This window comes from Plectropomus leopardus, chromosome 16 (genome assembly GCF_008729295.1).
Source record: "Plectropomus leopardus isolate mb chromosome 16, YSFRI_Pleo_2.0, whole genome shotgun sequence".
NCBI classification, from domain to species: domain Eukaryota; kingdom Metazoa; phylum Chordata; class Actinopteri; order Perciformes; family Serranidae; genus Plectropomus; species Plectropomus leopardus.
In genome coordinates this window covers 11,806,698-11,878,786 of record NC_056478.1, presented here as the reverse complement: position 1 = coordinate 11,878,786, position 72,089 = coordinate 11,806,698, and the positions used below count along the sequence as shown (strand labels likewise).

The window sequence follows — 72,089 nt, the reverse complement described above, 5'->3', positions numbered from 1 at the left end:
AACTCAAAGACTGGAGTCATGATTTTGTGGACATTTCGGAGTTACAGAGACTGACATCACTTCACTCTGCATTCTTTCCATCTTTCATTTGCATCCATTTTATCCTCCACCCTTCATCCTCCCCTCTTCCTCACACCATCTCTCCCTGTCCCTCTTTCCTCTGTTCACCATCTTTCTTTTCTCCTCCTCCTGCCTTCCCTCCCCCTTCTTCTCTTCCCTGTCCTCTTCAGCCATCCGGCTAAACTTAGAAGTGACAACAGTTGCAGGGTGACACCAAGGGCTAAATAAGACCAGAACAATAGCTTCCCCCCTCGTCTCCTCTTCTCACCCCTCATCTCCCCCTTTAATAGACTGCCATTGTTCTCTCTCCTCACTGTTGCTCTTTCAGGGAGTTTGTTAGCTATGCTAATGAAGGTTGGGCTTGTGTGGGTTTAGCGAGTGGGGATTTGATGCTCTTTAACTGGGCACTTTTAGAAAGGAGAGGCGATCATAAGTGTGGCCGGGCGGCTATTTACCAACAGTCAAATGTCACAGGCGTGTGGATGGGTACAGCAGTGGAAGGGATCTGTTACATTTCTCATGCACTTGCTTCAATTTCGATATTTGAAACTGTCACAACCAGAATAGTCAGCAAAAGAAGGTATTATGCAAGAATATGTACCACTGTCCCTCTAATGCACAGCGTACTGTACGTGTCAGCATGTCGGAGTCCTTGCAGAAAAAAAGGAGCCGAGTAAGACAAGATGCAGAGACTACAGTAAGTATAGTGCAGTCAGTCATCCAATCAGTCAGTAAGTCTGTAAATAGCCTGGCTCCTTTGAGCTTTCCTCTAAGAGGAATTCTTTTTCTCCTTGGTGTATTAATAGTGCCTGTGCATTGTTTCCTACAGCAGCACTGCTGCAATCAAAGGAAGTTGGCCTGCTAAGTGTACAAATATTTTCCTTTGTCCCTATGTTTGGCAGGCATCTCAGAGTCAGATATGTGTGTGTGTGACTGTGCAAGTCCTCGTGGCTCTATGAGCAAGTGTGTGCATGCTCATGGTATTATGTCAGGTTGTATGTTTATTTATGTGTGAAATCGTATATGTACAACGATACGTCTCTTAATTGTTTGTGTGTGTCTGTGGGAGCGTATCGGTAAGCCGCTCATTGACAGCGTGACCTTTTATACGAGAGGTCAGCTGCCCTCACAGTTTGTTGTAGCATTGGTATGTTTTTGATGGAACACATGTTAATCTATTGGACAACCTGCTACTGTTGCAGGACAATTAGGATTGGTCTTTTTTCATCTCCAGGTAAATGATTTAAAGGTCCAGTGTTTAGGATTTAGGGGGATATATTGGCAGAAAAAGAATAAGCATGTTATAGTGTAATCACTCAAAAATAAGCAGTGTTGTGTTTCCGTTATAAGCCGTTATATCTACATAGGGAGCAGGTCCTTGTGTACGCCATGTTTCACCATCATGTTTCTACAATAGTCCAAAACGGACATAGGGTCATACATGTTTCTGAGTTTTTAAATCAGCTGCTGTACTTTGCAGCCCCTCCACAACTAGCCAAACAACACAGGAAAATTATGTTTATGTTTATGTTTATGTTTTTTAAGGTGAAACTGCTTTAGTAACCAGTTTAACTGGATCTGTTTGTTAGAGAGACCTCTACGTATAATTCTGCCCCCGGTAAAAACCTCTCAAATGTCCAGATCGGAAGTTGTCAGAGAAAAAAGGTGAGCACACATTAGCAGGTGCTGGGCGAGCGGCCCATCTGCGACATGCCAAACAGCATCTGAGAAACAAACGTGAAACTACTTTATTCAGTGTTTTCACTGGTTAAAATTACCAGGTCCATATAATGGGAGGCGATCTCTGTGGATAATTTGGCTGCTGGTAAAAAGCTCCTGAAAGTCTGGATCAGAAATACGGTGAGTTTACATTAGCAGGCAATTAACCTGCCCGTTTAAGCTGAACAGCATTGGAGAAACAGATTTTTTTCGGTAAAACTGCTTTATTCAGTATTTTTACCTGTTTTAATCACGTGGTCTATTTGTTTTGGAGAGGTGGAGACCTCTGCAGATAATTCTGCTCCTACTAAAAACCTCCTAAATAATTAACACTGAAGGAATTCTAACTGGGAGAAGTTTCAGCTGGTTGCAATCTGCGATCCTCCCCATTAGATGCCACTAAATCCCAATAAATCATACACACTGTTCATATCAATAAAAAACTTCTGGTTATGCAGCAATGAGTTTCTTCAACATGTAAAAAGTAACCTCTTAATATAATTACAATATTTTTTCACATTACTCTTCCATTCATTGAACAAGGACATTATAATCAGATTTGTCTGATTGCTTTATAAATGCTTTTGATGAAAATGAGATATCGGAGCCCACCTCTCAATAAAGTAATTAGCTCTCTTTGAATGGAAGCCATTACATGTTAATGCTCTCCTTGGCCCAATATTTTCATAGTAATTGATGGTGCCAGCCAAAATATGATTGCCTGACATTTTAAATGTCACAAGGACTGATTCAGCGGTATGTCAAAGCCTTGACCCATCATTCTCTGGTGCTGCCTCAAATTCCCTTTAATTGGGGATTCAGAGACCTCAGCCAGTGGGCTGCATGATGCAGTAATCTCGAACACACTCAACCACATGCATGCACACACACCCACACACACTCATATATATACCTGAACACACACACACAAACTCTAGGGAGAAGCAGGCTGTCAATTGCATCCACACACGCGAGTACACACTTATGCACACACTCACATACTGACATTAAAATACACAGGTTAGTCATTTGACACGCACACATACAATATAAGACACACACCGTTACACTCTGAGTGAGACAGGTCCGTCATCCAGTGACCAAGTGGTGGCGTTGAGGCATCATCGGTCACTTGGAGTCTGCCAGTGACTCACCAAGGGCACAATGGAATTAGTGAGATTCTCCGCAATGTGACAGCTTGCTCTGGCTAAATGGTGTAATAATCTACCCCTCCTCTCACAAACCTCCAGCAGCACATGCACACATACCCACACACACACACACACACACACACACAAGCTCATTCACCCCTCCCTCCCTTTCGCCCTCCCCATACCAACTGGCACAGATAACATTGTCTTAAGCTATAAAAAAAGATTTTTTCCCCTCCCTCCATTGCGGTAATTATTGAATTAATGCAGATGGAGAGAGACATCTGCATGTTAAAGTGTTGGCCTCTCTCTTATGCACAGCAGATGTTCCCCTGTCATTTACTCAAATTACGCTGCTTAGATACACGGAGGGAGAGAGAGAGAGAGTGAGAGAGAGAGAAAGTTACTTGCCAAGGCGACATTGTCTTACAGCCCTCAGAGTGTCAGCTACCAAATTTTGGATCTGTCCTTCAAGTAAACTCTTACTTTCTCCTGTCGAGATGTTCCTTACTCACAGTTATACTGCTTTAATTGTTTTATCACTATAATTGTTTTATTATAAAGACAAGGCAAGCAAAATTGCGCCTTTCAAATACAGAAGCAATGGCTAAACATGAGGCAAAGGTCTCCATAAGTATAACAATTTAAAGCACAGTAAAGAGAAAACTAAAAGCAATTATAGCTAGATTAATCTATCTATCTATCTATCTATCTATCTATCTATCTATCTATCTATCTGTCAGTTTGTCTGTCTGACTCTCTGTCTATCTAACAAAAGCAAATAAATGCAGTTTTGGTGCATTAATAAGTGTATAAAGAAAATAATAGATAAGAAAAAAAGGCAAAGTTTTTATTTAAATTTCAAAGTGGCTAAAAATTGCAGCCCAGTGGCCAGAAGAAAATGTTATCATATTAACATTTCTAAAGTGATGTAGTATATGAGCTGATTTTGTCATCGGGAGGTGGAGGGGATTGTGGATGGCATGTCAACTAGGCGAGACAGATACCAAGGTGGCTTTTTAGCCACCAAATGTGATTTTTTTAAAGAGCATTCACTTTGTTTCCAATTGGGATGGTGCTACCAAAAAGCATTTTGTCTTTACTTTGTTTCTTGTTGACAGACAAGTATTAAAGAGTGGTAAATTTTACCTTAAAAAGTATTTTACTGAGAAATCGCTTTGTATTATTCCGGGAAGTGCAACGAAAAGGGTTTTCAGCCAGGGATTTGCCCTAAACAGTGTTTGTTTTTACCGGGACATGGCTATGTTTCCTGATGGAATAATACTACACAAAATGTTTGTTTTTTACTGAGACGTTGCTGTGTTTCCAGCTGGGAAAGTGCTACAAAAAGCATCTCTTTTTATGGGGATATCACTGCATTTCCTGCAGGGATAGTGCCATGAAATTTATTTGGTTTTTACCTAAGTACCACCATATTTCAAGCTGGAGTATCACCATAAAATGTGTTGTAGGAAGTCAGCTAAACAGTACATCTACGTGACTTACTGTTTGACTTATTTCATGCTTTGGTTTTATTTTTATTTGCAAAGAAAGGTGCTGGTTGAGTTAAATCATATACAGGATCTTAGCCAACAAATGATCTTTCCAGTGTCCAAACATTAATGGAGTACAGGTCAAACATGTCATATAACTAGAAATATTATAACAAGCTGACCTCTCAATGATAGCTTAACTCAGCAGTTGACCCCTCATCCCTTCCTGCTGTTTGGGACATCACAATAAAGATGAGACTGAAGGGACAACATCCCCTTGAAGATTATCTGTCGATTATTTGAAGCTAGAACGAGACATGGAGAGACACTATGTGTGTGTGACTGTGTGTGCCCCAGCTGACAGATAACCAGGAGACCTTCTCCTTGGGATTACAGTCCAGGTTGGTTTGGCCTCATCTCTCCGGATTATGTTGATAAAAACATTCTTGTATTATATTTTCTGTGCTTATTGTATTAATACTCTCAGGCAGTTCCCAGAAAAAGCTCCGTCCCAGGCCTGCTTTAAGGTAATCTTCTTCCACTTGAGCTTTTAAAATGTTTTTGGGGGGTTGGCTGTCTTTGTAATACCTATTCTCTTCCACTCTTGAGGTTATATTTAACCTCTTGTCTTTGACTCAGCTGCTTTATCATATCATTCCACATTGTAAATTATACATCTTTAAATAAATATGTGCATCTGGGTAGTACAGGACTGGACTTGTTCAGTTGGTACACACAGAAAAGGTTTAAAAAGTTTTGCTGCTAGAGGCATGATTTACTTCACTGTGTGGAAAAAATGCTTTAGATCCAAACATTTCCCCAGGATGTCTCATTTTTGTGTTCGTATAATAGGATTTAATTCTACATATTCTCACGTGTGTAAAAGTCTGTTCTTCCTTTCACCAAAATAGCACGCAGGTAAAAGGTGAAAAAAAATTCAATACCGGCCAATCTGCTGATTATTTTATCAGGAATGTCAGGAAATAGTTAAAAATAATGAGCATCACAAGGTGACATCTTTTTATTCCTTGTTGTATCCAATTGACAGTCCAAACCCCAGAACATTTCAGGTAACTATCATGTATGTCAACAATAAAATCAACAATCCTAATTTTTTAGGATGTTTTTAAGAAGTTTTTGCCAGTTATGCCCATAAGACATCACATCCTCACTCCCAGCTTGTCAAATACCAAGGCTTGGTCAGAAGCCCTTGGCATCAAACTATAATGCTCTAGGTACCCCTCTAGCGTCAGTTTCATGGATGGCTTGTCAGTTTTTGCTTGTTACATGCACACTGTCTCTTTTCAAAATAAACTTCTAATTTTATCTTTTAATTTATCTAATTTTTATCTAATTTTTCTAATTTTTAAAAAATTTTTTATCTAATTTTTCTTATTTATCTGGTTTACTTTTACTACAGAAACACGGTATGGTAAGGTGAAGGAAAAGATCATGGTTTGTTGAATTTAGTTTCACATGGGAGACAAACAGCGGTCTACTGGGTGAAAGTCCTGTGTCTGAGTCATCTGTGCATCCAAACTTCACCACTACATGGACTTTCTCTCTCTTTATTCTAAGCCAGTTGCTCTGCATGGCTGTTAATGACTTGAACCTGTGCATCTCATACAGCTGCTAAAGGCTTTCTTGGTGCGTCACATTCAGCACACATTAGCAGGTGTTGGGCAAGTGGGCCATCTGCGACCTGCCAAACAGCATAGAAGAAACATTAATTTGTGATGTCAAACTTCTTTATTCAGTTTTAAATGGCTTAAATCACCTGGTCTGGACCTCAAACACACACACGCGAGCTTCCCCTACCTCGCCACAAAACCCACCAATCCAGCGAAATCCCTGCAACTTCCTTCTGTTCTTGAACCAAAAGCCTTAAAGCCAACAGATGCTTTCTTGTATCATTGCCAGTTATCACTCTTACCTGGACCTCTGTGGATAATCCAGCTACCAGTAAAACCTCCATTATAATGAATACTGAAGGAATTCTAACCGGGAGAAGTTTCAGCCGGTTGCTTTGTTCAATCCTCACCACTAGATGTCACTAGATCCCCCATAAATCTACACACTGTTCCTTTAACAAACCTGAAGAACAGTCATAAGAAATTATATCCACAATGGCTTAAAAAGAGCAACAGACATAAAATCAAACCTCATCACCTAAAACCAGAAAAAGAATTTCTTTAAATAAATCTGTTTTTGCAGGTGACTGAAGCTTGCTTGGAAATACCTGCTATTCATTAAATTACATATCCTCATGTACAATATACTGAAATTATGGTGTAAAAGCTGAAACGATTAGTAAATTAATTGATTAGTCAGTTGACAGAAAATAATCACCAACTATTTTGATAACGGATTAATTGTTTAAGCTACTTATCAAGCACACATGTCAAATGTTTGCTGGTTGCAGCTTGTCAAATGTGAGGATTTTCTAATTTTCTGGTTTATATTGTTGTAAGTTGATTATCTTATGGAATTTAGACTGTTGATGCAACAGAAAACTGCCATTTAAAGATGCCATTTTGGGTTCTGCAAAATTGCAATGGGCAAGAAAAAAATATTTATCAATAGTAAAAATAATAAATAGGGGGCATGGTTCGCAAGGTCTGCCAGTCTTGGTCATACCACTTTGTTTTGACCTGATTTAGCAAACCAGCAGACTGTGCTTGCCCTCACGTCCTGATACAACTTGTGCCTCATTTTCCAAAGAAGCATTCTATGAATCAGCCCATCCACACACATTTACCCACACACAAACACACACACGCGAGCTTCCCCTACCTCGCCACAAAACCCAACAATCCAGCGAAATCCCTGCAACTTCCTTCTGTTCTCGAACCAAAAGCCTTAAAGCCAACAGATGCTTTCTCGTTATCATTGCCAGTTATCACTCTTAGCTCCCTCTGATAAGACTTTACTTTCTGACCCAGATGTTAAGGAGTTCAATTTACCAGATGCACCAGAAGAGCGGACAGGGGAGGCAGAGGGATGAGTGAGCATCAAAAATACCCGCAGGCTTGAGAGATGAGACGTAATATGCCTTTTTTTTTGGCCTGGTGTTGTTTCTGAAGCGGCGTTAGTGCAGTAAGGAGCTCAGCGTCTAAAGAGGCTTTGGTTATAGGGGGAAAGATGGGCCATATTACAGCGAGGCCAGAAGCCTGCTTGATTAATGGGCCAGGATAATCACCTCATCAAATCACTCTCACTTATTAAATCTTGTTTAATATCGTAATGAGGGCCCTCCTGAGCTGCTTTGGTAAATTCCCCCTCTCTCCCTGGCTCTCCATCGCTCTCGCTTTCCCTCTTCTGCCTTTCCGCTTAAACAGTAAGACTGATGATGCCAAGTTCCTCTCTGTCCTCATCTGTCTGTCTTTTCCATTTCTCCTTAACTTTAAGGAACACTCTTTCCTAAACCACCCTGGAGTAAGTTTTTCGAGCACCACAGTAGATCAACAGTATAATTTCTAAAGGTGGAAACACTAGACACAGAGCCTCAGTCTATTCATTTCATCTCCCTTATTTATGATGGATGATGTGCTGGATTGTATCATCATAAATCACCGTGTGTGTGGGTCAGGACCTGCTTGAAGAGTGATACCACTTCCCAAGGCTTTGGTACACTGGAGTTTATGGAAACACTTCAGGTGAGGTAATATCTCTCCTGTCTCCTTACGTGTGATTTGTGATCTCTTTCACGACATATCCAGCGCTACTTCCCCCGTGTGCATGTGTGCGTGAGGTTTCTGGGATGCATCTCCTTCACTTGACCTCCAGGCTACGACACAATGAGCCTCAGAAGAAAACAACATGCCATTGTCTTATTTATGGTCTCACATGTGTCACTCTGTGCCATCTTGGTTGCACAGGTTCTTCCAAGGAAGGGGGAATTATTTCTCTTTTGTTCTCCCTCATCCCAAAGTTGGACCTGATCCTTTGTCGTCTCTGAAGGCAGGCGGGCGGGCAGGCAACAACTGGCTCAAGGTGACCAGTTCAGGCTTGAGAGGGAGGTTAGGGCTGCATCTTCCCCCTGAGTGCCTCCCATTTTTTGCCTTTATTGTTGGGGAGCAGCTGTCGTGTACCTGGACCCCATGAGTGGCGCCTATGCTGGGTATCTTGGCAGCTCGGCTCCATAGGCTTTGGATACCAGAGTGAATCAATTCTTAAAGATGACTGTCTGCGTGTCACATGGACAGGCCCAGAGTGAAGGGGCTTAGGGGGCTCTGGAGCTGGAATGCTCTTTGATGGAGGGGCTGGAGAATGAGGAGGGAGGGGAGGAAAGGAAAATACAGCGGGGGAGGAGGAGATGGTCCTATTGTTGTGCCAAGGAATGCCCTTGACAGAGATAGAGGGGTATTGTTTTTATGCCCGTGAACTCTTTTAGACTTGAAGGATGATGGAGCTGCAAGGGTGATGAACATCTCCGCATCTTACTGTGCGCAGCTGTATGTTGTCAGTTCCTCCTTATTGCTGTTAACTACGTGTTGAAAATTGTCCTAAGACACGGTATGCGTGAGCAGCTTAGTGTCGACCAGCCTTGTGAACGTGTAAAGGTTGGCCAATTATTGGGCGGCTGATATAGCCCCCCAGCGGAGATTGACAACAGCTGAGTAGGACTTCGATGACCTACCTTGCTCACAGGCCTGACCTGCCTAATGTCCACTGACAAACCCGAGAAAATTAAGATCACAAAGGATGACATAAACGCACTGGCATGTAAGCTTCTTTCTCCTTTTCTTTCTTCTTACACCCCTTCGGAAAACATTTCCCTTCGGACCACCCCCTCCCTACCTCTCTACCTTGAAAAAAGCAGGTTTATTAATAGTTCAGAGCCGGGTGCTTGGGGCAAGCTGCATGAGAAGGTTAAGGATGAAGGGAGTTAGCAATCTGGGCTCAGCAACCAGCAGCCCAACAGCAGCAGTTGCAGTAGCAGCTTCTTTTTTAGAGAAAGAGCCTCATGCTCGTCCCGTGTCCATATCCATTTCATGACAAATGAAATACCAAAGGCCCGGGCCAGAAACAATGGCTTGTTTGGCTGGCTGGAGGCGGTATGGGAGGTGGTGGTGGTGGTGATTGGAGGTGGGGGCTAAGACTGGCTTCCAGCCCCTGCAGCTGTCCCGGTTGTCACTCCTTGTCTTAAGGCTCACTCCTGGCTCAACGCTCCAGCCCATGGATCAAGGGGGATGTGTGCAGCGCATGTGTGTACGTGTGTGCACCCAGGGGCCTCGAGAGATACAGCGAGGCGATTCCGGGTACTCGGCAGCGTCTGAAAAACGGCACCCAGACACAAAAGACAAGTTGAACGGTGTTAAGACCCCTTCGGTATGGAGCAGACCCCAGGCATGAGGTCATCAGCCTTGGTTTAGCAGCCTTTGTCCTCCAGCCTGATTGACAGGAGGGGTGGTTATCAGAGACAATTGTGGCATCAGTTACAGCCATGGATGTCAATCAAGGTACAGCAGATCTTTATAAAACAATACATGTTATAATTTTACTATAAAATAAAAGGTTTTTGAAAAACAGAACATATGGGATAGAAACAAACAGCAGCGAGGGTGTAGGTTTTTGTATTACATTAAGGGGATAGGCATGACACGGGGGTTTGGAGGGATCCTCTGCAAGAAAATTTTGAGCATCAAACACATAATGTCCTACATTTGGTGAATTTTTATGATCAATTTGTGCCTTTTTTGCATTAATTTTAGTGTGAATGTCTTTATTGTTTTTCAAAATAAAAGTCCTTTGCTACTTTCTATGCACACGTTGTAAATATTGAGAGGCCCCCCTGTATCCCCCCCCGAAATCTACACCTATGAGTGGCGATGAATGTAGATTACACACCAATACACAATGACACCTAAGCTTGGTAATTGTTTCGCACCTCTACTATTTGGGCCTCACCTTAATATGAATAATAAAGTCTGTGAATCTTTTAATCTGTGATGATAACAGGTGATAAACTTTAATACACCGCTAATATTCCACGAGTACGCCTGTGTGTGTGTGTGTGTATGTGTGTGTGTGTGTGTGTGTGTGTGTGTGTGTGTGTGTTGCAAAGGAGAATGACAAATCTCTTCCTGCCTCTCTCACTCCCTCTCTCTCCCTCCCTTATGTCTCAGAGATTAGCCTTTGCTCAAACACCTCCTGTTCATCTAAGTAATTAAAACATTAGAATTACTGGATTATAAACTGCTTTCGATTTAATCCAGCACTCGATGCTCCCACCATCTTGCCAAATGGGTCAATAGGAAATATAATGGGCCTCTGTGATTTCTGATTCAGGGATCTGGAAGAGGCAAAGGATGCCAATAATGGCTATTAAAAGAGATGTGTGTGTGTGTGTGTGTGTGTGTGTGAGAGAGATAGAGAGAGAGATAGAGAGAGAGAGAAAGAGGGAGAGACCGAGAGAGCGCCCAGACCGGCTTTGCCCTGAGTGCCATCTGTCTTGGACCCACTAGACCCAGTTTAGACTGGAAGGAGCCAAACCAGTTCAGTCTCTATCTCTGCCCCCAATGCACCGTTATGCGAGCACACACACACACACACACACACACACACACACACACACACACACACACACTCCCTGTGACCACTTCCTCTCTTGAAGTGAATGCAAAGTGGGTTTTTGTGGGGTGGGGGAAAACATTAAGGCCCAATCACACCAAACTGACATCAAAGAACTAGCAGCAACGAAAGCCGACCATTGCCTCTTGTCAAATGTGTCTCAGAAAAAAAGTTGCACTTGAGTGCACCACAAAGGCTACAGCTGACGGCCATTCAGCATGTAAGTTATGCAAAAGGAAATAACTCCCTTTAACAGCAGGTGGCAGTACTCTGTATCAGGACCCCAGGAACAGTGCTGAGCTTTGAGCGTTAATTTTTGTATTGGCCAAACAGCAGAAATACACCACCATGTGATGCCACTGAGCCAAAAAAGACTTTTTCCCTATAGACTTACAATGGAAAAGAGACGTTTGTAAATCAGTGGATACATTTTTTTAGTGTTACAAACCCAAAAAAATTGCTCGGACAATTACTGCGGAAAAAGCTTTTTTAGCTTCATGCGCCACTGAACAACCTTAACAGGAATGAACCATGGATGTATTAAGAAAACCTGGATACAGCATGGAGGCAGGGCCCCGTTTATTCCTAAGAGAGCTGCTCAGTGGTGCATGACGCAAAAAAAACACCATTTCCACCATATGAAAGTATCCAGGTCTTTTCTGCATCATGGGGCCCAGAGAGTATACGTACTAGAGACTTGGGGCGGCTGAGTGTGTCCGAGCAGCTGACTTCCGGTTTAGTGCTTAACTAGCTTTAATGGAAAAAAAGTCTTTCTGGGTCCCATAGCATGGACGCTGTGATTCCGCTTTTGGCCACTATGTTAAATTTGCTTCAAAGCCTGGCGTCCTTCCTGGGGGCTTGGGATGAACGCCTGCCTCATGGATCACTATATCCACTTCTCTTTATACATCCATGGTCTGTGTGCCTCATTGAAAAAAGGAAACCAGAAGACAGACAACATGGATTTGAGATGCTAGTTAGCCTGTTAGCACATTAAAAACACAACCCACAAATCATTATGAACAGTAATGCAAAAGAGCTCAATGCCAAAAAATAATGACAAGCTGGTTTCAATCTTATTCTGTCTCGACTAGTCGTTTCTCTGCTTTCCTCACTTCTGTATCTCATCTTGTGCACTGAACTGAACTGCCAATCAGAGTGATTTCATTCACAAACATGCTGAATCAGCTGAATAAAAACCAAAACGGGCTGACAAGGGCCAGCAGGATGGCCCATATCGCAAAAACTAAGATAGACGCTCATCAGCAGCCCGACATTGACTAACGGCTGACCTTTGGCTTGGTGTGTCAGGACCCTTAAAGGCATCTGCAGTTCTTTGATGTTTCTTTGAGAAATTAACCAAAGACAGGCCTCGCTACTGTGTCTGTGCGCTTCATAAGACCCTAAAACAGGTGTTTGCCTTTGGGGCTCCCAGTGCACCTTAAAGGCCTTGCATCAATGGGTGTCGTGATATCATTTATATATCATTTATCCTTCCATTGTCTGCCTTCGACACATGTTCTCACGTGTTCACATTCACAAACCTTCATTCAGTTTTAAGGGAAGTTCCTCCCTCCTCCTCACTCAACTTTCTTGGCAGTGAAAATGAAGGTGTGCTGTGGGGATTCACCGCTGCTGTCTTCTCACCTATACTGTCTATACTCATTTTGGAGTATCAGTATGTGCTTGGCATGATTTAGATGTGAGTTTACACAGAGTTTTTTTTGTTTTGTGTTTTTTTAGTGGATATGAGTGTGCAAGCAGCATGTTCCTGCCTGTGCGTGTTATGTTTTGTGTTTGTGTTCATTATGGTTTGTGTTTGTGTGACTCACAACAAGGGGTCCAAGTTGACACAGTGACAGTTCCTCGCAGAGCGACAGAGGGGCCCTGCCATCCAACAACAGAGGCTTTGTCGCTCGGCTCCTCTTGGCTTGTTACGGACTTCCTTCTCTCTCGCTTTCTCTCCCCTTTTTTAGTGAGCCCATTTTCTTGTCTGAAGTCTTAATTTGGGGCGCTGGCCAGTGGGGAGAGGGAAGAGAGGCGAGGGGACCGAGGGAGGGAAGAACTGAGGGGGGAAAGAGGAGAGGAGGAGCGGAGTGGTGATGGCTGCAGACGGACGGCCCTTTGTTCCTCCTTTCCCAGGCTCCTCTCTTGAGCCTCCGAGGCTCCAGTTGCGTTGGAGCCTTCCAGAGAAAGAGAGAGAAAGAGAGAGAGGGAGCGAGGCAGGGAGGAAAAAGAGGGCACAATGATCTGTCCAACTGGAATCTTCCAATCCCACAAAGCTAATGCACACACACGCAAGTGATGTGGACATGGAAAGAAAGGAGGAGGGGGTGGGGAAAAAAAGGAACAAATTAATCAAAAGATAAATAATTGAGAATGAATAGCTGTGAACAAATCAAAAAAGATTGCAACAAGGATGATATGACATCAAAATCAGCACACAGAGAGTGTAAAATGCACATGCTGACCACTAGGTGTCCCCATCACTGATGCCAAATGTGGGCAACCCAGGAGTTAATCCCACACGGTGCCAGTGGCTCTGGAGCATGAGACCAGTGTGCTGCTTCCATCCACAATAGATGAAATCCAGTGTTTAATTACTGACACATGCAGAATGAATCCATCAATCTGTGTAATGCAGAAAATCTGTTTTCATGCTTTTTGATTGAAACTGGAATCATTTTTGTGTGAAAACTTAAATTCAGGAACAAGTGCACTGTTAGGCAAATAAAAGGAGATGCACACATACATACAGATTGCCATCCTCTGAAAATAAAGAAGTACTTTGATGATGGAGAAAAAGCCGTTTCAGTTTCAAGCCCACAGTCATTTTGCAGTAGTAGGTGTCAAAGTGGTTCAAACAGCGGTTAGCTCATTTCAGTCTTTGGGTAGGAGGACTGCAAAGCGAAGAAATCGAAATGAGGTCCTTGTGTTTCTTCGTCACAAAGATTTCCCAGCATAAAGAGTTACATCAGTGCATGTGTGTGATGATATTTACAAAAAAAAAGTGTTGCGTTCGTTGTCGAGGTGCTTTAAATCCCCCACTGATGTCAGGCTGTAATGTGAAAGCTTAAAGAGAAAGAGAAAAAACACTCTTAACAGCAAATGGAAAAGTTCTTGAACCTGAGCGTGCGATAACAAGTGACCACGGAGGGAGGGGGGGATTGGTGAGGGACCTTGGGGACCGTGTCAACGTTTTCTGTGCCGGAGCAGGGACAAACATTGGGCAAACATTGGGAAAGGCTGGCAGCCTTTTGAGATAGTGGGCCGTTGATCTAAGACTGAGGAGCTAAAGTCCACTATCTCCCCGTCTGATACAGCAGCCAAGGTCTCACTGACACACACAGCCACAGAACAAACACGGATACCTGAAGACAATGACCTTTGAACCCCCCAGGGGGAGAGATGGAAAAAACAGGAAGTGGTGAAAGTGACTCCAGTGACTACCTCTCTGCAGGCCAAGAATGAATCAGGTGGAATGATTGTAAGTACACGGGTCGTTGTACATAAAAAGCTCACATTGTTCAAAAGTGGGAAGCACAGATGTGGTGTGTGTGCATGTGTGCGCCTACATGCGTGCGTGCATGTGTGTGTGTGTGTGTGTGTGTGTGTGTGTGTGATGCAGGAAGCGAGAGAGTGAGTCTTCAGATGTAGCGACAGATGGTATTTGATTACAGAGCAGACGGTCGGTGTTGTACAAAGATGCTGTCTCAGCCCAACCTAAGGAGCTGTAGCCTCCGGTTAAGGCAAGCGGAGGGAGGCGGGCGGAGGACGAGAGGGAAAAGGAACACGGGAGAGAGACAGAGAGAGAGAGAGAGAGAAAAAAAAGAATAAAAGCAAGCAAGCAAGAAAGACACAAAAGAAGCAACTCCAAAAATGAGCATCAAAGCAAAAAGAGTGAAAAGCAGTGAGGCAAGAACAAAAGGAAGAAAAGGAACAGAGCAACGAGCTGGCGTGGTGGAAACTACAACAGAGGTCATGATAAGAAGACAGCAAAATGACGCAGAGAGAGAATACACAGAGGCTTGTGAGAAAAGGATTTTTCTCAAAAGACACCCAAACTTATCAGAAAAAAAACTAACCACACACAAAAAAATGGTCAATATCTGGGAGTGAGTCATCAGAAATAAGCAAGATCAAAAGTATTTCAGTTTTTAAATGTTTTGTTTCTTTTTTACTTCTTTTTTCTTTTGTTTTGTTATTTTTTTTTATTTAAAAACTAGGACAAACACAATTACTGGTTTGAATCAGAGGTCCTACAGTTAGAGTTTAATTTATTTAGATAATCAATCACTCATGTGATAAAATAATCATTTTAAAGATCTAAAAACTTAATCTAGTTCTAGCTTTTTTTGTTTGTTTTTGTTTTAGTAAACAAAATATAACAGTCTGGTATGAAAAACACATGAAAACACCTGAGCTGTGGTTTAATGTATTAGCTGTGCTGATGTGTATTGTGTATGTTTGCTCCATTTATGTTAAGTATAACTACTTGTTTGTAATATTGTCAACTAAGGAGAAATTACTGTTAGTATCAAAATAGATTGTAAATTCTAGAGGGCAGTTTTTTTTTTTTTTTAGTACTACCTTCAGATTTCCTAAACTCTCCTGCACAATTCTTGTTTTGTTTATTATTATCTACTTGCATTCACCTAATTTTGTATGCTAATAAAATTAAAAAAAAATAAAATTTGAGTTTTGGATTGTTGAATCTATAATATAATATTGAAAACACCTATTTGAAATGTTGAGTTTGAACCGTAATTAATGAGCCTTAATTTGTCTGCAATACCACAATCAGTGTATGAATCTACACCCAAATTATATGTTACAGCATAAAAAAAGTTCCTATAGAACTTGAGCCAGCAACCTCTTGCATATTTACCAAATGAGTAAGCCATTAAACTAAATCTCTAAACATTTTTTTATGTGACATCAACTGATATATCAGCCAGGCTGACATGCCTTGATTTTGACAGACGCATCTGCCAGTACTGCTTTTTACCTGTTTCAGGGCTACTCACCCTAATTTATTTGCAAAAACGACATATCACTCAACTTTACATGCCTAATTTGTTCGGCAATATCACAAGTGTCTAAATCGTATGTCTCTACCGCCAAATTAAATTTAACAGCATAAATAAAATAAAATAAAATAAAATAAAATATATCAGGTCAGACTCAAACCACCGATCTCCTGCACTGTAATTTAAAACTTAATTCACTGAGCTAAAGCTCCACACAACCTTTTTATGCGAAATTGATATAATATATTATGACATCTGTGGGAAGCTTGACTGATAAATGAGTCAAGCCCATAGTCAACTAAAATTTTTCGGGCAAAATTCAGTATCGGCAGCGACGTCTGTCGAAAGTTGACTGAATATATGAGTCCGGCCGATATTCCTGGATTTCGACAGACGCATCTGCCGATACTGCTTTTACCTGTTTTGGGACAACTTCACCTCATTTTTTTTTGCAAAAACGACATATAACTCAACTTTATGTGGCTAATTTTTTCGACAATATCACAACAAGTATCTAAACTGTATGAATCTACCGCCAAATTAAATTTTACGGCATGAACAAAATAAAGTATTTATAGTAGGACTTGAACTGCCGATCTCTCGCACTTTAACCAAATAACTAGTCCACTGGAGCAAATGTCCAAGTTTATGCTGGCTCAGGAATTAATGAAATCTTTTCTGATATGTGTCAAAAATTTGACTGATAGATAAGTCGAGCTGATAGTCAACTAAAATTTTTTCAGGGCAAAATCAGTATCGGCAGCGACGTCTGTAGAAAGTCGACTGATATATATGAGTCTGGCCGATATTTGGTGATTTTGACAGACGTCACTGCCGATACTGTTTTTACCTGTTTTAGGACAACTTCACCTCATTTATTGGCAAAAACGACATATCACTTAACTTTACGTGCCTAATTTGCTCGACGATATCACAAATGTCTAAACTGTATGGCTCTACAGCCAAATTAAATTTTATGGCATAAATAAAATAAAATGCTTCCAAGAGGATTCAAACCCACAAATTCTTGCTTATGGGGCACGTGCTGAGTCTGCTACGCGATATACCCACACCCTTTCTTCTTGTGAAATCAATGTAGTCTTCTGTGCAATATCAATTCAGTTCTTGGCAGGGAAAATTCAGCATTCAGTATATGAAAATTCAGGAGACAAGGAGACAATTGTGTGTTTTTTAACTGTTATAAGTGTTTGTTGCAAGGTATGTCATTGATGACTTGTATCAGCAGAGCTGATAGATGTAGCAGCAGATATTTTATTTTATTTCTGACATAAAAGTCAAATGTCACCTGTCCCAGATAAAACAAGCCAAACCTCCTAACACTATGCACAAAACACGCAATGTTAGGAGTCCAAGGTGGGTCCTAAAGGCTTTTTTTTGCATCTGGGCGCGATACATATTGCATATTGAATCACTCAGCAAGCAGAGTGCGGCTGATTCACCCCAAGAGGAAAGAGTAACTGTACAGTAGACACATGCATACATTGTAGTCTTTGATTTCTACTGGCATTTCTACTGGAAATAAAAAAGTAGATAAAAAGATAGATATATCCAGGTATTAATATATCATATCTTCATATCATATGTGCACATGCATGCACACACACACACACACACACACACACACACACACACACACAAACACACAAACACACACATACACAGTTGTAGATTTTAGGGGAAAACAAGAAGCACATCGCTCCTAATATTTAGAAACATTCAAGTAGCAGAGGGCTTTTATTTTGACAGACATCTACACCTTAAATTGATGCAGAAAAAGTACAAATTAGTGCATAAATTCACACAAATGCAGAGAAGTGTTTGAGGCTCAAAATTTTCTTGCGGAAGACATGCCCCCGCTTCACGTGTCTCCTCAATACTGTAATGTAACCTACACCGTAAAATACAATAATACAAAAATAAATAAATAAATCATGTAAAAGGCGATGCAAATAAACCACAAACAGCACATGCTTTCTACTCTCTTTTTCATTTTTATTTCCATTTTTTATTCATTTTGCACAAGCTTGCATATATACTGCACATACATTCAGTTCATAGAGGGTGAAGGCACGAAAGGCAATTTGACTACTGGTTGTTTTTGGGCTGGGCCAAAGCAACACAGGGGAAAAAATCTCAAGAGAAAATACAAAAACTGCTTCAAACTAGTCTCAGCTTTCTTTAGCCCACCCTCGGCACCGTCCCGGAACAAAACATAACAACCTCTTTTTTTTTCTCTTTAAAACTGACCAGTTCCATTTAGCTGCCAAGATCTCCATTTATCTTTATTGAATGAGCACGCTAGAATACTAATTGTTTTAAATTCGATTTTAGGTAGGATTAAAATCTTTTAAATTGGTTCTACTTAATGAAATGCAGTACAGCCTTCCCTGTTTGAAAAACAAAAGAAAACAACATCAAATAAATTAGGATAAATTAAACCAATAAATTACACAAAATCTGCAAGACAATTAGACACCGATAACAGAAAATAAAAGCAGCCATGTCATGAGTTTTATTTTACAACCTGTGTGTAACTATTCAGACTGTGTTTGAAAACATGGCCGTTCCAGTTGGAATTATACTGCACTAGCATCGAATAATAATGTCTTACAAAAAGCATCAACAAAACACTATTTACATAACATATTGCTAAGTTACACAAAGGCAGTATTTATCACTGTCCACATCGTTGATATTTACAAAAAAAGAGGAGCAATGTAATAATAATAAAAAAAGAATTAACTACTGAAAAGCATCGAGAAACAAAAACCCCTTTCAAACAGGTCAGAAAACAGATCAGAGGAAATTATCGCAACACACACACACACACACACACACACACACACACACACACACACACACACACACACACACACCAAACACACGTTGCCAACGCTTAATGAGAATAATTTACATGTCAGGATGGTACTCCCAGGGGTGGGGGAGGGGCCACAGTGTTGAGAATTGTGTCACTCAGTGGTTCACAGGTTCTCATAATCGGTCTTTTCTCTCACACAGACACACACTCATATACATCTACACACACACACACACACAAAATGCAAAGCGTACAGAAATTCCACAAAAACTTTTCCCAACTGTTTGAACCCGGTAAAAAAGGGTATAAATCGCTTTTTTTCCCAGTCTCTTTTTTAAACTGTACAACATGTGCCCCCTCCATGACACTCTGATGACAATGAGTTCCTGTCTCTCTCCCGGGTCAAATCTAAAACTATGTCGGCAGCAGTCTGCCCTTGTTTACGGACAAGACCGGGTGCTGCCAACGGGCCGCTCCATGACATCATCATTACCCGACCGCTAGCCTAATGCGTCGTTCTGTCAGCGAAAAAATTAAAGATGCTGGTGCAACTTCAAGGGCACTGCCGACGGGAAACAGACCCCCGTTAAAGGCATGGCAGGGGAAAAAAACACAACAAAAACCTCTCCTCTGTGGGTTTTTTTTTTTTTTTGAAGAGTGGTTATGAGTCCGGTCGGACAGAGTAAAGAGGGTCATCTCTCTTTTTTCCATCAACCTTCTTTTTTTAAACCACCCTCCTCTAGCGCTCTGAGTGATAATAGAAAAACTGTACAGCTATTCTTTGTTTCGTCCTGACAGTATTTACAGTAACAATATTTCATACTCTGAAAACGGACTTATTTTTCTGATCTTGAGAAGACAGCCATTCAGCACGATACAAAAAGAAACCAAAAAAAAAAAAAAACTGGTCACAAATCCTGCCAAAAAAACTAAAACTATTGCTCCTAATCTACCAACAACTCACTTATCCAGAATACAATTTTAAACAAAGCCGTCACTAAAAATACCCTCAAGATTTCTTTTATGAAACAGTTTTTAACCTCCCAAGGAACTACTTTATATATTTTTTCCCATAGATTTATCTTTTACAATTCTTAAAAAAGGCTATATATGTATTTCAATAATCCTTAAAATCACCCCAGAAAAGGAAAACCTGACAAAAATATTTTCAACGTGGAATTAAGGTCTTGCTAATCCTTTTTTTTTTTGCACATAAGTCTTCATTATCCTGAATTAATCTTTTTAGGCGCAGGAACTCTTTAACTTTAGGGCGGGGTTGCAGGAAGGAGGGGAGGAGGGTGGGGAGCGATAATAATCTGTGCATCAGATAAAAGTGTCCTTTCCTTTCGCCTTTGTTTGTGGCGCTTTGGAGCCCTTGGCTGGTGCTTTGAGACTCTGAGACATGTAGGGCCGAGCCCATCTTTCAGTGAGAAATGTGTCCGGCTCGCTCTCTCAGGGCTCCCGGATCTTAAGAAGAACACAGTTCGGGGGAGGAGGAGGAGGAGGAGGAGGACAGGGTTTGGGGGACATAATGAAGGGAGTAGCTCTCCGTCTTTCTCTGCCTCCTTTTGTTAGCCGCTTTGTCTCGCTTAGACAAGTCAGCAGGTTAAGCAACCTGCCCCTTTTGATCTTTTGTGACACACAGACACACCGCGAGATAATGTCGCCAAGGTGAGATCAACAGCGAGCTCGCACGCACTCTAGAGAGCTCGCTTCAAACTTACCTCATCAAACACTTCTTAAAATTCTTAAAAGCCTGAGAGGGCAGATAAAATGTACGACTCAAGTGGAAAATCTAAGATTAGAATCTAAAAGTGAAAGGAATGGCGTTTAACAAACCGGGCACAGTGGCTTCAGCAGAATCACACTTTGGGTCTTAAAAGCTGCCAGTTTGGGACGGAGGGACAGAGCGGAGGGTTTCAGGTGCGTGTTGCTCCTCGCTCTGTGCCTTTGTCCCCGCTCTTTGTAGTGCTGAGAGCTTCTCCATCTACCCCAGGGGTGAGCGCTCACCTCCGACCTCGTATTGTTGTATTGAGAGAGGAGCTAGATCACTCAAAGGCAGGTGAACATGGAGGGAACGAGCTGTGTGTGTGTGTGTGTGTGTGTGTGTGTGTGTGTGTGTGTGTGTGTGTGTGTGTGTGTGTGTGTGTTGTTTGTGGGGGAAGTTCCTCTTGTAGCAGAATTAATGAACGCCTGTGTTTCAGCTCTCTGTTTGCCCTCCTTGAATTATCTCCCTCTTTGCAATGCTTTATTCGTATGTATTCAATTACCTATTGTTTCAGCGTCATCGTACTTTAGATTGCCACAGTATTCTGATATATTCAAGTATCAACTGCTATTGAAATAACTTCACAATGTCATTTACACCTTAAAAGCCAGGCTGACTTCATTTAACACATGAGCTATTTAGTGAACAGTACAAAAAAGACAAAAAGTTATTATTGTGTATCTTCGCCAATGCGGAACAGATAATTAGGCAGATAAGATTTATTTGATAGCTGGACAAAAGGCTTGTTTAGTGGGAGCAGTTTAGTTATCAAAGCTGGAGTGGCTACAGAAATTTAGCCATTTAAAAACAGCAGGTCACGCACCAAAAAGGCCACACTTCTTCTGCATATTTCTATACTTCTTCACCATTTACTTCATGTGTTTCTGCAGCTTTTCCAGCATTATTGCCAGACTGGTCCTGTGCAGGATAGGCTAGTCACTACAGGACCTCTCTGATGGCCCTCCATTACATCAAAACACTTTCCGGTCAAGTTGCCCCAGACCATCAAAAACACAAAATAAACAAAACCAAAGTCCACTTCAGAGATGGACAAACAAAAAGGAAGGATGGGAAACTGAGGGGCAAAAATATTTCAGAATCTAAACTCTCAGAATAATATTAATAGCAATAATTTATTTTTTTCTGCAACGGCATCAAGGGACAAACAAATCTCGAAGTGCCAATCTTCAGCAAGCAGTGATGACAAATAATAATAATCATAAACAACAACAATAATAATAATAACCAAAATAATAATGTACACCCAATAAACACAATGCCCTACTTGCAGGGAAAACACACTTCAAAACATGGTAGAGCTCAGTAGCTATTCGAAACCAGTCCAAGTCCCACAGGTTAGTACAGACCACTACCATGAGTCCAGTCTGAGTCCAGTCAGTAACCTCACTAGGCCTTGTTTCTGTGTGCACTGTCCTGCTGGGGACTTCTTCAGTAGCACAGTCTATTGGGCACCCACCTTGTGGGGACAGTTCATTTGGACACCCACAGGATTGTGGGGACACCCCCGGGTGCCTGAGTAAAGTCTTTAGGGAACCCAGCCTATGTTTTTAGTATATAAGTGGGAACTCGGGAACTCCTTCCACACACACTGAGGACTTTGTTAGTGTTGATCAAACGGATGAGGGTTCACACCGTCCAAAAAAAAAAAAAAAAAAAAAAAAAAAACCCAATAAGATTAGAGTCTCTTCAGTTCAGAATCATACAAAAACAAAACAAATAATAACCGTCGTGATAATTATCATATAAGAACAACAACACAATAGCTAGGTCATTTAGGAACTGCCACAGAGGCTTCAGATTGGGAATGCTACTTCATAACTTTCATACATTCAAAAATAAAAACAAAACAGGAAATTAAAAGAAAAGTTGGGGAAAGGAGAAAACGATAAAAAGAGAATATTTTGAAATTCTATGAAATCAGAGAAAATAAAAAAAAGCACAAAGCGTCGAGCGAGGAGGAGGAAGAGGAGGAGGAGAGATTTACTCATGTAGAAGCTCTTGGAGACAGTTAGGGGACTTGAAGATTTCAGGGACCTCGCTGTCCAGTTTGCAGATGACCTTGTAGATGGCCTTCTTCCAGGACGGGTCCACATCTTTGCCGGCCACAATGGCGTTGAAGAACTCTCTCAGTGTGATCTCGGCCACCTCCAGGAAACGTTCAGGGACCTATACAGACACAGGAAAGAGAAGAATACATCTTTTGAATAAGGAGCCAGAATCCAACACACTCTCACTGCCAACCAGTCAAATACAGACGCTTTGGTCAGTGGCCTTAAGTATGAGGCTCTAGTTACCCCTCCATTGTCAGTTTTGGATTCTCAGGTGTCAATTTACACTTTTGTGCAAGCCATTTCCAATAAACTCTTGAGTAGAGTGAGCAAATTCAAATTTAGTTGATCAATATAAAATCTCATTATTGCAAAGGCAATGGAGACAAAACAGGAGGGCTTCTGTGTTCTTTGGGCAGGTGGAGCAACCAAACAATAAAAAGGTGCTCTTTGGTTAAAAAAAAAGAGGACAGTGTTAAAAGGGGGCTACACCGAGGCACCCTTCTACTGATAAAAAGCTTTATTATAAAGGCTAGTTTATGGTGGAACAGTTAAAATCTTGTTAATCTGACTTTATTGCAGTATATAGTTGACTAAAATGACTAAGTTATAACACATAATTTAGTGTGTTTAACCCTTTGAAACCTGGACTGACATCACTTTTCTTGTGCTGATGCCTTTCATAATCATTAAAACCTTTGAGACCTGAGCAAATCGGTTGGATTTCTTTTAAAAACATGTGAAACAAAAGGCAATGAGCATCTTGGAAAGAAAGGTCCCATAAATCACAAGAAATAAGTAGATTCAGAAAATTCTTAAAGATAAGCTAAGAAAAGTGTCCAGAAAAATGTATTTATAATTATCACAGTTTTATTGAAAATGATGTTACAAAATTATTATTTTTAAACACTTTTAAAATGTATTTAATTTCCTTGTTTGTTTATTACTTTTGCCTTTCTTTCCTTTTTCTTTTACTGTTTTAATTTTTAGGTACTTTTTACTAATTTATTGCTCATTTTTGGGACATTTTCTCTCGAGCTGCTCGTTGCCCTCTTTCCATGTTTTTAAGAAATCAAGCCAATGTGCTAAGGCTTCAAAGGCTAAACAAATGCAAAAATGAACATTTGGAAACTTGATAATTTTATGTAAATATCACGTAGCATGTAATACTTAAAAACAAAAAATTTTTTTACAGAAATGTCCAGTCTGACAAGGGTCATGTGAAATTTTTATTTTGAGTCTGGTGAACTCACAACTTTTATTACTGAATTGTGCCAAATTAAAAGTTTTGAGTGCAAGCTGTTTCAAATTAATGTTAAAGTTGAATGAGTGAATTGGGGTGAAGAGTGTACATGCATTGTGTCTTTTCAAAATAACTTTTTTTTTTCTGTGTGTTACATGTATGGTTTAGGCCACAAAAGTACAGGATGAAGTTTAGAGAAAAAAATATGGTTTATCTTAAAATAAGAACATTTGATCTTTTGTTATACGTCACATCAAATGCGTCACTAGTATGGCTACATATACGTGCAAACGTTGGTTGTTAATTGAATAACTCGATTGACTTTTTGTTTCACACTGGACATGAACAGTGGGCTCCCAGGCGATAGTCCAGTGTTTGTTTGACCAATCAAGTGCCTCTCATACTGTTGCGAAAGGGTGCCTCGATACAGATTACAGATCTGTGTGACACTGAGGGCAGCTGACCAAGTGTCCTTAATTGGTGAATTGGGAGTAAGACCAGTTGCAAAATCATCTAGAAGTGACTAAAAGTTGGAAAGTGAATTGTTTTAAATGTGTGACTTTCACTTCCACTCACCGTTACTGTCGCAGCATTTCCCAAAAGAACTCCTTCACATCTCTATCACTTTACATCAGTGTTGTCTTTCATTATACTCAACACTGTCATCTCCTCCCTGCTAGAACATGTTTGCATTTTCACAGTGGATGTAAAACCATAAATCTCCCGTCTCTTGAGTATCTACTTCCTTAAAAGCCAATTGAGGCATCAGCCTGAGAAAAAGTCACTTCTTGTGAATTCTCAGGTTTCTCACACCTCCCACTTCCCTTGCCGCAACACGGTGAGCGTGACATCTTTATGAGTCCCACTGTAAATCTGTGACCAAACAAGAGAGCGGAGCTGAGTGAAGAGCAGCGGCGAGGTGCTGGCGAAAGAGGAAGTACTAAATGCTTTGGGAACGGGGAGACACGCCGCCTCTTTAGTGTCCCTGACAGCAACGCTCACCGACACCATGGAGATGATTAGTCTGGCAAAGATCTGTGACACCTTCCCCCAAGCCAACACTCTGTCACTCATACACACACACAGAGTCATGCAGGCGTGAGCACACACACCAGCACACACACCTCCTTATGCCAAGGAGATGACACATCCTGTACTGTTACAGAGCTCTCCATAATGCACGCCACACACACACACAAGCTACCCTGGTGTATTTGGCTGAGTCTCTTTCCTCGACTCAAAGCTCCAGGGCGACGCAGCCTTCAGGGGTCACCTGCTTGGATAATGCTGACTGTCTCTCTGCCCGCCTCCCTTGATGCTCGCACACACACAAACACACACTGTCTAACACACACTCACACACACATATATACAGCAGCAGCAGCTTGCCCAAATGCCTGACAGTGCGCACTCCGCTCCTCTCCTCCAGTGTCCTGCAGATACTCATCAGGAGTGTCAGGACACAGCAAGGTTAGTGGCCACTGGAACACACACACAGACGGACATGTACACACAGGCATGCCTCTTCGCGCACACACACTTACACACGCATGGGACAGCCACCCGCCCCCCCTCGGGGTGATGAATGGAGGCTAAGATGCCCGTGTGTCTGGTGTGTGTGCGTATCTCTGTCCACCGCTGAAGTGAAAAGGTGAGTCGTGAATAAGGAGTGTGTGTGTGTGTGTTTGACACAGAGAAAACACACAAGCTAACCCAATTCCCCAAATATTGAATTCCCCTCTGGAAGTGGATATAATTCATTGTTTGGGCGGCTGTCGGCTCTGAAATACTGGCACAATGACCCCAGCGCGAGGGCAACTATGTGTGCATGCGTTGTTAAGCGCCTGTATAGGCATGCGCACGATTTTCCCAAAAGACCTCGCTAACGGACCGATGCGGCGCGAGCGCCCTGGCCGTTAGACGCAGGGAGTGCCGCATTACTAAGAATATTCCTGCATGGAATTTCTCCTGACGTTTTGACTATAAAAGGACAGCAAAACGCTGACTGCAAGGAGAAAGCAATGTCAAGGAGAAAAGGGTATTGGTATTTCAGATCCTCTTGACTGAGAGAGCGGGAGAGTGAGAACGGGAGGGAGGGAGAGCGATGGCGAGAGAAGGAGGGGCTGAGAAGAGTCTAAGGAGAGAGAGCGCAGCGACAGGACAGAGGGAGTTATTCCTGTCCCGCAAGCCTTTGTTTTCGGGAGTACGTGTGAGTTGTGTATGTGAGCGAGCTGCCTCCTGACCAGCAGTGAGCCTTAACTGTTTGCACCCCCCCTCACTCCCCCCTCTTCATTTCTCTCTCTCTCTCTCTAGGGTCAGCTGTTGGGCCTTTGTTCCAGAGGCATTGTGGGGGATTATCCAGTGTGGCCGTTCATTCGCTCGGCTGTCCAGTAAATGGGGCCAATCGCGTGGCTCACAATCCTTCATACATATTTCATAGGGCTTTTTAACAACTTCTCAGCAGAGCCCAAAATTAAAGGACAGATGTACAAAGAGGGGAGGAGAGAGGGAGGGGGACAAAAAAAGTATAGCGTAAGAGATGGAGGGCTGTGTGTGTGCAGAACGCCGCCTGGAAAAAGCAAACAAGGTGACTGGGAGTTCATCTACACTACGCCAGCTAATTTTGAAAACACACCTTTTTCTCTTTGGGGTTTGGTCCACACCACACCAGCATTTTTCTACCCTGAAAATAGAGTTTTTAAAAAACTGTTCCAGTGCAGAAAAATTTGAAAATACCATTTTTTTTTAATGAAAAAAGGCTATCGGAAAATAATGATGCTCAGTCATGGTCAGCAGCTGACAGAAAACTGTCTGTCACCTCTAACTTTCCCAGTGATATCTCATTTTAAATGTTAATATAGACAATCACGCAGCACAGGTGTTGCCATTAATCTGCATTTGTCTTTATTTTTGGCAGACGACTTTGCAACCATGACACAGCAATTTGTGTCTCGGTGCAGTAATGTAGGAAACACTGCTTGTCTTGTCAACAGGGAGCATTTACAGTCTAGATCAGAATTATTAAACTGTAAATTTGTAATTAAATATAAGTCCAGGCCCAGACACACCAAACTGACATCAAATAACTAGTTGTGTCAACTCACATTACCAAAAAGCATTTGAACACACCACAAAGACGACAGCCAGCCCACTCGCACGTATGTTCCACACCTGCCTGAGAAAAAATAACTTATGGCAAACAATTACACAAAAGATTTAAACCCTTTTTTTTTTTGCTAAACAGCTCGATGGCATCTTGACATATAAGTTTGTTTCAATCTTGTTTACTCTTAACTGTAGTTGTTTGTTTGGTTTCCTCAGTTACATTTACTTCTCATGCTTTGAGCTGAGCTGCTAATCAGGGTGATTTCTCTTACCAACCGGCTCCGCCACCTCGGATGCCAATACAACATGTTGTATTGGCCCAAAAACAGCCGACAAGGGCCGACTAGTGCCAACATATTGGGACACAACGCAAAAACTAGGGCGTCAGAAACTCACAAATGGCCTGACATTGACGAACGTCCAACTGTCGGCTTGGTGTGTCAGTGCTCATATAGTCTGCGTCACAAAACAGAAGACGCAGACACACACTTCTGATTGTACGGCCCTCTGAGAAATAGGTGTTTTGAGCATAGGTGCGAGAAAGACAGAGAGGATGGAAGTGAGTGTGTGTGTGTGTGTGTGTGTGTGTGAGAGAGACAGGAGGGGGTCCAAAAAAACAAAAGCTTTCATGAAAAAGGATATTATTGTGGCTCTGCCCCCGTGTAACACAATATGAAATGAGGAAGAGGAGGAGGAACAGGGAGAAAAGACACACTTTCCTCTCACCTTTGCATCCTGCCGTATGTCTGGTAAATACAAATGAAGGAGGAAAGCAAGGAAGGAAGGAAGGAAGAAAGAAAGAAAAGAAAGAAAGAAAAGAAAGAAAGAAAAAGAAAGAAAGAAAGAGGGACTTCTCTGACAAGAGGCAGCGATGAGGCAGTTAATCACCCTCATTCACAGACCCCCCCTCTCCCCCACAACTCTCTCCCTCATTCTCTCCACCTCTCTCCATCTCCCTCTCTCGTGACAGGTTGCTTTGAGACAGAAGGATAAGCTCTTTTTCAGAGAGAGGGAATCGGATTTCCTGCTTTTTGATGAGATAATAAAATATGACGGAGGACAATAGGAGCCTGTGGACGGCTTGCTGGGAGCTATTCACTCCGGCAGCGGCCCCTGTCTTAAGACTGCTTAGACAAACGTTTAAAAAGGTAGCCAGAGGCCCAAGCCCTTGAATAAAGGCTACTGTTACACACACCCTGTGCGCAAGTGTACGCGTGTGTGTGTCTTTGCATGTGTTTCGGTAAAGCCTGAGAAATCTCTTCTCTCTCGGTGACTCAGGGTTGAGCTGTTTGTTTGGCCAACGTGTTTCTCCCCTTTGCTTTTGGGAACTGTCAGGAGATGTATTGCACCTTCTATTTGCACAGCGTTGGCCAAACAAGACGAGACCCTGGAAGATAAGGCTGTGTGTGTGAGTGAGTGTGTGCGCTTGTGAGCTGTAGCCTTGAAGGATGAAATGCAGGGACACAACATAAGCCCTCGCTGCCAGCCAGGTTAATTCCTAACCCCAACTCGGCCTGGGAATACCAACACTTCCCATGCTTTTCGGTCACTGTATTGGAGTGTGTGTGTGTGTGTGTGTGTGTTTGAGACAGGGAATTTATAGATTTTGTAATGCACTCAATGCCATAGATAGAGTCATCTGGCATTGATGTGTAATGTTTCTTTGCAGTGACTGTATTTCAAAGCGACAGTTCACCACCTAATCAAAAATACAGATTTTTCCACTCAAGTTAAAATCAAGCTAATCCACAGACGGGGCGACCAGTTGCTCAGTGGTTAGTGTGGGCACGCCACTGGTTTGCTTCCAGCTCATGGCCCTTTGCTGCATGTCATCCCCTCTCGTTCCCCCTTTCACACTTTCGCATTCTGTCCTGTCAAATAAAAGCAAAAGCCAGAAATAATAATAATATAAAAGATAATCCACAGACCTTATTGTAAGCAGTTTCATTAAACAACTATTTTCTTTTGATCGAACCACACCCACCAACCTTATCATCGCACAAATGGAAGCGTGTAAATACTGCTAGCTCACCTAGCACCACTGAGCTACATAATGTTACAGCTCAGCTTAGAAAGACGCCATTAACGTTTACATATCACGATGTCACAAGCCTGTTGTCCATTAGTAGATTCATGCTTCCCTCTGTGTGGTGATATGTTTGGGGGTATAGTTCATAAAAAATTATAAAAAACCTACATGAAAATGTTCATAACGAGGTCTGTGGATTATCTTGAGCAGGTCATGATTTCTGGAAAGAAACATTGCTGTTGAGTCTTTCAAATGTATAGTTTTGGAGCTTTGAGTACCACAAGCTGAGTCTAATTATATTATATCGTAGAGAAGGCAGACATCCCTGCGGCTGATATCTCTGACACTCGGCAACTCACACCAAAACAATCTAGATAAATAAACAGCACTACAAATAAGAAGAAAAACTTGTATTTTTGATTCGGGGCTGAACTGTCCCTTTAAGAATATTCTCAGTTCCCCATAACGGCAAAACACATAAACAAGAGTTGAACCTGGAGTTTAGCAGATCTGTGAGTTTTCAGTGAGTCAAGCCAGAGCTTCCCGAACGTCGGACACACACTCGCACATACGGCCCCCCGTGCCTCACGTATCTACTCTGATCAATAATCTACAAAGGCCTTGATAAGCCCTTGGCCCACACTGTCACTTTGGGCAAACACAACCCATGTCCCCCTTTCTTTCCTCTCAACCCTCTCTCCTGCTGATAAGACTGTGCCATGGCTGAAGAGTCCAACCAACCACTGAGGAAAGAGCGGATACTTTGTTCAATCTTCCCTTCCAAAGGGTTCAACTTTCTTCATTTTGTCTTTCACTTTTTCTAAATTCCCCCACAAATCCTAAAATCTCTAATCTGTGAAGTTTTTCTCTGTGACTTAAAGGTGACCACTGGGACGGGAAACGGGGCCTCAAAGCTGAGCAAACACCAGCCACCCTCACTCTACTGATAGCCTTGAGAACATGGAGCCTTGAGGGGTTGTTATGTATACATGGATGTGTGTGTGTGTGTGTGCGTGTGTGTGTCTTGCTGTCTGGTGTGTGTATGTGAGCCTGAAGCACAAGCGTCACATGGGCTCTTCTCAAGGTGCACCTCAGCCGGGAAGTCAAGGACAGGACAGGGTCAAAGACGCTGATGAAGTCGCTCTCCTATCCCATCTTCCTCGCTCCTCCCTCTGTCTTTACTCGCCTCAACCCCCCACCCCGACACACACATACACACAGCTTGAGAATTCATATTATATCAAGGCCGCTTGTGACATATCTTTCCTCCCCTCTTGCCACCCCCTCTCTTTTTTTTGCTTTATAGAAATTGGGGGTTATATTGAGGGTGCTAGCTTTATATCAAACCAATCAACAGACTCAGAATCTGTGCTCAAACAGCAGGGCGAAGCCAGAAATCACAGTTCAAGCCCTTGTTAAGAGACTTAAAAATTCATCGTCCGAGCTTGTATGGCTGACACAGGCTGGGAGAAAGCGCCCTAAACGAAGGTGGGGGGGGGTCACAAAGCGCTGTAACGGGGCCTCTGGAGGTCAGGAAGTCAACCCGGCTCAGAGGGACCGAGAGAGCAGGAGGCAGAAGGAAAAGAAAGGAGCAAGGGAGTCTGGAAGATAGGAACAGGACATCTGGAGAGGAGGAGAACAGAGGGAGGGGAAGAATAGAAGGGGTAGGAGGAAGGAGGGTGTGGGTGGGCGGGCAAACAATAAAGGATGGAGGGCAAGGAGCTGCGGCGAAGAAGGGAGGATGGATAGAAGGAGAGAGGAAGGAAGGGCAAGTGAGAGATGGCAGGAGAAGAAAGAAAAATAATAAACTGCAGATTGGATTGAAGGAGGGAGAGTTTGGCATCGACAGGGGAAATGTGAAGTGTGTGTGTGTGTGTGTGTGTGTACGTGAGAAGTGTGTGAAGTGTTTGTGTGTGTGTGTGTGTGTTTGAATGGGGGGCTGCTTTGACACATCTGCAGCTCTGATGCACGCCCTGGTCATTTTGGCATGAGTCCCTTTGCCACGCTTCATTAGTCTCACACACACACTATCACACACACACACATGCATGCACGCACACACACACACGGAGGGAGACCAAAATGGTCCAGAAATAATGACATAATCAGCAGCTGTGCCACAGAGCAGGCTGCCCCTCACAAGGTGACCAGGGACAGAAGGAGGGAGGAGAGGGGAGAAGAAGGGAGGATGAGGAGGAGGAGGGGGGGAGTATTGGAGGAGGGAGAATCAAGTGTTGGATGAGCGCAGCGAGAGGATGTGTTTGTGTGAGCAGGTGAGAAAAGGAGAGAGGAGATCATGTAGTTCTTTATGTTTAAGTGATTCCTTGCTACCTCTGCTGCCCCCGGGCTCTACACACAGCTCCGGTCATTTAATCAGTGCGCAGAATAAAGTGGCTTATTCTCACATACACACATGTGCTCAGACACACACACACACACACACACACACACACACACACACACACACACACACACACACACACACACACACACACACACACACACACAACACACAGCACACGGTGAAGAAAAGACCTGTCAGGCGATGTCAAACGGGGGCCCTCAATAGCCCCCGGCTATTCACCGAGAAGCAGATGATCCCGCTCTCTGTTCTTTTCTTCCCCTAACTCTTCTCACTAAGAGAATTAAAAAGCCAAGACAAGTCGCAAATTATGCTCATGACACGGTGAAGATCCGGGGTAATATCATAAGACTTGTTTGATTTTTTTTTTTATTATTTTTTTTCTTGACCACAGAGACCACCTCTACAGTGAGTACAGTGAACTCACCAGTGTTGTAGTCTCTCTTTAAAGGGTTGGTTTACCGCCCAAAAATACATTTTTTTTCTTCTTGTGGTATCAGGCAGATGTCAGACCAAGTCAGTTCCAAAGTCCTAAACTTTGAGTTTTGAGTCCTAAACAAGTCATAATGCATTCTTCACCAAATGAAATGCTATTTTAACAACAGAATAATAATCCATTAAATTATTAAAAAATCCTCAATGCTTTTTAAAATTTGTATTTATTTGTTAAAACAAGTGTTTGTGTTTCTGTCTGTAGTAACACATGTTTCATACTACAATTTGTTTTTTGTGGACCACCGCATAGATTTTGTTAAACAAAATCATATTTGATATCACTTTTTTTCAACTGGTGTTCAGTCCGGTAACTTCAGTCTTTATGGTTCTTTCCTGCAGCTTCACTGGATGCTGCTGATTGATTTTTAAAACAATGGATCTGAAGAAATAAGTGTCATCCTGCAGAGAATGAAAAGCATTAAAAATAATTGATTCGGGAACTAAAGGAAAATAAATTAATTGACTTATTAAATACCATGCATTCTAATCTTTGAATTTAGGGGTAGTATTTTTAAAACGCTCAAAATCAAGTGAAGTCAGGAGGAGTTGCAAGCCTTTTTTGATTTTGTTAAGTTGGGTCTAAAGTCATCAAATTTGTGAGTTGATTCAAATCCAAGTCATGTGACCCAAGTCCACACATCTGGTATCTAGCCTTATGAATCATTTTAAATTTCAATTGCTGGATTTTCTGCAGAATGACTGTGAAGTTCTTTCTATCAGAGTATCAGGGAAACTGTATACAATTAACCTTCATTGTACTGGGTAAATAAAACTGAAACTAACTGCATGTTCTCACTGAAAAAAAATCCCACGCTTCTTTCAAAAAATGTTTTAAATCAGACTCTCCGGCCTATTGGCATCACAAAGTTACGAATTCTCACAGTCTCATGAATTCAGTGAAACAATGATACAAGTTTGAATGAGAATCTGATCGTACATATCATGTTTTCTTTGTTGAACTCTACGCCTCAGTCTGTATCTATGGCCATCTATCAAATCTGTGACTCAGTTCATGTTTAAATGATAAATATGAACATAAGGCAATGCCTCTCCTCAGGTTATTTTTGCAGTCTTAATTATACCATCTCTGCAGAAACAGGAGATGGTGTGTTTGCTGGTTCTGGTGGGAACGGCACGTGCATATATGCAGACATGATTGCATGTGGGTTTACAAGGACAGAACGTTCTCTGCTTATTATGTGATATGACAAATAACGTGCGTGCATGATAAATGCACATGTTGGGGAGTCTGTTGTACCTCAACCTTTTCTCAATGAGAGCGATAGAGATTAAGGGACTGACAGTAGATGCCGTACATATGAGGAGTGGAAAGCATGTAAGGGAAGGTGTGTGTGTGTGTGTAGTTGACATAAACCCACTGGCAAATTGTATTGGTTGTATTTTTGGCAGCTCTGAACTTAAATCTATACCGCCGTCTTTTTCATCTTTCTCCCTCTATTTTCTACCTCTTTTTGTCTTCAATCGCTCTTCAAAGAGAACCCTAGAGCCTTTTACTGAAAGCACACACCTGTGTGCAAGTGTGTGCTTTTCAGTACATATGTATGTTTATACATGCTTGTATTTGTGTCTTTGCTTGTGCATCCAGTGCAACGGCCGTGACCTCTTAACCTCAAATCCCCCTGAGGTCGAACCCCGGTCAAAGACACCCCACGCACAAAAAAACCCCATGCCGTACGTGGTGAGAAAACCCCCAAAAAACAACAGGAATGAAGGAGTGCAAGACAGGGAGGGGAAAAGCAGGAGGAGGAGGAGAAAACAGACATTAGGCTCTCTGGGTGGAGAACAAATGGAGCCCCGAGAGGGACATGAAGAGGAGGAACGAGGGAGTGAGGGGGGAAGGAGAGGTGAAGCACACAATGCTATGGGGCACGGCGGTTGGACAGACAGCATCTGCTCTCAGCTCTCTGTGGCTCTGGTAATGGATGGAGAGTTGGAGAGACACGATGAGAGCGGGAAGGAGGGAGAGACAGTGGGAGAAAAAGCTGGGAAAAAAAGAGGGAGGAAGAGAGAGACGCATGCAAGGGAGCGAAAAATTCAAACTTTAGAAAGTTTTCTTTCATTATATGGTTACTTTGGATACATCTGTGGAAGGTTGTTATCAACTCAAATACAGGGATGACAGACGGATGGACAGACAAAAGAGGAAGAGGGACAAAAGGAGTGAGACATCTTTCCAATAGGAGAAAGAGCAGCTGATAAGGGAGGACACACGATATCCGCATGTGTGCGGACGAAGGCTTCTCACCCTCTCCACTGGTACCTCCCTCTCACATAGAGATCATAGGGACTTCCTCTTTTAAATGCCGAGGTGTGTGTATGCACGAGTGTGTGTCCTCTGTGGGAGGAGTGGTCACTGACAGAGGAAACTTGGCCTGGTCGCTCTTATGGAAATCTGAGAGTTTCCCAGAGCCATCATAAAACTGCTCTACTCTCCATCAGACACCCCACCTCTCTCCCTCTCTCTAACCCATTACCAGGTCACACACATTCCTGTCTTATGAAAGATGATGTGTGTTGTCATTGGGGGTTCAAAGACAGACAGAAGAGGGGGGCTGCCGAGTAAAAAGAAAAGGACACTAAGCGAGAATTTTCACTTGAGTCCTCACATGAAAGCGGCGCTCGCTCAAAGTCAAGGCTTTGGGAGGCCGGGTGTGTTTCGGAAGACTTTGATGGCGATGGACAGAGCGAATGAGAAGCAGAGAAGAAAGAGAAGAAGAGAGGGGATCAGGAGGGGGGCTGAGAAAAGAGGAAAGTAGAGCCGGGGTCTAGGTAATTAACGGCAAGCTCTTTAATTACCGCTGGTGTTCATTGTGCCAGAAGGAATGTGACAATTATGCCATTAAAACTTCCTAATGGGGGGAAAAAGCGAGGGAGAGGAGGCGGAGGAGGAGGAGGGGGAGAGGATAACGGAAGACATGCAAAAGAGGAGGATGAAAGAATGAAAGGAGAGAGGCAACAGAAGGAAGAGAGAACGACGAGAGGGAGTGAGGGAGGAGGGATATGAAAGGAAAAGGGGAAACAATCGCGACAAAAGAGGAGCTGGGAGGGAGATGGGGAGCGTATTAGGCCAGCACAGTGACAGAGCAGATTAGCATCAAACAAGAAAGGCCACAGACGTGTGTGTGTGTGTGTCTATGTGTGTGTGTGATCACTGAAACAGAGGACATATTCATTCCAAAGACGCCACCAAGGTGGATGGAACTTTGATGATGCAGAATCTGGCAAAGGGAAAACTCAGTGTGTGTGTGTGTGTGTGTGTGTGTGTGTGTGTGTGTGTGTGTGTGTGTGTGTGTGTGCGCGCGCTTGCTGAATCTGCGTAGGCTCCTGTTTCAAGTGGTGGTGCAGGCAGGTAGGGGAGGAAGAGGAGGAGGACGAGGAGGAGGTGGAGGAGAAAGGGGAGAGATCCACAGAAAAGGGCCTTGGGGGCATCCTGATACACATCCAGTACATTTCCATCTCCACATTACCTCTATGACTCACACACACACACACACACACACCACACACACACACACACACTCACATATAAGACGGAAACACACAACAAATGTGTCCGTGCACATATATAATACACACAAACACATCATTCATTCCCACACCAGCATCAAACAGTGAAAAAACACACAACCCACGCACCCGCACTCACACATATAAACAACACACCCCCACACACATACACAACAAAAAGCCACACACAAACACTTACACACAGTCTTCGTGCTCACCAAGGCGGTTGGTTTGTCAGGGGGGTTAGAATTTGCATGGCTGGGCAAATTTTCCTTGTGCTAAACTCTAATCAGCTCCTGTATCTCTCAGACACCTGCCCAGCAAAAAAAAAAACCTTAATATGCAAAACACCTCCCCCACCCCCTCCCTCCTCCACCGCCGCAGCTCCTCGGCCAACAGAAGACTTATTCACCTGGCCTCTCTCCCTCTTTTCCTCTCTGTCTGTCTTCTTGCAAATTTTCACATTTATGTATGCAAATAAGCTGTTCCCCTTAAAGCCTGTTTTAACAGCAGCTTCCTGGTGCCAGGAAAAGAATGGTAGTTTTTTTGACATGTGACAGGAAATTCAGAAAGTAGGCGAAAGATGGCACGTTACCTGTGTTTGGGCAGGTGCGCCGTTTTTCACAGGGTGTGCAAACTTTTATTTGTGTGATTTTCACGCTGTCCTCCTACAGGTTGATCTTTCAGTTGTTTCTCTGTGACAGGTTATGTGAGTCAAACCTGTCTAAGAATCTTTAGGATCTGTTGTATTTCAGTTTAAAGAAATGAAGTGTCAGTCAAAGATATTTGAATTTTGGCTCAGCAGCCCTCATGTAGTTAAAATTTTAAGATTTACTTAGTTTTAAGGCTCAAACAAAGATTGAAAGAAGCTAAATGAAAATCCCAAAATGTTTTTTTTTTTAGTTGTTAGTTAGTTATTCCTCTTGTTAATGTTTGATTGTACAGAATGATGTGTGCATTGTTGGGAAAGCTCATTTTTAAGCAATGCTTTACAAGCTACCAATGACTTTACACTGAAAAATGTTGAACTACAGAAAAGCTACCCGAAAGAGAAATCTTGTTTATCTGAAAAAGCCTACTCATGTACATACGAGACGGAGTTCTAACAAAATATGATGCAAAAAAGTCACATGCTCGCAAAAAATGCACCTAAATGTGTTTGTTCACAGGTCATGATGCAAAGAAATAAAATGCCCCACTATTCATAGGAAAGTGCAAAAAATGCCCACTTTTTGTTTTGAACACAATGCCCATCATTCATACACCTGCCTTCCAGAAACTAGAGTCCATGTGGGTGGATTGCACCTAGCAGGTAACTTCTAAAATAGCAACCCAACAACTTTCTGTGAACATTTGTTAATAAATGGCAATAATCAAAACTTGTGATTAATTGTGGTTAAAGGTTGGTAAATTACAAGCGAGATACAATGGTGAAATAAAAAATAAAATAAATCCTTTTCTTTTATGGCCCCAAATTGTTTGTAGTTTTAGTAGTTAACTACACAAAAAAATGGCAAAACTTATTTTAACTACTTGAATATTTGTGCAAATATGAATGTAGCTGAAAAACAAGCAAACTACAACCACTACTTCAATTACATGTGGTTCAATGCACTCCAACTCTGGACGTATGTGCATGTTCGACATTAAACCTTTATTTTCAAATGCATCTGCTGGAGGGAGAAAGCTGCTCTGTGCTCTCACTGCGTGACGTGGAATTCTGCGTCTCTCGTCTCTAGTGCACAAACACACACTGATGGACTTTTCACTAAAGCAGGACACATCTCTTGTCCAATAATATTTACATATTCACACACTCACTTTATAAAAATGGTGCTAAACAGAACACAAAAGTGGTTCACTGGCTTGTAATCATAGGGAAACCTGTTTTGGTGCTATATGGCCCCCATTTTTAAAAGGTGCTGTGCAACGTCTTTTTCAAACAGTACTCTGGAGAACCATTAAAGGTACTATACAGCACTATTTTGTTTTTAATGTTTTTGGGCGTGGGGGGCCTTTAAAGGATGTTAGATATAATACAGTATGCATCTTAATACCCTTTTACTTAAACTATGAATGATTATTATTCATTTCTTATGAATTGTTGAACAGGTTATAATGTCGTCTGGGGGGGAATATTTGCTATTTTTTTTTTGGACATGGGGGCAGAGGGTTGAGAGCAAGGGTGTTAGAAGGAAGGGATCCAGACCAGTGTTCAGAACTGTATTAACTTTCGGTCATATTAGGGTACATTCTTGCCATAATTGTTTTCCTTCACATAACCGTCTTAACTTTACGTTAAGTACATAACTTTATGTAAAAAAAACTCCTTTATGGAGTGCTAATTGGGAGGATATTATTCAAACCGTTAAACCAGTAGAGAACCTCCAATGAACCTCTAATGAACAATTAAGGGGTTTAAAGGGGTTTTTGTGTGGTGGCAGTGCTATTTAGCACCTCACCCCAGGCTAAAGAACTGCTGAAGAACAAACTTTTTTTTTTTGTGTAAATTTTGGATTATTCAGAAGGGACAAGACAACAAATAGATATAATTTTAAAAATAAATAAATAATTGAAAATCGGTGGGGAAAAAAAGCTCGGTTTTCATATGTCTTAAACTTCTGTTCTGACAAACAAAAAAAAAAAAAATCAAGTTTGAGAGGCTGTGTGTCTTTGGGGATATTATTTAATTTCTTGTTAATTTCTTGTTGTGTGTGTCAGGCGATTTACCAAAAGCAGAGCATAATTTGATATGAAAATAGACACAAGCTTCTGAAGAAAAACACACACCCTGATTCCAGTATCAGGAAAAATGAAACCTAAACGACAAAACAAAAAATACTGTTGTTAAGCTTTAACGATGTGCTTTGCCTTTAAATCTAAACTTTGATGCACCCATTTAAGGTCACCCTATATTAGTGTTGGCCAAAGCAAATGCAGTGATAGGTGAAGGGTCACTTTCTTCTTGATTTAAACTTATTTCCCGTCACTAAACGAATAATTCAGCTGAGCAGAAGGAATTGTGTCATTTTTCTTTGTGCTTTGCTTTGATGGACTTTAGGCTTATTGAGACCTCATATATACAAGTGCCTCTGCCTGCCAGAGTCTTTCAAAGCCTCCCTTAAGAGGGCTGAAGATGGATGTGGGGAAGAGTGTGTGTGCGAGTGTGTGTGTGTTTGGGTGCACACAGAGGAGCCCCAGTGGACAAATAACGGACAGAGAGAGATAGACGTAAACAGAGAGAAAGAGAGTGAAGCACTTTAAATGTGAGCGCTGCAAAAGTCCCACTGCTCGCAAGGGCACTTCTCTCCTGCACGTCATCTCTCTTTTCCCCCCTCTCTCTCCTTCTTCCCCCCTTCTTTTCTCCCCTTCCCATTCCCCTCAATTCCCTCCCTCCCTCCCTCCCTTCATCGTTTTCTCCTTTGTCTCCGAGCTCTCACCCTCTATCCCCTATCTATCCATCTCCCTCTTCCCCCTCTCCCCCTCTTTCTCTCCCCTTCCTCTCACTAAAACAGTAGGACGCTTAACCTTGATAACAGTGAGATTTTTCCCCCCTCAAAGTGACACACACACACACACACACACACACACACACACACACACACACACACACACACACACACTGGACTGGAGAAGTGCTTTGCCAGCATGCCAGGCCGGTCCAAGGGACGGCTGTACCCTTCGAGGTGAACAGGACACTGGGAAATGCAGCAACAACAAAACACACACACGCGCACACACACACATAGACTCGATCTCTCTGACAAATACACACACGGACACACACACACAAACCCAGATCACTCCAGGTCCTTCTTAACACAAGCCTTTTAAAGGTCTATTGTCAGCTGACATTGAGAGAGCACTGGCCATCCTGAAATACACACACACATTTACACACACATAGTTACACACACACACACACACACACACACGGTGGCAAAAGGAGAAGTGTGACAAATGAAACGTATTTAAGGTGAAGTTGCCTGTCGAGAATTTATGATCACAATACACTGGAAGACACACACATATAAACATTTCTCCACAGATAGGTAAATGAGGGGAAGTAAAATGCGGTTTCTCTCTCTCACACAGACACACACACACACACACACACACACACACACACACACACACACACACACACACACACACTAAGAACAGCTAAGGGGAAATGAGCAGTGAGGAAGAGGTAAAGGTGTCAGTAGCCTAAAGCTTCTTCCTCATTGGATGAGAGTTCCTCACGTCTCTATATGACTGAAACCTGTGATGACCACTTTAGATAAATATATTTTAGTTCATATTATTGCTGTCCAATAAAAAGCAAATAGCTCCAAATTCATGGTGGACAGTAAAAAAGTACATTTTTATTCTTTAACATGCAAAAGTCCATAAATCCACAGCAAATTGTTTGCACTGGCTACAGAAGTTCACATTTGGACTAAAAAGTGGGTGGATGTTAGCCAAAAATGAAACATTGTCTGAGAGTTATTTTTGGTTGTAAATTCATAGAATTATTTGTTAGATGTTTATATCTAACCAAGTTGCTGCTAAACAGTTATACGGTGTGTAACCCATTTATTTATTTATTACTATTATTATGTTATTTTATTTGTTTTTTTTTATGAAGAAGCTTCATCTAAAACAACTCCACTGTTTGTCCAGCAAGGCACTGGCCAGACGATGACAAGAATTTTGTTTTGAGCAAGCAGTTAAAATAGAGACAAACAAGAACTGCAGTTAAATGCAGACTGAAAACTAAAAACGTATCTCTTCACTTTAGCCTTTAACCAGCTCTGATTCAGCTGCCTTGCATTCTGCTTTGCTCAAGCATACTGCTGTACATCTTTAAGATGTTGTATTTTCCTTGATTTTATACATTTTATATACTCTGTTTTTAATGCATATTTTATTAATGTCAGTAGGTTTTATTTTATTTTCCATTTTGTTATGCATTCTTTGCACTAAATTTGTATCCTTATTTATCTTACTTATACTAGTATTATCAAGTGGATTTTATCCATATATGAAGATGCATTCTATGTATTCTATTCTGATTTTATTTTACGTGCAGGTTTTATTTTGTCTTTTTGTCTTTTATGTGTTTCGACGTGAAACACTTGGTGCATTTTATTTCTTTCTCGTTAAGTACGTTGGGCTTCATTTCTTGCATGAAAGGTGCTATACAAATAAAGTTTATTATTATTATTATTATTATCGTCATCATCATTATCATCATCATCATCATCATCATCATCATTATTATTATTATTATTATTATTATTATTATTATTATTAAATTAAAACAAAGATGATAATGAAGGTCCTTTTGTCAATAAGTGTGTCTCTGGGCATTTCTATAGGTTTGTACAATATTCAACAAGCTTTTTATTCTATGGGTTCTATAAGCCAGACGGTGCATTCAGTGGGTTGTTGTCATGAGATTCTGCAAGTGTGTTGAGACAATATACAACAATGCATTGAGATGAAAAAGAAAAAAAGGTACTTTGAATACTATAGTATTTTAAAGTCAAGTATTTCAATTTTTTTTAAAAACAAGTACTCCAGTACTTAAACTCAACGAATATTTTGACTCAGCAACTTTTACTTGTATGGGGTGAATATTTGACCAGGAGTATTTGATTCACGTAATAGAATTGTGTACTTGTCCACCACTGCTCCAAATGTAGTGATTTTGAAAATTTAAGGTAAACTGAGGGATCAAGTTGTTTTTCACAGGACAGCCACCATATACACAATGCTACAGTGTGGCAGGATGTAGAAGAGACTTGGACTCAGCATTGTGAACAGTCATGGCACGGCGGTGTCAGAGAGGACACTGTGAGAGGGTGTCACACTACCCGTCTGCATCACGAGGTATCAGGTAATTTTTTTTTCTCGCAGCTCCTCCTCTCACATGCAACAACAATTTTTCTGCTTTGTATTAAAGTGTTTGTGTTTTACCTCAAAGTCATTGGCCTTGTTGTAGTGCATGTTGAGGGCTCGGAAGAGCTCGCTGTCGCGGCTGACACCCAACTCCTCTGCTCCAGTGACTCCGTCGTTAATGGACTGGCGGGCGAACTTCTCCATCTGGATGTAGTAGAACTCCCTGAAGTTGCTGAACCACTTGATCAGCTGGGAGGTGATGCAGCGGTTAAACTGGAACGAGAAGGGGGAGTTAGCGCTGCTTGGGTTGTCAGTGTTGTTGAAAAGAAGAGATAGAAATCTGTAGATGAGGCTTTGGCGATATCATGGTATACCAGGGTGTTTAGAAATCCCAAAGGTATGTTTTTCAATACTGTCATAAATACAGGTGCTCCGCTCCCTATTAAACTCATGTATGTAGTGCACAGCATGCACCGCCAGAGCTCAGTCTCCAGTCTCTACTGGTAGCACAGGCAGCTGAGCTGAAAAACACATCGACACCTTACGGTGGGGGTTTAAGTTATAGGACTGGAAACAGCGGGCATCCAGCAACAGCAGAAAGAGAGCCTGAGGAATAACAGCATGTTTCTTTACGTCTAACTTGGTGAAATAAAGATTATTTTAACCAAACCAGATCCAGTAATTGTTGGAACAGTGGACTTGTTAGATAGATTACTAGCAAGAGTAACTAGGATGGTTTGAGTAAGTTTTATTTTGTTTCTGTCCAATTCGAGTGAAAGTGTGCTTTATGAGATAAAGGTGTACAGTTGTATTTCTCTGTTTAATAAGCAAAATAGGTGTGAGAATATTACTTTTCTTAGCAATGTATGGGTTTCTATTGAGAATTTATTAATCTAAAAAAAGCTGAAATTAAGTAGCACACTCGCCGTCGGGGCAGATTAGTGCTACACACTTAAACCGTCATATACTATAAACACTGCATATATTTCAGAAAGGTATGAATGTTATGAAAAACCTTTTTGTAAATATTCTCCAAATAAGCAGCCTAGAGGAAAGACTGTCCTGTCTAAAACTTATTAAGCCATTGCATTTAAGGGGAAAAGAAGAAGTGTACGGATGACATCAGGGAGTTGAGACGTGAGGTGATAACACAAAAAGACCGCGCAGAAGCAGAAAGATAAGAGAGCAAGAAAGATCACAGGTTGTGGAGTGAGGGAAGATAATAGAGACATTAAGTAAGACAGCGAACAAGGAAAGGGGGGGAGAAAAGAGAGAGTGGGAGAGTGTGTGTGTGGTTCATCCTCCCCACTGGGAGCAGACCTCCCCCCTATCATAACCCTGAGAGTGGAGCGAGAGGTGGGAAGGGGGGGAGGAGCAGCGACACCGCAAACACATAATTGACCAGAAAAACGATTAAGTCATCATCTGAAGCGCCCCGGCCCGCAGGGGGCTCAAACATGTACTTAACCCCGTTCACCAATTACACCCTGATTCTCCTCCCCTCTCCGCACCTCTCAGGCAGAAAGAAAGGAGAAGAAAAAGAGCAAAAAGAAAGAGGGAAAGACAGAGACGATAAGCGGGAGAAGGCTGTGGCTATCTGATCTGTGCCGCTCGGCTGGATTCAATAGGGCGAGGTAAACCTATTAAGAGCCTCTGCTGGTCCCGGCTCTTTTTCCGCCTGGTCTCAGCAGTGAAAACACACTGTCTAAACATCCAAACCACTAGATAAGGACCTCAGGGGGCGCGGGATAGCTGCCGAGCTCATTCACCCTAAAAGCTCTGATCAAACCCCTGAAAACATCCAATATAACACCCTTTTCCTCAATAACTCCCAGAAATTACTCATAAATTCAAAATTCTTGCCTGTGAAAGCTTGATACCCCCACACCCTTCATCCACACACACACACACACACACACACACACACACACACACACACACACAGGCCTTCACTCCTCCCTCCACTCTGCTCTTTTTGTGGTGCTGGAAGAATGGGGGGACAAAACGCTACTAAACGCTGAGCGGACTGCTCGCTGGGGAGGCAGAGCGGTTTTGACATGGAGATTAGGCTCTGGCTATTGTTCCACAACACACAGACACGCACACTCTTCGCGATCTGGGGTGGCAGTCAAACACATGAAGATGGGAGGGCGAGGCAGCAGTGAGAGAACAGCGAGGAAAAGTTGGCGAATCATGCACCAGGAAAGAGTTGGACCAAGGTGGGATGGGGCTAAAGGAGAGGGGCCGTGCCTTTCTGGAATGATCAGTGGATGACATAATGGCGGAGTGGAAAAGAATAAGTCCGCTTGACATTGTTTGGCAGGGGTTTGGGAGGGTGTATGTAGGGGAGGGGGGGGGTAGCATGGTGACTGTCCTAAAGTGCAGGGTGAGCATAAATGGGGAAATGAGGGTAGAGGGAGGGAGGAGAGGAGGACGGGTGCAGGTCAGCGCCGTCGGACAATAGCGTTTCGCCGATGGGGGGGGCAGAGGGTCGGAACGTGAGCAGTCAGCAAGCTGGGGTCGTGACATCGCAGTGTCAAACAAACAAACCACTGACACTTACAAATACATCGGCTGCACGGGGCTATTCTTAAACACAAACAATGTAGCAGACAGTCGGAGGGTGACAGAGCACAAAAACACTATTTCATTCAAGTTGTCAGAGTAATGTAAACCTTTCCTAAGAACAGTCTGCGAATCTGAGACATTTAGTGAATTGCCGTCGATCTTCACATGCATGTGTGCGTACATTCATGTGAGCGCGTGCCAGATTGAGCGCTACATACTGAGATTAAAGTCGGCGAAAGAGTTGCCATCGCTCATGCAGGAGACCTTTGGTGTCACTGCAGCCGAGTGACGGATAGATTTGTCATTTGGACAAGGATTACTTTATTATACAGACAGCTCGGGAGAAGATGTATTAGGCCCTCGCAACTCAACTGTGGCTCAATCACAGCAAAGAGCACACAAAATATTTACTGTGCAAGCAGGTAAACACACTAAATTACATTATATCTGCATCAGCTGCACCCAAAACACTCCGTTTTGGCAAGTCCCCCTGCAGCTTCCAGCAGTCTTGCTTCATTAAGTCGCTGGTGGGGGGACAGAGACCCCCTGATAGCGGCTAAGTGTGTTCAGTGTAAAAAGAGGGAATTGGTTCAAAGGAGCCCATCACTGCAGCTCCTTAATCAGAGCTGGCAGGGGTCAGCCGGCACAGACATGAGATGCAGCGAGAAAAAATGTGTGTCTGAGCATAAAAGTGTGCATGAGGGTGTGTGTGTGTGTGTGTGTGTGTGTGTGTGTGTGCGTGCTTGTGCCTGGCTGAGAGGCAGATGAGAGAGAGACAGCAAGAGCGTGTTTCTCACACTCACACTCAAGAGCCTGTGAAAGGTCAGCGCTTAGTGCTAACAGCACAAGATAGAAAGTGGTGTGTGCACAGACACACACACACACACACACACACACACACACACACACACACACACACACACACACACACACACACACACACACACGTGCTGCTCATGCACAGGCGCATACTTAAGTCCAGAATAGGAAAACACTCAAGCATCCTTGGTCTAAGCTATGTTACTCGCCTGCCAAAAGTATTCAGGCGCTTTGACCGAACTTCTGAACACACATCGGCTAATTTATTAATTATGTGTTATGAAATTGGTTTTACACTTCTGTCTTTTGGTCCAGGATAAAAATGATGAGCTGAAAAGCCAAAGTGTGTCTCTCATCAACACTTTCTGCGGTCAGCAGTGGAGCAGAAAGCACACAGATGACCTCAGAGTGCTAAGCTACATCTAGAACAACCAGAGAGGAGAGCAGAAAGACAGAGAAGCCTGTACGGGCCTCTCCCACTCTCTCTCTCTCCCTTTCTCTTTCTCCCTCTCTCTCTCGTAAGCCCCTTCACAGTCATCAGGGCTTTCCAACGTTTCCTGTTTTCGCAGGGGTGAATTGTGGGAGATAATCTCCGGCTGCCTATTGGCTGACTGCACACAAAAAGCGGCCCTGGAAAGCGGGCTTTTGTTACTGCGGCGACTCAAATCCAGCGGCTGGCTTTTCTTTCTCCCCGGCCCCGCCGAGGCACACATACCATGCCACACCATCAGCGAAAAAAAAGAAAAGAGAAGGAATGACATATAGAAAAGGGGGAAAACCCTCCTGACCTCTACTACTCCACCGCATATGACTGGCCCAAATACTGAAGCCTGTCGCTAAAAGAAAGCAAGGTGTGTGTGTCAGCTTGTGCTTTAACAATAAGTCTATCTACAATACATGAAGGTCCAAACTGCCTTTAATTAATATACAGCGCAACAAGGGCGTAGGTTTCATTTAAACGTGTGAAACAGGAGCTTTGGGGGTCTTCCACAAACACATTTTGTGCATCAAACACTTTATTTCCTGTATTCTAGTAAATTTTGATGCATTAATTTGTGCATCTTCTGCATCACTTTATGTTGTAAATTCTGTCAAAATAAAAGTCCTCTGCTGCTTTTATGCTTTTATTGTTGTGGGACAAATGTTTTGAATATTGAGGGGGACAGCCCCCTGCATCCCCCCCAAAATCTTCATCTATGCATCCACTCACTACATCTCTTTACAAAGGCAACAACTTCTGCTGACTTTATTAATTGAATGAATATCTTTATCTAATCTGTGCATTAATCTGTTATAATTACTCATCCATTACCAGAACAATATTTGCAATCATAATGAGACGTCTTAAAGCTAGCGGGATGATATTATAGGCTGTCATTTGCAGCACCAACAATGGCCTCTTTACGCATCTGTCAAAACATTTCACAAACACCAAAAGTCATAAAAAGTCACAATAGTCTTAAAAGCAGCTTAACGAAAAGGAACAACAGCGACAGCGTCCCCCAGTTGTTAGGGCAACCCACTTCCCACGTTCATTAGATTCTTGACAGTCAAGACCTGATTAGTTGAGACCTGATTAGCCTTTAAGACTTTTTTTCTGAGGACTCGCTGAGAGGCCACGCTGGCTGCATCTAATTAGATCTCATTCCCATACATGTCTGCTAACTTACAGCTTGAGTCCATTGTCCTCCACTGCAAACTAAAACAAACTGACTCATAATCCCCTTAACTATCTTGACCTTGTTTACGTATCTGACGAGACCACCAAGAAGAGGCCACCTCCCCGGGAGCAATCAGTCAGTGAAACCAAGTGATCTTAAATGGCAATTGTTGCTGCTATTATTTGGCAACAAATAACGTGAGTGTCACATTAGCTGGATGCTTAAATATGAGTTTTGTAACAGATCAACAGTTACAGGTGCTACCACTTTGAAAACCCTCTTTTTAACCTGATCAATAACGTGTTGAGAGAAAATTACGTCACTCACGATTTGTAGTTGGTAGCGACGGTATTGAAGAGGGGGTAGCTGGGAAATAAGGGGACCTTTATCTTCTGATTTGAATAAGATGGCCTGGATATGTCACAGTGTTTACCCCTCCGTATGCTCCGAGAGGGGCACGCACACACAAAACAACAACAACGAACAAAGTCGGTCACGCACACTACAACGGCCATTGTATTCTCGTTTTTGTTTTTTTGTTTTTTTTTTGGTACAGCTTACATGTGGGCTTTGTTTTCCAAATTTCCTCTATTTAACTCCCAGTGGAGCTAATGCTCATCCTTGCCATGTTCCCCTAAAACCGACTCTTTCTCTTCTCCCCTCCCTCCATCATCCACCCTACACCTGCTCAGATAACCACTCCTCCTCCGTCTCTGGGCTCCATCCTCCTCTCTGCCCTCTCCACCCCTTCATTACTCATCCCGCTCTTTATCTTTAGAATACTCATCGGCTCTCCAGCTCCCTCATGTAAACCCATTCAACTTCCTCTTCTTTCATCTTTTGCATAAAACCATAACTTAGGGAGGGAAAGGGCCTCGTTTCAAGACAGGCGAGCATACGCTTTTCACTGCAACTGAAGCCGGCACATCACAATTAATAATCATTCCCTTTTAAAAGCAGGTGGGTTGACGAAATGTACGAGCAAGAAATGTGGCAAAAGAGAAAACAAAAGAGTTTTTGCACTTTTGCAGCAAATGAAGTCACCATCTCAAGAAGATTAAAGTACAAAAAAGACTAAGAAAAGCAGAATGCATAGGTGTACATTTTTTTGGGGGGGGCAATATTTAGAATATGTGCGTTTTCCGCAATAAAACATTAAGTAGTGGAGGAATTTTATTTCAAAATAATTAAAGACATTCACACATGCAGAAGAGGCAAAAATTGGTGCATAAAAATTCAACAGAATGCAGGAAACTCTAAAACCTTGCCTTGATAAAATGTACAAGTGAGAAATGTGGCAAAAGAGAAAACAGAGGATTGTAATGCATTTTGCAAAACTTTGTTAGAAGCAGCAAGGATCACAATCTCAAGAAGATAAAATACAACAAATGAGCTAAAGAGCAGCCAAAATGCATGGGTGTACATTTTCACAAAAAATAGAGGAAATAAAGAGGCACACAAATTTAACAGAATACAGGAAATTAACTGCCTGCTTTCAGACCTTTGAATCTGCCCACTTCACTGAGTTCAACTTGACTGATTCATCTGGCATCATGACATGAAATAGAGGTTTTGTCAAACAGCAGAATGGGTGGGACTAACGGCACTGTCAAGTATTGTCAAGTGGTGTGTTTGAACCAATGAAAAGTAATAACGAGTATAACAAGATAAACTCCAAAGACACTACTATAGAGGCTTTTCTAAATCAACATGTCTTGTCAATATTGCCTAATATCATAGTTTTGCATGGCTACGCATCAGCGTGGCCTTCTAATGACTACACCTAGGAGGCTTTATTCTTTAGTTATTGGTTAGAGAAAAAAATCTCCCTCTCCCAAGGAATTGGTTAGAGAGGATGCAATTTCAGACTAAAGATTAAGTGTAATGACTTGACAATTACTACACAAGGAAATTAAGTGTTTGATGCTCAAAATTTTACCAAAATTTTTTATTTAAACAGGAGTACCCCCAAACCCTGTTTTGGTGTTGGAATAAAACCAATCCTCTTTGGTCAAATGTGTAAATTAAAAAGAAAGATATTGGCATATAAGGTGTTTACTAAAAGAAGGGCTGAAGAGAAAGATGTTTTAACTTACCTTGACATCAGAGAAGAACATCTTGAGCATATTAGAGCTTGGGTAACGGGTGTAGAAAAACATGAGCTTGGCCTTCTTCAGATGATTGGGGGAAAGACCCTCTTGGATCTGGAAATAGCTGCTATTAAGGACATTAACAACTGTTTGGAGAAGAAACAACTTATGGTAGATCAAGTAGCTACTGATATGATCACAAATACAATATGTACGTGCAAAAAATTGGCAGCAAAGGTTGGCAAGGAATTATCATTTGGATGATGGGTAACCAAATCTCCTTTCAGGCATGAATGGAGGGGGGAGCTGAAGACAGTGCACCAAAGCAAAACCATTTGCTTGCAATTAGCATCGTCCGTATCAGGTGTGAGAGCGTCACGGTAAATAAAACGCCGGCCAGCACTACAGCCGATGCTTTTACATAAGAAGGCTCATTTCACAGTCAAAGTAAGCGAACGCCTTTGCCTACACCCCGCGCTAACCTCCACCCAAAAAAAAGGAAGAAGAAAAAAGGAGACATTTGCATATCACAGACAAAGACAGCAGTTAACGCCAGTGACGGGCAAGAAGGCCTAATGGCTTGGCGACAACACATGCCAAGCCTGAATATGACTGTCTGATATTGGCTTCATATCAGTGACTAAACAAGGTCTACGAGATAGTCCCCGGCCCAAGCAACATGAAAAACCTTCTCACACTCGCACCGGCCGTATTCAAATACATGTCAGAGGCCTTGTCTTCCTAATGGATCGCCTGGATTGAACAGCAGAGAGGATGGAGATGGGCTGGTGGGGGCACCTTGAGGGATAGTATGGTTCCAACCTTCAATTACATCCCCCTCCTCCTCCCTCTGCTCCACCCCTACTACCCCCCAAGCCTCGCTGCCACTGCCAAACCCTTGGAGGAGCAAAAGAAGGAGGAGGAGAAGGAGAAGAGGGGCTCTGAGGCTTTGGACTCAGCCAGTGATGGGGGGACTGAAGCACATCTGCGCCACCGAACGGCCCAAGCCATTTCCATGGTGAATTAACGGCCGTATAATGCATCTGATAATATCAATCTGGAGGATAAGACATTGAAAAGGGAGCAAGGGTGGGTGGGGGGCGGGCTGCATGTTAAAACCTCAGGCTGTTTCAACAAGGGTTTTTCATTGAGCAGAAGCAAGACAGGGGCTTTAAATTACACAGAAGACACATCCCCAAGTTTTCATGAAGACTGTTTACACTCCAGTGGACAAAATACATTGCTTGACATTATTTATGATCTACAGGGGTGGCTGGGATCGTTAAAATCAGTCAAGTGTCCAGATGTAGCTGTAACTATAGAGTGGGAAGAAGGCATCAGCTGCTAGATTGGATTGCCCTTGGCCCCGGGGTTACGCAGCAAAGCCAGCAAATACTGAACCACACTGGGTTGGCTCCTTAAAAACCCTGTCTACTTTGTCTGATTCAGTGAGAGAGAGGGGGAAAGAGAGAGAGAGAGTTGTATACGCAGCGAGGGTCTTGTGGGGGAAACCCTGGCAGACTGGTGTTACTCTGTCAGGCCTGGCCAAAAGAGCAGCACTTCACTCTCCACACCACACCATCTGCTCCAAGTGGAGGGGATACAATGGATCCTCAGACAGAGAGAGAGAGAGAGAGGGAGAGACAGAGAAAAAAAGCTTTCTCGGTAAGGCAAGGTGGGATTTGCTTGCTGTGAAAGCTGCACACTTACACTTAGATTAATTTGTTTTTGCTTTTTCAATTAGCTTTTCCCTTATCACCAAGATTAAAAATTATTTTAAAACAAAGACGTTGAGGTTTTACCTCTCCGGCCATAAACGCAATATCACCTCCCTTCAGACGGCAATTAAGAAGCTTCATATCTCCTGATGAGGCATTTTCATCTCCGATTCACTCACAGCTTGCAAATGTAATTGTGATTGGACTTAGGGGTGGCGTGCGAGGCTATTATTTTGTCATGATGGTGCACTCATACCAGCTGGCCCACTGTTCGCCTGCCACATCTGACAAGACATCATCATTCTCGCGACACATCCCCCCAAAAAACCCAAAGTCATGAGAGGGAAATAGCTGCTCCACTCCCTAATTCCAGGTGTAAGGACAAGAATATTTGGAATCGGACTGAGAACAAATGAGGAAATTGATAGCAGCCATCTGCTCCACGACGCTGCCGAGAGCTTGTGAACTTGAACACACCTCGCAAAATGTCTGACAAGCTGTCTCTGGCTTCTGAGGCTCCAAAAAAAAAAAAGGAAAAAAGAGAAGGCTGGAAAATTATTTTAAAAATAAATGGAAACAGCTATGAAAAGACAAAGTACACATGCAAGTAAATGACTAATTATAATTTGTAAAAACAAACAAAAAACAACTATATCTTATCAATGTCAAACTTTGTTCCTGAACCTGGGGAATCAAAAATAAAAGAATTAAAAAAAATATTGTGGACATGTTGTTCTTCCTATTCTTTCATTTAAGGGAAGTACATCTGCTAATGCCCTGAATTTATAAATGCTACAATGAAAGCCACAGCATCTGGCATATGTGGTTATTGTTTGATTGTTTTCTACTTTCTCTCAGTCTCTGTACGTCTCTCTCTCCCTTTTCTCTTTTCATCACTCCATCGGGAGCCTGCAGAAGCAAAGGATTATGGATCTCTGGAAAGCGTTCACCCTTGGGTCAGAAGACAAGACAAGGCGAGGTAATGAAAGATAAACAGCTCGCTGCAAACACCTGTTAACGTCCGCTTCAAAGAAAAGACAGGGAGGAGGGGGGGGTTGGGGGGGGGGGGGGGGTTGCAGGGAGGGAAAACAAAAAAAGAAGTATTTGGCTGCCAAGCAACAGCCGAAGGGCCCCCCGGGCTGTTGACAGATCTTTATGAAATGAAAAAAAGGGAAAAGAAACGACAATGATTGTGGGCTTTTTACAACAGCGATGGATGATAAGAGGAACACGAGAGAAAACACAAGCAATCATAAATATACATCTTTACTGAGTCCTCAGGCGAACCTTTTGTGACACACACAAAAAGACACACTGAAAAAAAAAGGCTCACTCAGGTGCGCACAACAGCAAAAACAAGGCATATTCACATAACTTGTAAAGCCCCAACAGGTAAAAAGCTGTTGGATTAATTTCTTAAGCATGTAATGAATGTTAATGACTCGAAGACAAAGCTTTCTAAGGACACGAATAAAACTTTCATAAGGGTTAAGGGGTGTTGAATACTTAGGGACTAAGGAGGTATACGAGAAACAGAGACTGAATGTATCTGTTTAAGCTATTAGTCCAGAGTCCCCGGGGGATTCAATTTGAGCCTCCCATAGGGGATAGCCTCTTTATTCATAGGGCATGATTGGGGCACACTGGGGTTAAACTATAAGGGAGGCTATATAACACCATTGTGTGCCAAGTTTCAGGATGCTATCTCGCTCCTTGTTCTTTCAGGCCATTTTTTTATCAAAAGGAATTGGGGCGGTAAATGTCGTGGGGACCTAATCTTCGTGAGTAAGTGATATGTGACAAGAGAGCTTTTAAAGCACTTAGGATCGAAGATGGAAGAAAAGGCTGTGCAGTGCTGGGGAAGGAAGAGGTATGAGTACAAAAATAAATACAACAATGCAGTACAATGGAGAAGAGAACAGCAGTGGGAGGAAAAGTGATTCATCAACAATTTCTGCGTTTTCTTAGGCTAGTTTCAAACAGGCTGAAAAAGATTTGATTTTTAACTCTTTGTGGTTCAGAGGCAATGTTTTCGCACCTGTCTCCACAGGGATTTACCACCTGAAATCTGATTTTTTTTTCTCGCTTACACTGGCATTGAGCTTGTCTGAACTGTTAAAACATGAGGGTCGTACGCATTCACCTATTATTGCCTTTCAACCCCCTCAAAACACACACACGCATAAACTTCACAGATTTTTTTTAAAGGATACATTGCTGCCTGAGTAAGGTGAGATGTCGGCCATGTCTTGGAGGTCACTGCACTCAGACTTGATGAGGGACAGGGACAGTACCTCTGCTGTGCTGCCAGTGTGCGCTGGTGAACAAGAGCGATGGTGGTGCCCCAGGTGGTGACCTGAAGCCATCTTGGTCCTCAGGCTGGTGGTCTCCCGGGACAGGTCCATAGAGTCTGGAGAGGAACGGTCCTTGCCTGGGTAGCCACCTGTGGGCCCACTTAGGGGGCTCTGGAAAGGGTAGCCCATGAGAGGCATTGGAAAGGGGTGTCTAAATGATGGCGGGCTGAAGCCCATAGAGGCAGAGAGCGAGGAAGGGTGAAGGACGGGGTGGTGGTGTCCGCCATGGGCACCCACGGCTGAGGACTGGTGGTGGTGATGCTCACTCGGTGTCTTCCTCACTACTAAAGGTATCGCCTCAGTTTGGTCGTTGGTGGGACCTGGCATCCCGGGCATGCTGGCGAAGGAGTCTAATGGATTAGGAATGATGACATCGCCAAAGCACTGCAGCCTCTGGTTGGCGGTGTGGAAGTTGGGGTTGTCTCCGTTGACAGCAGTGGGGAATCTTTCAGGAGGTATGGATAGCGAGGGAAAGGCCTGCTGGGGTGTGGGGCGTGGAGGCTTGGCGAACACCTTAACTACTGTGTCCACCACCTGGGTCATGGCTGAATTGAGTTCCTGCTTCAGCGTTTCTGCCAGCTGTTTTCCTTCAGCATGCATGGAGGAGCCTGGACCTCCTTGTCCTTTGCTTCGGCTAAGCCCTTCTCTTCTTGGCTTCTCTCCGTCTGCCAGCATGGCCTGTTCCTGAAGCAATGCCCGCGCCCTGTCCAAGAAATGGCCAGGGTCCAGGTCAGACATCTCATTGTCAGAGCGCAAATCGTCTCCACCCCGGTCATCACCGCCGGTGTCAGACCTCCCTGGGCTGTCCTCAGACATGTTTCCTATATCGTTGTGCAGGTCATTGTGGAGGTCATTGTGTTCTGAGTCGTCGGTCGAGTCATAGATCTGAAAGAACTTCTCCTGCAGCTGGCGTAGCTGTTTCTGCATGTCCTCCAGCTGCAGCTTCAGTTGCCGTCGCTCCTCCTGCTTCTGTTCCTTCCTCTGGCACACCAGCTGGGTGAAGCTCTGCTGCTGCTGCTGAGGCAGACGCTGCTTACGCTTGTTCTCTCGGCTGCTACTGCTGCACACCTCGCCTCCCCGTGGGCTGCTGGGGGCCTGCTGCTGAGACTGAGGGGGTGGGCAGTCTAGATCCATCTCTCGGTCTCCATCCATGTCATGGTCACGCTCGTGACGGGAAGCAGCAGGTACCACCACGCTGGGCGAGTGGCTCATGCCACGTATAATGTTCTCCACGCGGGCTCGCTTGGCACGCAGGTGTTCATCATTGAGGCGTTCGATGTCAAAGGTGGCGAGGCCGGGAGGGCGACCAAAGGGTGACAAGCACTCTTGAGGGGTGCTATCATGGGAGGAGTTACTGCAGGCATCCTCTTGGGGTGCATCTGAACTTGCATTGGAGAGCCCTGATCCAGGGAAGCCGACATCCCCTCTGTCACCCCTGTCCCCTCTTTCTCCCCTCTCAGGTCCTCCACCATTTTTCGCCATGTTATTCTTGAGAAGCTGGGAGATAATGGTGGTCCCAGGGAAGGGCATCATGGTGTCCTCGTATGAGTTGGCCCTCTTCAGTAGCTTTCGGAGTACATTGGACTTGGACTCGCTATCGCTGGCTGACACAACGCCAGGCCCACCATGTGGCTGCACTACAGAGCACTCCATGGAGTCGGTGTCTGATCCGTGGTGAGAGTGGGAGCTCAGAGAGTTCATGGCACTGAAAATGGCTGCTTTGGCGCGGGCAATGTTATCAGTGGTTGTTGTTGTGGCTGCTGCTGTGGAGGAGGCTGCGCTGCCCACGGTCCTCTTAACACCAATGTCCACACGTCTTCGTTTGGTCTGTCTGTTCAGGAGGGAGTCGCTGTCATGGTCCGGCATCACGGGCTGCTGCTATTGGGCCATATCCCGCAAACCCAGTCCTCTAGGATCAAAGCCTCTGAGTACCTATGGGCAAAAAAAAAAAAAATCACAGATGTATGACTCAAAGTGAGGAATATTTTCAGAGTCTAAGTCACTCAGGTATTCATTTTACAATACAGCATTTTCAAAAGAAAATGCTTGAAAGTTTCTGACACACTAAAACAATTAAAATCTATCAACCTCTAGAGAATTGCATGACATGACAATATGGAAATTTCAAAAAAAAAAAAAAAAAAAAAGAGAAGAGTTTTTTCTTGAGCCGGCGCCAATCCTTCCTAACATGCTTCAAAAAGCACGGGCACATCCGTGATTACAGTTAGGCAGTAAGGACGAGAGACAGCGGGGTAAAGGGAACAGGCAAGATGGGGTCAGAATTAGGCCTTGGCTCGACATTCCAGGGCAAAGTCCTACATTTTATCCTGTCCCCTGTTACACGCCGCGCGACACTGAACCAGTTCCCACGGAACACAAAGCTGCATAAAATTATGATAATTACTTAAGTACTTGTCCTCATTTCCATTTTTCTGCGGTGTGAGCCAACATAGGAGCTATTAACTGAAAACATGAAATAAAAAGAAACAGGGCGAAGATTATTTTAAAAAAGAAAAAAAAAAGAAAAAAGTGGTGCACAATGAGAAGAAATTCACATTGGTTATACTAGATTGTATTATGTAAGTTAGGGATCGTTGGTCAATTTGACAAAATGTTCTCATGTCAGCGTTTACACTTTGCGTAATTTTAAAATGCACGTCCTGTCTTCACATTAATCAATATGGCCATCATATCTTGAGCAACGGGGAGACTGACACATAAAAGAACCACAAAATAGGCCTATTGATTTTGGTGCCAGCGTGAGCTCACTTCTGTGTTTTTTGTTTGTCTTTTCATCTGGCAAGGGCAGTTAATTCTGCTCAAATGAATAGGTCACAAGGGTCAACTCTGGCAAGGAGCAACTTAAAGCGCTCTTACAAAAACCCTAATGCCCCTCTGAAAGCAAAACGTTTTGTCAGTACAGGCCTGCATCAATACTGCTATGTAAGCAGCGGTGGCGGTGTCTCAGTCAGAGCCATATCAGATGCATGCAATTTTATTTTATTTACTATTTATTCTGTATGGCTCTCTTTAAAAAAATAATATTTCAGAAGTTTGTAAATAAAAAGTAAATAAATCTCACTATGTATTTTTAACAACATTGCAGTGGCAAAAGTGATGCAACAATTGCAAAAACATATATATTTTATTCTTTTTACACTTTTCAGGAAAACACCAGCCCTTATTAAGATGAACAGATAATCAGTAAAAACCAAAATAAAATAAAAACAGTACTCAATCTTTGACTTCAGTTTTACAGGTTGCAAATATGCTCTAACGTTACACCGATTTAGCCAGACCTTACGGTCTGCAATGAGCTATAAAAATGTGAATTTTAAATACAAAGAGAGTCAAATAACTGATTCATGAACATGCTTAATTTTGCCTAGATATTTTAGGATAAAACTAATTCAAAGACTTATTTGAAAACTCAGTTTCAGTGTGGGCAAACAGCATAAAACGGAACTATTGGGAGATTTAAAAATATTCTCCTTAAATGATTATTTGCTTACAAAGATAAAAATAAATCGCACCATCTTTACATTATCACTGCCTGTGAAAAGTAATTAAAAAAGAACAGCTTCTCGCTTTTCACTAAGCCTCAGACACATTCATACTGTACACACACACCAAACCGCAAACACACAACTTTGTTGTGTTGGCTGCTGGCTTTGTTAGAAACTGCAGTGTGACCAGGTTTTTCACTCTAAAAAATATTTTTGTAAACTTACAAGATAAAACAGAAAAAGTATAAATTTACTGTAAAAACACTCTCTGTTAAATGTTTTCCCCTTAAAATCCATCTGACTGAAGTGACACCAGTAATCTAAAATAAAACCCCTTTTGATTAATGGCTCTGACCCAAGTCTTGACAGCTACATCCAGCAGTTCAGACAAGAGGTGATACATCTCCAAGAAGAAAAAACCTTGACTTGATCGCCTCGGGATCTTAACAATGAGCTTGAAATAGTCACCAGCACCTGTCTTTTCCGACGGCGCACCTGTCTCCCATTGCCCATGCGCACTCTCCCTCTCCCTCTCTCCTAAAAAAAAGAAGCTTTCAACAATTTCAAGCTATGAAGGAGCTGTGGATGTTCACTCCAACTTTTTTAGATCTTCATCTCATCGTTTTAAACTAGTTCTTCACTGGAAAAAAGGTTAATTAATAAGTAAAGACTTGACAAAAACTTGGTCTAAATAAAAACATACGGATTTGTTTTGTAGCATTTTAAACTTAAAAGTCAAACAAAATTTACGCTATTAGATGACAAACGTCAGATATGGTTGTTTCTTTGCACTTTTGATGGTTAGTGGACAAACCAAGATATCAAAACCAGAGAGGCAGAGTTACGCACACTTACAACAATATACCGGCAGCGTTTTTTTAATCACAATCCTCCAATCCAAAAGTGCTCCGCAAACACCTAATTCACAAACTACAAGGACTTACAAAGCTACATAACTGTCTGACACGGATTTTTCGTCAATAAAAAGTCATTTAAAAGGAGTTACAATAAGAGTTAAACCACAGGACGAAGACAATACGCACAAAAAACAACACGCACAGGAGACTAAAAACAGCTAAATCTCAGTTTCCGTCTAAAAACAACTCGTGTCAAATACGAACGTTTCCAAAACTTACTTCCAAAAGTTGCAAATCGACTTGATCTCCGCTTTGATGAGGAAGGCTGGGCTACCGTCCGCAAATCATCCTCGCAAAAAAAAAAAAAAAAAAAAAAAAAAGATACGGTCTGCTCACGCAACTCTCACCACACATCAGGATGAGGGGAACGAAACAGAGCAAATAATGTCGTATAGATATGATTAGCTGTTGATCACCACCAGAATAAATTTCCCCGTTCATGGTGTTTGATTTGTTTATTTTTTCCGCCCACCGCGCGCAGGCGAGGCAGAACCAGAACAAGAGAGGGAGGTATCCGAGGACAAGGTTACTTACCCTTTAGATGAAGAGGGGGACAACCTGAACTCCTACGGCAACAAAAAAAGAAAGAATACACGGCAGAGCTCGGAGGATTTGCTGGATGCTGGGATAGAACAGTTTCTCAGAGGAGGAAGAGATGGAATAAAGTCAGCGACGCCGGCGAAAGCAACAAAATTGGAAAAATATAGAAGATGAAAAGAGCTCTTGCGCGTCGGTCTCTCCCTCTATCCTCTGCTGTGACCGAAAGAGTGAGAGACATAGAGAGAGTGCAAGAGAGAGAGAAAAAGAGAGAGAGAGAGACAGCGTGTGTGCGTCTCCGAGGCGCACTGGATGCAGAGGACTGGATGCTGGAGCGCTCCTCCGCCACTAAAGATTCACTTTAAGACGCGGCTGAAGGAAACAGGAAGACGTGCGCGTCATGAGCGCCGTGATGTAACTGTCGCAACCTACCAATAAGAAGCGTCCGTCCGGTCCGGAGAACAACGCACTGAACTTGACCAGAGAAAGGGACTTGAGCATGCAACTAAAGAGAGAGAGAGAGAGGGAGAGAGAGAGAGAGAGGGAGAGAGGGAGAAAAAAGGAAATACCACTCTTACTAATCTCTTTCTTCGCAAATCACCGACTGCGCGAGTAAGAATCGTTACGCACTCTGACATTACACTATAAACCGCAATAAAACACATAGTCCACATCTTATTACCGTATTTATTCTCAGATTAAAGTCTTAAATGAGAACGTATTTATAATAAATGCTTAAGTTTTAAAAAAAAAAGTGGGGGGAAAATCAGAATGAGAATTGAAATGTTGATTTATTTGGCAACTATGAGATTATCCATGCCTTTTACATATTTATTTATGTCATTGAAGAAAAAACATTTCTAAGATGAATGCAGAATTAACCTAATTGTTAAAGTTGATACTGTTTAAATCCAAATGTTTTTTTTTATTTTTTATTTTTTTTAGAGTTTTCCTTGTGACAGTTAAAGTCAAAATTAACTACTTAGGAATCCAAACCACTTTTCAGCGCTTGTGTTAATGCATGTTTCGATTATGTTTATGAGAGACTATTAAAGCGCATTAACATTGCCGCAAGCCCGGTCATTTTTAACGATTTTTAACTTTGTAATTTGATATTTTAATAGTATAATAACGATACATTTTAAATGTCAGTATGTAATTTTTTTCTGTAAATGAAGTACACATTTAGACTGTAGCTTCTCAAAGGGAATAACAGTAGTGGGTCACTTGGGTATTGGGGGGTTCAAAGTGGCATGTAAGGGATATTTTACGTGCAGAGTTTCCTCATTGGTTGCAGCAAAAGTCTGATTTATGAAACAAGCAAAGCAGCACAGAAGCTCGGAGCTTTGCTTTGGAATTCAGATTATCCAGAGAAGCCAATATCCGAGGAGAGCTAAACGTCTCTTTGTGAAACACTCAGTGTAAGAGCCGAATATCATCATGAAACGTCTGTCACTCGGATCCACAGTCTGCCACTGCAATATCTCCCCCCGCGCGTAAAGACTGCACTGTCATCGAAAATGATTACTGAGTAAAAGCGATGTAAATGAAAACAAAAAACTCAAACTTTATAATTTCAAATGTAAAGATTTTAAATGAATTATTACATATTTCTCTTTTTGAAACTCCCCCACCTGTAAGGCTGAACCCTCTGCGGACACTGACATCTGATCCTTTCCACTGAAAAACCTGTTTGACGCTTCTGATTTCTGAAATGATGACGGCTTGTACTCCTGCATTCCTACAAATTGGATTTTTATAATTACACTGCAGTTTTTTGCGCTCTGCAAATATTTGAGCCTTCGACCTTAACAACAGGTGTATATTCACAAATTGTTTAGTTATATTATTAGGACATTTGCGCCGTTAAAAATAATCTTTATTTGAGAATTTCTTTTTTTCCCAACGACTTTTAACGACATTTCTCGATAATGCAGGTCGCATTTTTCAGCTTCAGTCTGCGTGTATGCAATTAGAGAAACCGTAACGTCATGTTAAAGACACGCAAGAATTTACCTATTAATTTATTTCAAAACGAAAGCATGAAGATGAGTATTGTATTATTGATATTATTATTATTATTGGTGTTTTAGGTTACATTTATTCTTTCAAATACCGAAAGCCAGTGAGAAGAAGTTGTTCATGCACTTTTTTAAAATCAGATCAGCGTGCCTTTTTTTCTTTTTAACTTTTGGCCGTTTCTCCTCTTTTTCACCATGTTGCACACATAATCATCTTTTTTTATCCTCTGCGCAAACAGGATCCTAAAGCACTTAACTAGAAGTCTTATTTTCCATACGCGCCTCTGTCAGGTGCCAAAAGGGAAAAGGCGAGTCTCTTTTCCATGTCGCAAGCAAGTGTTTTTTAGGACGAACGAATTGCAACGAAGTCAGCAAACTTTACTGTCTGGAGTGTCTTTTCCAAAGCAGGTGTCCCGGCTCCCCCTCTTTTGCTCCCTCACTGGCCCTGTGGCTGATTTGGCCTCGGCTCCCCTGGGTGCCGTCGGTGCGCACACAGGCTGGAAAAACAGGCCGGGACATTAAAGAAACGCGTGTTTGGAAAAGGAAGACTCGGATGAGGTGTAGAGGAAACGTGTCGGTTAACACTGGGCTGCTCTTATCGTGGCCCATTCCAGGTGGATCAACGCGTGTATTTATTTCACTTTCCTCCCCTCTTTTTTTTTTTTTTTTTAGGTCGAGTGCGACACACCTCGATGCCCAAGACTGATAATGCGCTCTGGCATTGCGCACTGATGGCTGAATTTATTGACATATTTATTAGAGCTGGGCCCGAATGCAGAAGGAGGGAGGCAGTGAAAACAATATTTCTCCCAGAGGTGTTATAAAGGTACTTTTTATCACAGTCTGACCACAATTAAGTGTTAATAAGTGCGCGCACGCGGTGATGGTATGTTGAAGTGGAGAAGAGCCAGTGGCCTATTTTTCCCTAAGTATACATTTGGATCAACGAGTTGTCTTTCCATTATTATTATTATTACTATAATTATTATTATTACAGGATTTCTTTTCTTATTTGTGGACAGAACTAAATACAGAAAATCCTCAAACATAACCAAACGGACATTTACTGAATTTAAATTTCATGAATTATTATTGAAATAATTTATATTATTCGAGAGAAGAAGCAATATCTTGAGCAGCAGCGGTTATAAAACGGCCTTAATCAGATAATGACTTGATGTGCTCCTACAACAGCTCCATTTATTTTCACAGACAGTTTTTTTTATTTTAGAGAGAGAAAGAGAGAGAGAGAGAGAGAGAGAGAGAGAGAGAGAGAGAGAGAAAGAGCTATTTGCGAAAAACACAAGCCAGAGAGAGAGATGGTTGCGCTAAAAGCTGTTTTGTTCCGGAGAGGTCTCCGGGTCCCTGAATAAAAAGGTTTAGGAGACAGGACAGAGGAGAGAGGAGAGGAGGATTTGTCCGAGTGTAATAAGTGAGTAGGCGTCTGACTCTTACAGCCTCGAAAGTCCTTGTTGGGGCCTCATGTCCAGCACTTAATGTATTCAGCTTCCATCATCAAAGATGAGGATGCTGGAGGGAAATATGGATCCCACTTATTTCTGTTTGTCAAGGCAAAACCCATTTCAGAACCTGAAGAGATGTCTGTATTAAAATAACAAAAACAAAGAACTCCCACACACTATCTTAATATGAGATGAGAGATTTAGATTTATTGGAAGAAAAACATTACAGAGACCTTCATCAGATTATTTTGTCACAATAACCTCATGAAGGTCTCTGTCACAATGACCTGATGAAGGTCCGAAATGTTGTTCCTTATAAATCTCTCATAATTGCAAGTGAAGAAGACCATGTCAGGTAGTTCTTTTCTAGTTTGCCAATGGTCTTTTCTGACACACCTGTCAAGCTACAGGTGTGCCAGAGTTTTGCATTTTGCAGTAAATTAAAAAAATGTACATAGTTATTAATATTGTTTGGCTGCCAGGGCTGTGAAAGCTGGCACAGTGTGGCCCCCAATGACCCACATCCCTCTTTCTAGGCTACAAGTAGTGTGGCGAGTGTGTGTGTGTGTGTGTGCGTGTGTGTGTGTGTGTGTGTGTGTGTGTGTGTGTGTGTGAGTGAGTGAGTGAGAGAGAGAGTAGTGTTGGTCATCCTTTGTGACCTGTTTTATACAAGCTAATCAATGAGACATACTGCAGACTATGCACTCTCTAAAATTCAAATATGCCTCATTTGCATGAATGGGCATAAACTATTGTTGCAGAAGTAAATGTATGACACAAGGTGACAGTCTGTAATGACAGCATGCAAACCAAACACCGAGTAAATCTAATGATAAAGAATCAATAGCAATAATATGCAAAATAAAGGTGATTTATGAAAGGCTGTGGCCATGGAGTCGACACTGGTGGGGAGAGTCGGTGGGGGACCCCAACAACAAAGGAAAACTAATTTCTTACTGTATTTTATTATTCCTCATTAGGGAATGTACTTTATGTATTGGAGAAGGGGGGAGCTGGGTGTGACTTTATTTATTTATTTTAATCCCAAACCCTCCCTGGAGCTACAAATATTTTTCCTTTCAGCCTACCTGAGTGACTGGAGGAAAATGCATAAACCTCCCTCCACCATAAATAACATTTTACAGTTTCTGGTTATGACAAATTGTGTAATTTGGGAGATTTCTTTTGAGAAAAGTTGCCTTTCAAACCCACTTGTGGGTTTTGCAGCTCTGAGGGTGTTAAAAATTAATAGAAAATATGACTGTTTAAAACGTGAATGTCCCTCCCCTAAGCCAAACCAAAAAACATAACTCTCTACCCAGTGCTTAAAAAAAATATCTGAAGTGCCTCCCCCATTTTGCACCACTGTCTTCCCTCTCATTCTCAAAAATGAACAGTCCTTTAAGTACATCTATAAAGTATACGAGGCTATATGTCTATGCAGTAAATGAAAACTACACTTGACAGATTAAAGATCATTACATTTTCTAATCCACAATAAAAATAAAGTGATTCACACTTTTCTTTTCTTTTTTTGAGCTTGTTTATTAAAAAAAAAAAAAAACTGCGAGGGGAGGATCTGAGATCTGGGCAAAGCCCCAAACCTCTTCAGATCCTACAAGCGCCCCTGTATACACCTGACCTGTCTGGGGCTGCTGCCACTGGTTTTGCCTTGTTTATTAATTTTGTGTGAGAAATATTATGTCATCAAATAAATATGTGGCCCCCAAGCAAAGCAAGTTGTGTATCCCTTCTCTGGACCATCTCTACTTTTCCTCGTGGCATCACATGGCCCTTAAAGTTTGAGTGATAAAACACAGTATTGCAACACTTTTGGATCCATCTTTCAAAATGTGATGAAAAACCTGTTTGCTCTAAAATTAAAAAAAGGCTCTGTGTCTGGCCTGCCTGGAAATAATAGGCAATTAAAAGAATGCTGCTCAGTGAGGCTGATGGGAATATTGCTGCAGTCAAACTCATTAAAAACACAGATATACTCTAACATCGTAATTAGTCGTAGCCATGTGTAAAACCCCCGAAATAAGCCTCATGTATTTCTTACGCAGAAAATGACGTTGTAAATTCTACAATGTCTGAGTTAATTCAACATGTCTTATGAGCAACCTTGAAAGTGCGCATTTTTAAAAATCACTGCCTATTATATGACAGGGGTTAGGCACACAGGAATGAAGGGCGCGCGCGCGCACACACGTGAGCACGCGCGCGCACACAGACATACACAGAGCGCCTTGGAGGTGCTCCGGCGCACAGACATGTTGGGAAATCGCCTGGAACTGTATTAAGCCTGACGTCCTTAAAACAAACAATGGCACCATGAAATAAGGGCTTATGCGCTCAAAGTCAAAGAGCCCCCTCAGCAACTCTACCCTGTTTATCTCTCCCTCTGTCTGACACACACACATACACAATCACACACACTCACCATTTCTTGGGGGTTACACAGTCAGGCTCGCAGCTCCATCGGGAGGGGACCAACTTTGCTCCTATGAACTCTCACCTGTCAACATAGAGCAGAGGACTTTACTTGGTAAACACGAAAGGACTTTAGCTGTTTACTTCTGGCGGTAGCTTAGCCTATTTTATTCACTGCAAGGCCGCGGTCACAGCTGGTTCTCCGGGTGCACTGAGTGCGTTTCAAGGCGAGGTTAAATCCACGCCAAACTTCGTTCAATAATATGACAATTTAAGCGCGGCCTTTCTGTGGCTGCATCCTTCGCCAAATATGAATGTGTTCATTTTATGACAGTGTGTGCCTCATCGGCTGGCTTCATCCGACATACAACATGACGGGCTTGATTTGATCAGCTGGACACGTAGATAAACTTCTTAGATTTTTGCTGCTCGCTACCGCCCCACGATGTAGGCTACGTTATAGACGCTCGAGGGAATAACGGGGTATGAAAGTTGTGAATAAATAAATACTGGCGTTATTTTTTGGTACTTGATGACAGCCGAATATAACAGTGGTTTTCAATTGTTCATGCAATGTATTCAATGTTTGTCTACGATTATACATTTCTTGTTTATAACCACAGAAAGAGGAATTGTCACATTTTTCAATGGGGTTCGGCAGAAACGCGCAGGATGCACAGAAACGCGCAGGATGCACATCTCTGCGTTGCTCCTTTCTAGATATACATGCCCATTATCCTGCAGTGCGACTGCAGCTGGAAAAAAAGAAAAAAACACGGGTAGTGGCAGATAAGCGGCGGTCTGTTTTCGCTCCTCTGATCAGCGGTAATTATATTTGTTGGCGTGGAGGTAAGTGGTCCTCCCCGGGGGGCGTATTGTACTCGACTCACTCCATGTCATAAAATAAAATTACAAGGAAAGGAGAAGATATCCTACAATAACAGAGGCGAGTCGTAAAATCAAAGAGTGGCTAAATTAAATCTGAAGTAGAAAAAAAAGCCTCACGGAAAATACATTAGGGGTGTGATGGACGGGGGCAGGGGGCTTCAAATAAAACGCAGGTTAATGAGTTTTTAATAGCTTCTACGACTATATGGTTGGTTAACAGGCGCGCACACACTTTTACACACACAAAGCTTTTTCTAGCTGACTGAGGCAATTAAGAGTAATTAGTGATCAGTTACCTGTGCTTCAGCCTTTCTGCACTCCCCTAAATACTATAAAGAGAGGCGTCTATAGGGTATGAAGTGACATGTACAAGGCTTAAGTAGCTCTAAAGTGCCTCTCTCACCACACATTAGTCTCCAGTTATAAGTTTAGCTCTCTCTGCAACAGTCTGCTCTCCTGTTACAGTAGTGGACATTCACACGTCTTGTACCTGTTGGCACCCTTTTGTGTGGTTTATGTATCTGTGTAACCTTTAACCCCCACTGTGGATGTTTTGGCATGGCACCCAGCAGACTCACCGCACTATACAGCGGCCTTTCTCTGGTGACCTCTCTTGACCACTCACTGACCTTTCACACCAGAGGAGATCTGGCTGCCTCAGGGGAGGTCAGGAGGAGGGTAACGCCGGCCTGTAAACACACACAGACAGAGACACAAACACAGACGTAGCTCTGAGGTGAGTGTTGTTTTATGGTTACTTGACTGAAACAGAAATCTCTGGCTCCATCAAACTGGAAATGATACAAATACAATACAAAACTTAACTTGAGTATTTCCTTTTGATACCACCTTATGCTGATTCGGTGCTACATTTTAGTGTGATGTATAGTGCTTTTTTACTCCTCTACACTGTAAAATATTACACAAGTATTCAGTCCAATCAACTAACTTTCTCATTGACCTCATGCCAAGACTCACATTATATTGATTTAATTCAACTAAAAACATTTCACAGTGTACGTTCTTTGTCTTTCTTTTAAGGGACAGTTCACAGTAAAATCAGAAACAATATTTTTTCTTCTTACCTGTGGTGCTTGTCATTAATGTCGATTGTTTTGGTGTGAGTTGCTGATTGATGGAGATATCAGCCGTAGAGATTTCTGCCTTCTCTCCATTATAAAGGAATTGCAGACTGTTTGAAATGATGGAGGACGCTTCTCCACCAAGTGGCAACATCCAAGGGTGAAAAATGAAGCCAATGAGGTAGTGCCAAAGACTGCAGTTCATTGAGCAGCCACTTGAGGCTGGCTCCAAAACAGTAGATCTCCATAGACCTGCAAGTTTAAATGCAACATTTTAAAGCAGGAATAAACATGTTTACAGCCTGGAACAAATAATACTTTTGATTTCTATAGCAAATATCCACGCTGTTGCTGACAACTGTGGCATGAATTTTTATATAACTCACCCATTTACATTTTATTATTATTAAGTTATGCAACATTAAAGGTGAGCCACTATGAGTGACAGGCTGTCTGCAAGGCATCACCAAAGTCTACAAGACCGATCCACCCACTCATCTAAATTTGGTCACTTCTGGCTCCAAAAATACTAAGATGGTGACAGCCAGTATGCCAAATTTAAGGGTTTAAAAATGTCTACAAACAAATGGGTGACGTCACTGTAACTATGTCCGTATTATTATACAGTTTCTGCTACAAGCTCTCTGCTAGATGTCACTGAATCCTACACACTAGGCCTTTACAGTAAATATATACATTTTTATTACTTTAAAGTAAATTCAATTTGGAATGATTTGCAGTGTACTTTAGCTTACTTAAAAGGGTCAGTTCATCCCAAAATCAAAAATAATTTATTTTTCCTCTTACCTGTAGTGCTGTTTATCAGTCCAGATTGTTCCAGTGTGATTTGCAGTGTTGGAGATATCGGCCGCTGAGGCCGTTTCTCTTCACTGTAATGGAACCAAATGCCACTCGGCTTCTGGTGCTCAAAACGGGATTTTTAAAATACACGTAAATATATTAGTCCAAGTGAAATCATATCATGTCGAATTTCTTGAAGTCAGATTAACCCAACAAGAAGCTTGGAAAAACAAAAAAAAGAAGAAGGGAATAAAACAAGGTGAAGGTATCGACATGGACAACACTGACATGCAACTGGTTACCATTTGCTAACTTGTTTGGTATGTGATGTAAGAGGTCAACAGGAAGAAGGTCCAATAACAACAAGCTGAAAGGGGGCACATCCCCTCCTACTGTGATGGAGTTGGACATGCGTCCATCAGTGAATCTATTCTCCCCCGGTGCTTGTATACAGGGACAAGGATAGTAGTCCAATTAAATGGCCTAATCAAGCTATAACCCGAACTGGACTTAGCTGTGCATGTGAACCTTCTGAGTGTGGTATTGCTATTTTTAGTTAATGACTTAGTGCTACTTGCCATACTATTTTAATTATATTGCTGTACCCTGCATATAGGATCCAGGCGCTTTTATATAGTGTAATGTACGTGGGTAGTTTGTAATTAATCAGAGTGGCTTGACCATTTACCCTCTGTTGGGGCCTTGCATGAACACGCTCCAACCACAGGTTAAAAACCAGCAGCCTGTAAAGTGCTCATGTGCATGTATACAAGTGAACACACATAAACACACAAGCGAGGCCACGCACACTCAAGCATGTACTGTGTATACGCGCAGGCCTACATTCATGCAAATCACTCCCGGCATTTTCAAAGTCTTCCCCGTGGACAGGAGCGTCTGCCAGCGCTGCTATAAATCACGCTGAGGCTGGTGCTGAGGGCAAGGCACACCTTGTCCACGTCGCCCCCACTCCTGGGCTGAATAAACCATAACATCCTGCCTCTCGTGCTGCCCGACGCCCTCTGAGCACGACCCTAGAGAAGACCCCCCTCATGCCCTCATCTCCCCTCCTCCTCCTCCCTTCCTCCATCTCATCTCTCATCCCATCCCTACTATTGTTCCTCCTCCTCATCTACCTAACTTATCTATCTTTAGGAATTTTTTCTGTTGCAGTGGACCCTTGGGCAGGGCTCTGGTTGTTTGGAACAACACACAACCCCCTCCTCATCTTCATTTAACTCTTTTTTTCCATTCCAATGACTTCCTGCTTGAAGAGTGGGATGAGAGAAAGAAAAAGAAGAACAGAAAAACAGCAGGAAACAAGCCTTTAACAGGAGGATGCTGACACCCTCATCCTGTCGTGTGCCGGCTCGGTTCAGGTGCTCTGAGCCAATCCGGCTCCCTCTGCTCCATTTACCTCAGGGTGTGCCGAATTTGGCTGAGAAGGTGCGCCTTTCCTTCATGACCCCCTCTGGAGGAAGTATAATGTTTCTGGAAAGAAAAGGAGAGCGTTTTTACTGCCCATCCAGCAGAGCCAAGCGCACAGACTCATAATAGAGCGTTAAACTGAGCCGCCACCCGACAGAGACATAAAAGTGAACAAAGAATAAAGAATGTGAGGAGTGTTGGGTTATCTGCTGATTATTTCCCTTGATTTTTACGGCTGCAGAGGGAGAAGCTAAGCAAACAATCCAGCCCAACGGTTGGCTCTTGGCACTCCACTTGAAGGTCTTATTATAGACAAAACTCCGTTTGGAAAAGAAAAAAAACTTGCCGTGTGTTGCTTGGCATGTAACCACACAAATGATTACCTCCTCTAAAATTAAATTTCTAAGTAAAAAGGCTCAGAACTGCCAATAAATTCACTGATATGCAACACTGTGTTTTAATTTGAAATGCCATTTTGTAAGAGGAAGGAGACACATGTTTTAGATGTCGGAATTCTAATTTTTGGAATAAAAGTGCTCCTTTAGTCACCCACAAAACACATGCTCATAGAGGCAAGAGCACACACAAATATGTATGTGTATGTGTACGTGGGCGTGCACATCTAAACACACACACACACACACACACATACACACACACACACACACACACACACAGAGGTCCAAATCTCTCCCTAACCCCTTGTATGCCTGGGTACATCCACCAGAACGCCAGAGGAGCCTTGAGAGGACAAGAATAGCGAGGCATGTGCCTATTTGTGGCGTCATTGTTATAGAGATAAAAGATCTTACTGTTATGCTCACAGACACACACACACACACACACACACACACACACACACAAGCAAATCATGTGTTCAGTGCCATGCCACAGTTGAGGTAAAATATTTACCCATGTACACTGATCATAACCATGAGGTACGACTACAAAAAAATGTATATATACCCCCCCATGTATGTATGTATGTAAATAAAAGCACTCTCTCTCTCTCTCTCTCTCTCTCTCTCTCTCACACACACACACACACACACACACACACACACACAGGGAATGAATCAGCCAACACACACATTCTCACGAGGCAGTTCTTAGAAGAGACAGTGGAGTAATCTCCTCTCCATACTCACCCATAAGCAGCTTCTTTTACTCAGCTGCATGCACTATGTGTTTACAGTACATTTGTGTGTGTGTGTGTGTGTGTGTGTGTGTGTGTGTGTGTGTGTGTGTGAAAATGCCACACCACAGCTCCATGCCTTCACCATGGGCTAACCTGACTATAAATGAGCCGCAGTGGCACCTGTGCCGGTACAGATCCAGTGTTAGGACAGAGAGGAAAGTCCCATAATAGGACTCGGTTTCTTTTGTTCTGTTGGTATGAATAACTGCTCTAAGAATAATGCCCCCTCCTCCGTCCGGTAAATGTTCTGAGATGAACCGTTTCTGTCTGGAGGTGAAGCTTTTGTTTTACACGGCAGGGAATGTACCTGTGGGACTGGTCTGATTTTTTGAAGTGGGGTTGTATGAGGTACTTACTCATAGTCAGTGTATTATATACTGTAGATGTCGGTCAGCATGCCCCAAGTTTGGAGAAGCAGGCAGCAGTTCTGACATGGAAGTTAGGTAAGGTATTGCTGTGGAGGGTAGTAGCAGCAAAACTTATTTTAGTCACCTGAAAAAGGCACACCAATCCCACCCCTAAGAAAACCCCAAAGTTAAAAAAAAAAAGTTTAAGTGTGAGTTATATACAGCATATTTTCACTGCTTTATTTTGCAATCAGATAGCCATTTCCAAAGGAGAAATTAACTGAAAGTGAAATGTATGCTCTCCTCAAAGCCAGGCTCCACCGACAAAAACAGTCATTTTGACTCACTGAACACAAGAGCTGCCGATTTACTGCTGCCTTGATCGGTTTGTTTGTGTTATTGTGTGACTTTGGTGTTTTCAAGGGTGAGTTTGTTTTCACCAAATTAACGCAAGCTGTCTACTTACTTTTGGCACCCATGTTACCGGATTGGGGTCTACAATGAACGCAGTGCCAAACACACAGGCCGGCCCGCGATCTGAAGCAATAGTTTCTGCGGCTGGTCTATTTTTGCCATGAGCTGCGAGCGATTCTGGCAGGAAAAGACATTAACAACCTGCGGTGAACAATATAAAGGCTATACTAAATATAATATCAATGATCTGATCATGATAAATGATAAAATATGCATCCAATGCTTACACATACTTGCCGGTTGTGTCTAAATAGGCAGCGAGAGTGACAAGCAGATACAGACGGGCACACACAGAAACACACACACAGATCGACACAGAGACAAACAAGCAAGCAGAGAAAGATCTCTTCATGTGATGAGAACAGCAGAAGAGCAGAATCTCTTGCTGACCAGCATGAAGAAATGCACACTTGTTGTGAACGGCCAGGTAACTGCTGCAGGGTGGCTGCGTGACAGTTACCCCATCAGGGCACTTCTGCATCGAGTGTGATCCTGGCGTAACACTTGTAAACATCAGCTTGTTAACAATGTCATTGTCATCGTTAGTAGCTAGTTTAAGGCATAGATGCCTAGGTACAACTCAAGCCCCCAGGAACAGCACTGGACTTATGAGATCAATCTTACATTACAACTTCCTTGTCCATCACATGAAGCAGGGTTTCCCACACATATATTTTTTTGTGACAGCGTGCTACGATTAGAACATCTGCCGCCAGGAACTGATTTCATATTTTTGGAGCTGGACCATTTATTAGGAGCGCTGTTGGAATAGGTCTGTGCACAGATGGAGCAGCAAAACGACAGGTGCAGTGAAAGCCCAACTTCACCACTCATTGCGCTGGTTCTAAAAGTTTGCTTTCATTTCCTCTGCAGGAGCTGCTCCTCTCATCCATTGATACATCAGCTCTGATCACATTGACAGATCAGGTATCCACCCCACAACTCAAGCTCTTAAAATTGCTGCTGAGGAAAAGAACAACTCATGACAAGCTCTGCCTGCACTGTGTTCAAAGACCCGAAAAATGTCTGAATTTAGAGAGGGGGACATAGACAAAATAAAACAAAAACGGAAGTTTGCTTTGTTTCGGTAGTTACAAAACAATTCTACAAAAACAAACGGCATATCAATAGTTGTATTACTCACCACCAATCCCAACTACCCCCTCCCCTACACACACAGACATAAATAAACACACATACTTCTGTTTTAGTGTCTTTAGCTAAGCCAGAGGACAAGTGATGCCCAGGGCCGTTCCTGATCCTTCTGGCCTTTTCCTTGCAGGAATCTCTCCTTCCTGTGCGGAAGTTTATCGTGGTCAGCCTGCCTGTCGCTGACGCCTCCCAAAGGAAAGTGACAGCGGCTTTATTCACCCGCTGACCCGTAAAGCGGACAGCGGAACAAAAAAACAAAACAAGTGTGTATGTGTATGTGTGTGTAACCTGACTAAGGGCTTCTTTTCTCTCCAGTAAGGAGGTGTGATGAATCTTGTACAATCAGCACAACCTCTCGTGTGTGTGTGTGTGTGTGTGTGTGTGTGTGTGTGTGTGTGTGTGTGTGTGTGTGTGATGCATCCAGTGTGATGTCCTTTAACCAACCCAGTCAACGTCAATGCATCTTCCCTCCCTCTTTTCAGCCTCTTTTGTGTGTCCAGATAGAAAAAATCCCCATATCAGCCAAGCGATGTGCTTTTATCTGCTCTCTAAAAACAAATCAGTTCTTATTTCTTTATTTTTAGTCTTTCCATCTCAAAGTCGAGGCCCTGCAGCCTTGAAGATAGAGAGATAAAAGGGAAGAGAGATGATGTCCATCTGCTCTGATGATCTCTCTCCAACTTTGTTTGGCATCAGCCTTTTCTCCATCCCGCTCTGGTCCCATCCGCCCCAGAGGACCCAGGCACTGGCCTTTTCTTGACCCAGTTTAGGACTTCCATTCTGGGCTGTCTGATTTGTCCACTCTCTCCTCTGTGTGGTTGTTCAACAGAGAATCCTGAGATTATCTGATGGTCACTTAAGAGGGAATGAGAGAGAGCGAAGTGCTGTCCACTTAGCTGAAGATTATCCTTTAAAAGGAAGGGATGGCGGCGGAGATGGAGGAGAGAAGGAGAAAAAAGGATGTGCTTAAGAGATGGATATAGAGGGGGTGGATGGAGGGAGAGATTGCGAGGACAGTCAGAGTGATAGAGAGAGGGCAAATGAATCATATGGAGATAAAGTGTGTGTGGGAGAGGGTTAACAAAAAAGCGAAAAGTGAAAATACAGCAACGAGGGACACGTCTAAATGAAAAGCTGAGATGGAGGTGAGGTGACGGAGCGAGAGAGAGAGCGGAGGAAGGTCGACGGAGAGAGGCAGAGATGGAGAGATAAAGAGAGGAGGAAGCAGGAAGGATGAGGACAAGAGCTGGATTAAGCAGTAAAAACAGGGATTGTGAAGTGT

General features: G+C 42.6%; 1 protein-coding gene across 4 annotated transcripts; it reads right to left on the bottom strand.

The window, feature by feature from the left end:
• Nucleotides 1-18,010: 18,010 nt before the first annotated feature.
• Nucleotides 18,011-63,470, bottom strand: LOC121955325 (prospero homeobox protein 1-like). 4 transcript variants are annotated; one of them, XM_042503226.1, is made up of 5 exons: nt 63,448-63,470; nt 52,420-54,492; nt 48,495-48,602; nt 41,429-41,623; nt 18,011-22,820 (listed from the first exon to the last, which is right to left on the bottom strand). In XM_042503226.1, the coding sequence occupies exons 2-5, from the start codon at nt 54,424-54,426 to the stop codon at nt 22,635-22,637; spliced, it is 2,496 nt and encodes an 831-aa protein (XP_042359160.1). In that variant the 5' UTR covers nt 54,427-54,492; nt 63,448-63,470; the 3' UTR covers nt 18,011-22,634. The 4 variants fall into 4 exon arrangements, with proteins under 4 accessions (XP_042359160.1, XP_042359157.1, XP_042359159.1 ...); XM_042503223.1 differs by lacking the exon at nt 63,448-63,470 and adding an exon at nt 57,518-58,594; XM_042503225.1 differs by lacking the exon at nt 63,448-63,470 and adding an exon at nt 57,953-58,594.
• Between the last annotated feature and the right edge of the window lie 8,619 nt (nt 63,471-72,089).

Bases quoted from the DNA above. Each gene is read 5' to 3' on its own strand.
- LOC121955325 (XM_042503226.1), bottom strand. From the start codon at position 54,426: ATGCCGGACCATGACAGCGACTCCCTCCTGAACAGACAGACCAAACGA. The intron at 48,603-52,419 runs GTATCCTTTAAA...AGCTATTTCCAG, and splicing joins CACCTTACTCAGGCAGCAAT to ATCCAAGAGGGTCTTTCCCC. The intron at 22,821-41,428 runs GTAAAACACAAA...GTGTCTGTATAG, and splicing joins ACAAGGCCAATGACTTTGAG to GTCCCTGAACGTTTCCTGGA.